Raw genomic sequence first — 72,089 nt, forward strand, 5'->3', positions numbered from 1 at the left:
GTGGCCTACCTTGCGATGATCCTCTTCCGTAGGCCGCGGCTCCGCAGTGGATCGTCAGGGTCGAGGACCTTCCGTCGCGCTCCTGTGACGTCGGCGTCTGCTGGGCTCCTTCCAGGACCTTACGCAACGTCCGGACGTGAGGCGGGGCTTCAGTTCTCGCGCGCTTTCGGAGTCCACGCCCCTCTTCTTCCCGCGCGGCGTCTTCAAGATGGCGTCCAACGGCGGGAAAACTCCACGGATGGCGGGAAGAAGGCAGAAGATGGCGCCGGATGGCGGGAAAACTTCGCGGATGGCGGGAAGAAGTTAGAAGATGGCGCCAGATGGCGGGAAGAAGGTAGAAGATGGCGCCGGATGGCGGGAATCTTCACCACTGGTAAGTTTGAACAGTCTTTTTCAGGCACGCAGTACCCGGTGGTTGCGGGCACGAAATCCTGCCGACTACGCCAAAAGCTGACGCACCCCTGGGCCTACTTGGTGTAGCGTTGCGCACGCGGGGACTACCCGGAGCCGGGCCTGTTGGGGGTAGTAGTCTCGTGGCGGTGACCCAGTCCGTGCCCAGGGAGTCAAACTGTGTGGCTGAGTATTAGCAGTAGATGTTGGACGACTACGCCACCCGTTGAATGCAGCTATGGAGCTGCCGCTGCAGGGCAGACCGCTGAGGCCGGTGGAAGGATTGTGCAGCGTAGATGGTATAACCCCCAACGGGAGGGGTATGGCCTCAGGGCAGCCGACGTGGATGATGGGGGTAGCAGGAACCACTCAGAGACGATGCGGTGTAGTTCAGGGTCTTTACTGGTGACATAAATAGACCCTCCCGGAGTACTGGCTAGCGACTGGGGCCTGGTCAGTACTTGAGCAGATGGGATCTCCCCTGGCCAGGCGGAGTTGTAGGCCTCCCCAACTAATTGTACTCTTCTGGCTACCTTGCTAGAGGCGGGTAAAAGTAGCCCACGTCCCTGAGTGTACCGTGTGGTGCTCACCCGTATGGCCGGTGACTCGGGGCCTTCTAGTGGCTTCCGCTCCACGATGGCGGTGCTGGTCCCACGCGTGTGACCGTGCCTTCGGGTTTCTTGGCCAGGGGACCTGAAATCCCCTGCCGGTCGGTTTCTGCTGCTGGGTAAGGGTTAGTCCCCACAGCCTCGGACTCCGGGTCCGGTGGTAACTCTTCAATCAGGGCGAGCTCTTCAGCTGCCAGCCCCTGATTCCTTTTAGCACGACTTCCCCAGAGCTCCTGATCTCTCTTTCCTATAGCTGCTTCTCCTCTTCTCTCTCTACTCTTTCTCCTCTAACCCTGCCTCAGCCCCAGTTTTATATAGGGGAAGTTCTTCCCCTCCCAGGACTGGGCAGGAGGTGTGGCATGCATAGGATTCCTGACCAGGAGACCTCCCACCTGCTCTCAGACGTAATATCTCTATTACTGTGGCAACCAGACCCCTGGGGTGTCACAATACTGCCCCTGTATAAGAATATAATTGTGCTATAATACTGCCCCGTATAAGAATATAACTGCTATAATACTGCCCCTGTATAAGAATATAACTGCTATAATACTGCCCCTGTATAAGAATATAACTGCTATGATACTGCCCCTGTATAAGAATATAACTGCTATATACTGCCCCTGTATAAGAATATATCTGCTATGATACTGGTATGAGTGGCGGTATTGCCATCATTATTTGCGCTGTTTTTGTCCTGCATTAATCCCTCCTCGTCTTAAACCTGTTTTGGGCTTAGATGAGGGCTCAGCTCTGGGCGCTTGTATGCGGTGACTTCTCTGGATGCCACATTTCCGGGCACTTGCTCTACAATGGCCTCACTTCTGTTCCTGTATGGCCTCCGCTGGGTGCGGCCTCACTCGCTGGGAGGAGGTCAGTTACCGGCCTCTGGGCTTGGACCTGGTGCCCTGTAGGTAGCAGCTGTGACTTGGAGGACCCCTGCTATGACCGACTCCTGACAGTGTTCAGGGCCCATCCTGCCGCTATAGTGACTGGCAGACCCGGCCGTACAGGGTTACTGGGCGTTCGCCTCTGAGTGATGGAATCAGCGCGCAGACGATTATTGTGTCAGCCCGGAGCGGTGAGAGCCGGGGCCCTATAATCCGGCACATTCCAGCCGTTCATCCTAATCCGCCTACAGCGGCCGCTAATGTGTGCCCTCCAGGCAAGAGAGGAGGCGAGTCCCCACACCGGCCTCACATGGAGGCTCGCACCATGGGGATCGAAGCTTCAGCATCCCGCCCGCCGGAATAAACTGCAGGCGCTTTCTTATATATCTTGCGTTTTTATTCTTCACCATTTACTTCGTCAGGGAATAAAAACATTTAAATAATTGTTACGGAAAACAGCGCCACCCTGACCCATGGGTTGTATTTGGTATTACAGCTCAGGGTCCTGCAATACCGGCTGTGAGCAGATGTGGCGCTGTTTCTGTACCAGAGCAGCCATGGTTTTCCACTCTAAGCAGGGCTGTGTCCAGGAAATCTCTAACCATAGGGATCTGGTTTGAGCGGGCATTTCCCCTTTAAATGTTATGGTCACCTTTGGGGACTTTCTTTTGTATTTAAATGCATTTATTTTTGAGCCAAATATTTTTTGCAAATTGGTTCCAGTAAAATTTTTTCACAGTTTGGCTTTTACAGGCCTTTTAAGTGGCTGTGGAATGAGTCAACTGAGGACCTGTCAGTGAGCTCCTCTCACTGACACAAAGTTCTGCTCAGCTTTCATGTAGGCTCAGTAAAATGACAGCTTAAAAAAAAAAGCTGCAAGCTCACTGATAAATTCTCAGTTAACTCATTCCGCAGATGTCAGATGCAAAAAATTTAATAAATCCCATTTTTAATAAAATCAAAATATATGCATTTAAGAAAATGTAAAAAATGCCAGGTAAGTGTGAACGATGTCTTGTAGGTGGCCAGGTGGATTGTCTGTACTTACTGTACAGGCAGGGGCGTACATAGGAATCATGGGGCCCCATAGCAGAAGCTCTAATTGGGCCCCCCCCCCCCCCAAAAAATGTAAATAATTGTCGGGGTCACCAAAGATCAGATCTCACAACTTTCTATCCTTTACATAGTAATTTTCCTCCTGCTGATGTCCTAGATCTCTCTTTCATTGCCCCATAAAGTGTGATGCCAAAAAAGGGCCCCCCAAACACAGTATGAAACCCCCATGGTGAATTCCTCCACATGCGCAGTATAATGACCCTACTGTACCCCACCTCAACTCCCAGGGTAAAGTATGCTGACCCCAACACAGTATGATCCCCCAACTGTGAGCCGCTAGAGAGGATGGTACATAATAAGGGACGGCTCTATACATAATGAGTACACTATATACTAAGGGACTGTGCTGTACATAATAAGGCTACATTCCTGCATCTGTGCGCAGTGTCGGTGTGCTGGCCTGTTTTACTGACGCATTGAGCATGTCCTATTCTAATCCTCAAAATCGGATCAGAACAGGACATTCTCTGCCCTCTTAGATCTCATTCTCAGATCCGTGATTTTCATGGATGTGTGAATGGATCTATAAAACTGTACGAGTCCGTGGACCATCCGATAAAAAGATCTGGCAGCACACGGACATTTCACACAAATGTGAGAATGCAGCCTAAGGGATTTTACAGATAACATCATCACTCCAAGTCACACAGCGCAGATTCAGAATAATATTTACATCCAGGCACTTACCGCTGACGTCTCATCTGATCAGAGCCGGTTTCTGCTGCTTCTTCTCCATCTGGTCAGACCTTCATGTCGACATCTCCCAGCCACGATGATCAGTACAGCCCTAAAAATAACAAGGTCAGATATTGTCTGCATACATGTGTCTCCCCCGCTCTGCGTCCTCGAATACAGATATGTAACCCCCCCCCATTAATATACTATTAGCCACTTAGTAATCAAAATATAAAGTGATAAGCAGCACTGTGCCCCCCATTAACTATAATCTGCACCGGCCAATAAAATAAATTATTCAGTCTCTGTGACTCTCCCCAATTAACTGTAAGGCTATGTGCACACGGAAAATATACAAGGCTTCACAGTACAAGCAAAGTGAAACCCCCATCATTGCTCTCTACCATCACCCCCATCATTGCTCTCTCCCAGCACCCTCGCAATTGCTCTCTCCCAGCACCCCCGTCATTGCTCTCTCCCAGCACCCCCGTCATTGCTCTCTCCCAGCACCCCCGTCATTGCTCTCTCCCAGCACCCCCGTCATGGCTCTGTCCCAGCACCCTCGTCATGGCTCTGTCCCAGCACCCCCATCGTTCCTCTCTTCCAGCACCCCCATCATTGCTCTCTCCCAGCCCCCATCATTGCTCTGTCCCAGCACCCCCATCATTGCTCTCTCTCAGCACCCGCATCATTGCTCTCTCTCAGCACCCGCATCATTGCTCTGTCCCACCACCCCCATCATTGCTCTCTCCCAGCCCCCATCATTGCTCTGTCCCAGCACCCTCATCATTGCTCTCTCCCAGCCCCCATCATTGCTCTGTCCCAGCACCCCCATCATTGCTCTCTCCCAGCCCCCATCATTGCTCTGTCCCAGCACCCCCGTCATTGCTCTGTCCCAGCACCCCCATCATTGCTCTGTCCCAGCCCCCATCATTGCTCTGTCCCAGCACCCCCATCATTGCTCTCTCCCAGCCCCCATCATTGCTCTGTCCCAGCACCCCCATCATTGCTCTGTCCCAGCACCCCCATCATTGCTCTCTCTCAGCACCCGCATCATTGCTCTCTCTCAGCACCCGCATCATTGCTCTGTCCCACCACCCCCATCATTGCTCTCTCCCAGCCCCCATCATTGCTCTGTCCCAGCACCCCCATCATTGCTCTGTCCCAGCACCCCCATCATTGCTCTGTCCCAGCACCCCCATCATTGCTCTGTCCCAGCACCCCCATCATTTCCTCTCAGCACCCCCATCATTACTCTGTCCCAGCACCTCCATCATTGCTCTCTCCCAGCCCCACATAATTGCTCTCTCCCAGCACCCCCATCATTGCTCTCTCCCAGGAACACGTCATTGCTCTCCCCTTCCCTACCATCCCCATCATTGCTCTCCCCAGCCCTATCAGCCCCATTATTGCTCTTCACAGCCACATCATTCCTCTCCCCAGCCCCATTATTGCTCTTCCCAGCCCCATCATTCCTCTCCCTAGCCCAATCAGCCCCATCATCCCTCTCCGCAGCCCCATCAACTCCATTATTCCTCTCCCCAGCCCCATCAACTCCATTATTCCTCTCCTCAGCCCCATCAACTCCATTATTCCTCTCCCCAGCCCCATCAACTCCATTATTCCTCACCCCAGCCCCATCAACTCCATTATTCCTCTCCCCAGCCCCATCAACTCCATTATTCCTCTCTCCAGCCCCATCAACTTCATTATTCCTCTCCCCAGCCCCATCAACTCCATTATTCCTTTCCCCAGCCCCATCAGCCCCATTATTGCTCACCCCAGCCCCACCATCCCCATCATTGCTCTCCAAAGCCCCATCATTCATCTCCCCAGCCCCATCATTGCTCTCCGTAGCCCCACCATCCCATTATTCCTCTCCCCAGCCCCATCAATACCATCATTCCTCTTCCCATCCCCATTATTGCTCTCCCCAGCCCCATCAACCCCATTATTCCTCTCCCCAGCCCCATCAGCCCTCTCCCCAGCCCCAATATTTCTCTGCCCAGTCCCATCAACTCCATTATTGCTCTTCCCAGCCCCATCATTCCTCTCCCCCCACCTCCCCTCCCCAGCATTTCAGTAAAAAAAAACCAACAACTTACCTCAGCTCGCTCCCCTGCAGCATCCTCCTGGTTGCCGGCAGCTTTCTTCTTGACCCAGGCGCGCGCTGCATGATGACGTCATCAAGCTGCGCGCGCCTGGGTCAGGGAGGAAGCAGAGGACGAACCCTCCAGCTCCGCTGCTATTCTCCCTGACCGCCGCGTGCAGGGAGCAGCTGCACCTTGCGGGCCCCTTGGAGCAGCTGCATGGTGGAGACCCGGCGCTGCTGCACAGGCGGCGGTATGTCCACCCCTGGACTGCTATGGGGTCCCCCGGCTCACGGGCCCCATAGCAGTCGCGTGGTCTGCCGCCATTGGCGGTACGCCACTGCGTACAGGAGCTGGGAGCACTGGCTGTAGCCTCCTCCATCTCCTCGCACTCGTCTGCCGCCCTCTGGCGGTCGCTGTAGGTCATGGAGCACACGGCGGCTCCGTACTCCACCAGGAACTTACACACCTGGACGTTGTTGCAGGAGGCGGTGCAGTGCAGCGGGGTCCTGACAGCGACACCAAGCGGAGAAAACGACAGAAACCGCCACAGAAAACCCCCTGAAAAACTAGACCGTCTGTCCTAAATCACCCAGACCCTCGGGGGCTCAACTTTTCTATTTCTTGGGCCAAGAATTTTTTTTCTTTTTCTCCCATTGATGCAATCTGGCCGGTGGCTGAGTCACGTGCTGGCCGGGGGGGCGGGGTAGCGCTTAATAAGTGCTCTCAGGCCTCTAACAAGGGATGGGGGGTTTTCTGCCGACCCCCTTTAATGCGAGCCGATATTCGGGGCAGCAGCCGGCGCTGTCTGCTGCGTTTACCTTCACTCCGAACTGTATGAGGAACTGGACGATCTCGGTGTGGCCGGCGCACATGGCGGTGTGGGGGGCTGTGAGACCCTCGTCGTTGGGCTGGCTGGGGTCTTCCACCTGCAGATGAGAAGGATGGAGGAGATACAACATTAGTGCTGGCAGAAATCCAGAGCGCGGGAGTCATCAGCACAATAAGCGAAGGAGCGAGACAGGCCGGGGGGACGAGCGCGGTAATGAGGGGGACAAGGGCCGCATTCAGCAGAGGAAAGGAATGAGGGGGGCTTCTAATTCTACCAATCAGAGGCGGATAATATCTGGCTGCAGGACAGGAATGACATCACCGCCCAGCAGCTCTCATCACATTGCCCTCTGTTCACACCTGAGCTGTGTCCACAGTTTATAACTGAAGCAATAACTGTCATAAAGCCGCTGTAAATGGGACAGAAAATCTGCACCAAAATCTGTGCAAAACTTAACTGCAGATTTTAGTGCAGATTTGGCCACAGATTTCACTCTTTGCAAACCATTAAGTGAAATTAGCTGTGACAATCCACACTGCGAAGTTGTGTGGGCGCTATATGATGCTTGTTGTAGGCACTGTATAGCGGTAATGTGTGGGCACTATATGATGTGTGTTGTAGGCACTGTATAGCGGTAATGTGTGGGCGCTATATGATGTGTGTTGTAGGTACTGTATAGCGGTAATGTGTGGGCACTATATGATGCTTGCTGTAGGCACTGTATAGCGGTAATGTGTGGGCACTGTGTGATGTGTGTTGTAGGCACTGTATAGCGGTAATGTGTGGGCACTATATGATGTGTGTTGTAGGTACTGTATAGCGGTAATGTGTGGGCACTATATGATGTGTGTTGTAGGTACTGTATAGCGGTAATGTGTGGGCACTATATGATGCTTGCTGTAGGTACTGTATAGAGGTAATGTGTGGGCGCTATATGATGTGTGTTGTAGGCACTGTATAGCGGTAATGTGTGGGCACTATATGATGTGTGTTGTAGGTACTGTATAGCGGTAATGTGTGGGCACTATATGATGCTTGCTGTAGGCACTGTATAGCGGTAATGTGTGGGCACTGTACGACGCGTGCTGTAGGCACTGTATAGCGGTAATACGTGGGCCCTGTATGACGCCTGCTGTAGGCACTGTATAGCGGTAATGCGTGGGCCCTGTGTGATGCGTGTTGTACGTACTGTATAGCGGTAATGTGTGGGCACTATATGATGCGTGTTGTAGGTACTGTATAGCGGTAATGTGTCGGCGCTATATGATGCATGTTGTAGGTACTGTATAGCGGTAATGTGTGGGCGCTATATGATGCGTGTTGTAGGTACTGTATAGAGGTATGTGTGGGCGCTATATGATGCGTGTTGTAGGTACTGTATAGCGGTAATGTGTGGGCGCTATATGATGCGTATTGTAGGTACTGTATAGCGGTAATGTGTCGGCACTATATTATATATGTTGTACTGTATAGCGGTAATGTGTGGGCACTATATGACGGCATTTTGCATACTTATACAAATAAATATTGGCATCCTGCTTTGCTTTTGCTCACGGCCCCGTCGCCTTCTCTCCTCTGCCCGCGACCCGTCGCCTTCTCTCCTCTGCCCGCGCCCCGTCGCCTCCTCTCCTCTGCCCGCGCCGTCGCCTCCTCTCCTCTGCCCGCGCCCCGTCGCCTTCTCTCCTCTGCCCGCGCCCCGTCGCCTTCTCTCCTCTGCCCGCGCCCCGCCGCCTTCTCTCCTCTGCCCGCGCCCCACCGCCTTCTCTCCTTTGCCGGCGCCCCGCCGCCTTCTCTCCTCTGCCGGCGCCCCGCCGCCTTCTCTCCTCTGCCGGCGCCCCGCCGCCTTCTCTCCTCCGCCCGCGCCCCCTCGCCTTCTCTCCTCTGCCCGCGCCCCCTCGCCTTCTCTCCTCTGCCTGCGCCGTGCCCCTTCCTCACTAATATTATTTGCTTTCCTTAGATTTGCTTTCTGACAACATTGTGCTTTCGCTGACCCACGCTGCAGCCGCAGAGGTCGTCCTGCAGATCATCTCGGAGTGTTACCCCCAGGTAATAATAAATACTATTAATTACAGCCCCATCTGTGACCTGAGCAGATCCACACTAGGCTATGCCACTGGAGATCCTTGGGGACCCCCACAATCTTTTTTGTCACTCTTGGGCTAATGATACATGGGGTAAAAACCAGCGCCCCCCTGTCCATAGGGTGTTTGTGAAATTCTCTATATATATTTTTGTAGCTTCAGTCTTTGGACCTGAGTTGTTGTCGTCTCTCCAAGCTGACTGGTTTTGCTCATCTCTTCTACCTGACCCGGCACCTGCAGAGTCTGAACCTCTCCTATAACGAGGTACGTCGCCTCCTTGCGCAGGGATCGGGTCTGCTGCCGTCGTGACGTCTTTTCCGATTACCCCGTATATGCCATCGATCGTGGGGTACCGGTGGGTAACAGTGGCAGTCAGTGGCCTCCTGAAGACCCCCGTCCTGCCATCTCTGTACATCTGTGTTCCCAGTATAGTACAAGCGATCAAACAGTCGCAGAGTCCAGGGCAAAAATAAGTAAAAATTTATTTAAAAATGAATAAATAAACTAAAACCCATAATTTTCATTTGTCTCGCTTTTCCCAATTAAAAACTAAAGAAATTAAAAAAAATAAATAAAAAGAAAAATTGGTAAATCAAATTCTGTAAAACTCCATCCTATGAAAATATAAAGAACCCAAATTGTAAACCGTTTAAAAAAATCAAAATAATTGAATTTTCGATCGCTGCACTTCTCAAAAATGGAATAAAAAGCAATCGATCCAAATGGTATGAATAAAAATACAAAAAGACCCTCACCCACCCCAGCAACAGAAAAAGTTACAAGTCCCAAAAATGGAGGAATAGAAAGCCCATACTCATCCTGGGGAAAAAAAACCCCAGGCCATATAGACGGAACAATAAAATGGTTTGTGGCTCTTGGAAGAAGGCGAGAAACAAACAAATCTCTGTGTTTTCTGGTGGTAGCTGGTGACGGGAACATGTTCTTTTTTAGCTTTGCAGAGTTGAAGAGCTGGATCTGATGCACAACCTGGAGCTGAGAGAGCTGTGGCTGGAGGGAAACCCTCTGCACGGGGCGGTGGAAAGCTTCTCCGCCTGCTACAGGTGCCCGCACCTCTCTGCTATCACATTATTATACAAATGCAAATCACCGATTCAATGCTTTTATTTTTCTTTTTTTGTGTTGCACAGATTGGTAACTTATTTTCCCACCATTGAAAAACTAGTAAGTATACACCTAGGAAGACTGTAAAGCATCAACTGTATCCTAAAAAAAGGGGTATTCCCATCTCCAAGATCCTATCCCACTATGTAGTAGGTGTAATAATAATATTAGCAAATACCTCCAATTAAAATTGTAGTATTGTTCTTCTGATTAGCTATGTCGCTTACCCCATGTGCACTGCATTGTAGTACCTAACAGGAGCCCATACATTCTGCTGCCTCCAAAAATATATACCTGACAGGAGCCCATACATTCTCATGCCTCCAATAATATATACCTGACAGGAGCCCATAGATTCTGCTGCCTCCAATAATATATACCTGACAGGAGCCCATAGATTCTGCTGCCTCCAATAATATATACCTGACAGGAGCCCATACATTCTGCTGCCTCCAATAATATATACCTGACAGGAGCCCATACATTCTCCTGCCTCCAATAATATATACCTGACAGGAGCCCATACATTTTCCTGCCTCCAATACTATATACCTGACAGGAGCCCATAGATTCTGCTGCCTCCAATAATATATACCTGACAGGAGCCCATACATTCTGCTGCCTCCAATAATATATACCTGACAGGAGCCCATACATTCTCCTGCCTCTAATAATATATACCTGACAGGAGCCCATACATTCTGCTGCCTCCTATAATATATACCTGACAGGAGCCCATACATTCTCCTGCCTCTAATAATATATACCTGACAGGAGCCCATACATTCTCCTGCCTCCAATAATATATACCTGACAGGAGCCCATACATTCTCCTGCCTCCAATACTATATACCTGACAGGAGCCCATACATTCTCCTGCCTCCAATACTATATACCTGACAGGAGCCCATAGATTCTGCTGCCTCCAATAATATATACCTGACAGGAGCCCATACATTCTCCTGCCTCCAATACTATATACCTGACAGGAGCCCATAGATTCTGCTGCCTCCAATAATATATACCTGACAGGAGCCCATACATTCTCCTGCCTCTAATAATATATACCTGACAGGAGTCCATACATTCTGCTGCCTCCTATAATATATACCTGACAGGAGCCCATACATTCTCCTGCCTCTAATAATATATACCTGACAGGAGCCCATACATTCTCCTGCCTCTAATAATATATACCTGACAGGAGTCCATACATTCTGCTGCCTCCTATAATATATACCTGACAGGAGCCCATACATTCTCCTGCCTCCAATAATATATACCTGACAGGAGCCCATACATTCTGCTGCCTCCAATAATATATACCTGACAGGAGTCCATACATTCTGCTGCCTCCAATAATATATACCTGACAGGGGCCCATACATTCTGCTGCCTCCTATAATATATACCTGACAGGAGCCCATACATTCTCCTGCCTCTAATAATATATACCTGACAGGAGCCCATACATTCTCCTGCCTCCAATACTATATACCTGACAGGAGCCCATAGATTCTGCTGCCTCCAATAATATATACCTGACAGGAGCCCATACATTCTCCTGCCTCCAATACTATATACCTGACAGGAGCCCATAGATTCTGCTGCCTCCAATACTATATACCTGACAGGAGCCCATACATTCTCCTGCCTCTAATAATATATACCTGACAGGAGCCCATACATTCTCCTGCCTCCAATAATATATACCTGACAGGAGCCCATACATTCTGCTGCCTCCAATAATATATACCTGACAGGGGCCCATACATTCTCCTGCCTCCAATAATATATACCTGACAGGAGCCCATACATTCTCCTGCCTCCAATAATATATACCTGACAGGAGCCCATACATTCTCCTGCCTCCAATAATATATACCTGACAGGAGCCCATACATTCTCCTGCCTCCAATAATATATACCTGACAGGAGCCCATACATTCTCCTGCCTCCAATAATATATACCTGACAGGAGCCCATACATTCTCCTGCCTCCAATAATATATACCTGACAGGAGCCCATACATTCTGCTGGCTCCAATAATATGTACCTGACAGGGGCCCATACATTCTCCTGCCTCCAATAATATATACCTGACAGGAGCCCATACATTCTCCTGCCTCCAATAATATATATCTGACAGGAGCCCATACATTCTGCTGGCTCCAATAATACCGTATATTCCGGCGTATAAGACGACCTGGTGTATAAGACGACCCCCCTACTTTCCTGTTAAAATATAGAGTTTAGGATATATTCACCGTATAAGACTACCCCTTTTCCAACGCATACCAAACACCGGTAAAAATTAAAAAAAAACAGATTTGAATTTAACATGGTCCTTTTTTAATTTAAATTCTTATGACATGCAGGTATATAGCAGGAAAACTGTCACTCATAAACATATTAAAATAGGGGGGACCCCACGTCATTTTTTGGGGGGGTCCCCCATTCTAATAGCTAGTAAAGGCTAGGTATTCAGCTGGGGGCTGATATTAGTAGCCTGGGAAGCTCCGTGGGTTTTACCCCCTTCCCAGACTTCAAACATCTGCCCCAGCCGTCTGCTTAACCTCCGCTAGAGACTATAATGATGGTGGATCCCACGCCAATTTTCTTTTTAAAAAATCCTTTATTTTAACACTAAATGACAATTGAGGGGTTAATAAAGATGCAGTCCCTAAATTATTATTAATTTTGTAATTAATTTTTCCCAAAAATGTTGACGTGGGCTTCGCCATATTTTTGTGTCCAGCCAGGTACAGCAGGCAGGAACGGGCTGCCCCCAACCACCAGCTGCCTATTTGTACCTGGCCGGACACAACAATATAGGGAAGCCCTTTTTTTTTTAATTATTTCATGAAATAATTTAAAGAAAATTGACGTGGGGCTTCGCCCTGTTTTTGTGCCCAGCCAGGTACAACTAGGCAGCTGGGGGCTGGAATCCGCAGCGCAGGGAGGCCCAAGCTTTCTGGGCCACCCCCGCTGCAAATTGCAGTCCGCAGCCACCCCGGAAAATGGCGCGTTCATAGAAGCGCCATCTTCTGGCGCTGTACCCAACTCATCCAGGGCCCTGGTGCGGTGGCTCACTGGGTAATAAAGGGGTTAGGGCCAGCTTGACATTATCAGCTGGCCCTAAGCCTGAAATTCATGGGGTCACACCAGTATTAGACATGACCGCCATGAATTTCTAGTAAAGTAATTAAAAAAAACACAACACCCAGAATAAAGTCCTTTAATTGAAATAAACACACAATTTTTTAATGTTCTAAATTAAACCATACTTACCATCACGCCCATTCCAGCTGAAGCCAACGATCTCCTGCAATAAAAGAAAAATAATAAAGCAACCTCATCCTTACCTCTCCATGGTTCCCAGGACAGCTTCAGCTCTGCTACATTCACATGACAGGCTGCACCGCAGCAGAACGCTGCGTTCAGCTTGCCATGCGGCAGACACTGAGAAGCGCAGGCATGCTTGTGCTCCTCAGTGTCTGACTGTGACGGCATAAAGATGAGCCGAGATCATGTCCAATGAACTCAGCTCACCTCATGCACGTCACTGACAGCGTGGGAAAATTCTCCTGCTCCCCGCATGAGCAGTAGAAGTTTCCCACGCTGTCAGTGACGTGCATGAGGTGAGCTGAGTTCATTGTCGGCTCATCTGGATGCCGTCACAGCGAGACACTGAGGAGCGCAAGCATGCCTGCGCTTCTCAGTGTCTGCGGGATGACAGGCTGGATGGCAGCGTTCTGCTGCGGTCCAGCCTGTCATCTCGATGTAGCAGAGCTGGAGCTGTCCTGGGAACCATGGAAAGGTAAGGATGAGGTTGCTTTATTATTTTACTTTTATTGCAGGAGATCGTTGGCTTCAGATGGAATGGGCGTGATGGTAGGTATGGTTTAATTTAGAACAATAAAGAATTGTGTGTTTATTTCAATTAAAGTACTTTATTCTGGGTGTTGTGTTTTCTTTTAACTTTGACTATGGGGTTAGTAATGGGGGTGTCTTATAGACGCCTCTCCATTACTAACCTGGGCTTGATGTCAGCTGGCATTATAAGCTGACATCAACCCCAGCCCTATTACCCCACTGCCACCGCTACAGGGCAGTGGGAAGAGCGAGGCTAAGTGCCAGAATTGGCACATCCTATGGATGCGCCATTTCTGGGGTGGCTGACGGCTGGTGTTTCTAGCCTGGGAGGGGGCCAATATTCATGGCTCCCTTCCTGGGCTATTAATATCAGCCCCCAGCTGTCTGCCTAGCCTTTGCTAGCTATTAACATAGGGGGGACCCCACGTCATTTTTTTGGGGGTCCCCCATTTTAATAGCTAGTAAAGGCTATGTATTCAGCTGGGGGCTGATAATAGTAGCCTGGGAAGCTCCGTGGGTATTACCCCCTTCCCAGGCTTCAAACATCTGCCCCAGCCGTCTGCTTAACCTCCGCTAGAGACTAAAATTAAGGGGAACCCCACGCCAATTTTTTTTTAAATAAATCCGTTATTTTAACACTAGATGACAAGTACAGTAACCAGCACTATCACTGTACTTCATATATATGTGACTGACATGTTTCCATCTATCTAATCTATGTGTGATGCTCTATTCTTTCTATTCTAAATTGTCGGGTACAGATGCTGAATTGCCGGCCGGCTTTTTTAAAGAGACGGTGCATGAAAACACTAATATTTGTTTTAATAAATCCTTTACACTAAATGACAAGTACAGTAAGCAACACTGTCACTGTACTTCATATATATGTGACTGACATGTTTCTATCTATCTAATCTATGTGTGATGCTCTATTCTTTCTATTCTAAATTGTCGGGTGCCGGCTTATGCAGCTGCTGAATTGCCGGCTTTTCATATATTGTCACAGAAGCGATGCGAACTTCCCTGCTCCGGACACAGCGAAGCGCTTCTGTGACAAGTGAAAGCTGTCGGCACAGAAGCCCTGCGCTGTGTCCGGAGCTGGGAATACGCAGCGATGTGTCAGTTTCAGCACAGAAGCGCTGACTGTCTGGACCTACCGCCGCCGTATTTTAACTCCCTCCACCTTATATTAACTCCGACATGGCAGGAATACGGCCACGGCAGCTTATTAACACCCCCAGAGTATCCCCGCATGTCAATTTCTGAAAGTTCAAAAGCATTACCGGCGTATAAGACGACCCCAGACTAGACAGAAGATTTTTCAGTCTTCAAAAGTCGTCTTATACGCCGGAATATACGGTATATACCTGACAGGAGCCCATAGATTCTGCTGCCTCCAATAATATATACCTGACAGGAGCTCATACATTCTGCTGCCTCCAATAATATATACCTGACAGGAGCCCATACATTCTCCTGCCTCCAATAATATATACCTGACAGGAGCCCATACATTCTGCTGCCTCCAATAATATATACCTGACAGGAGCCCATACATTCTGCTGCCTCCAATACTATATACCTGACAGGAGCCCATACATTCTGCTGCCTCCAATAATATATACCTGACAGGAGCCCATACATTCTGCTGCCTCCAATAATATATACCTGACAGGAGCCCATAGACTCTGCTGCCTCCAATAATATATTCCCTCCAAGAGCCCATACATTCTGCTGGCTCCAATAATATATACCTGACAGGAGCCCATAGATTCTGCTGCCTCCAATAATATATTCCTGACAGGAGCCCATACATTCTACTGCCTCCAATAATATCTACCTGACAGGAGCCCATAGACTCTGCTGCCTCCAATAATATATACCTGACAGGAGCCCATACATTCTGCTGCCTCCAATAATATATACCTGACAGGAGCCCATACATTCTGCTGCCTCCAATAATATATACCTGACAGGAGCCCATACATTCTACTGCCTCCAATAATATATACCTGACAGGAGCCCATACATTCTGCTGCCTCCAATAATATATACCTGACAGGAGCCCATACATTCTGCTGGCTCCAATAATATATACCTGACAGGAGCTCATACTTTCTGCTGCCTCCAATAATATATATCTGACAGGAGCCCATACATTCTGCTGCCTCCAATAATATATACCTGATAGGAGCTCATACATTCTGCTGCCTCCAATAATATATACCTGACAGGAGCCCATACATTCTCCTGCCTCCAATAATATATACCTGACAGGAGCCCATACATTCTCCTGCCTCCAATAATATATACCTGACAGGAGCCCATACATTCTGCTGCCTCCAATAACATATACCTGACAGGAGCCCATAGATTCTGCTGCCTCCAATAATATATACCTAACAGGAGCCCATACATTCTCCTGCCTCCAATAATATATACCTGACAGGAGCCCATACATTCTCCTGCCTCCAATAATATATACCTGACAGGAGCCCATACATTCTCCTGCCTCCAATAATATATACCTGACAGGAGCCCATACATTCTCCTGCCTCCAATAATATATACCTGACAGGAGCCCATACATTCTACTGCCTCCAATAATATCTACCTGACAGGAGCCCATAGACTCTGCTGCCTCCAATAATATATTCCCTCCAAGAGCCCATACATTCTGCTGGCTCCAATAATATATACCTGACAGGAGCCCATAGATTCTGCTGCCTCCAATAATATATTCCCTCCAGGAGCCCATACATTCTGCTGGCTCCAATAATATATACCTGACAGGAGCCCATACATTCTGCTGCCTCCAATAATATATACCTGACAGGAGCCCATACATTCTCCTGCCTCCAATAATGTATACCTGACAGGAGCCCATACATTCTCCTGCCTCCAATAATATATACCTGACAGGAGCCCATACATTCTGCTGCCTCCAATAATATATACCTGACAGGAGCCCATACATTCTGCTGCCTCCAATAATATATACCTAACAGGAGCCCATACATTCTGCTGCCTCCAATAATATATAGCTAACAGGAGCCCATACATTCTCCTGCCTCCAATAATATATACCTGACAGGAGCCCATACATTCTGCTGCCTCCAATAATATATACCTGACAGGAGCCCATACATTCTGCTGCCTCCAATAATATATACCTGACAGGAGCCCATACATTCTGCTGCCTCCAATAATATATACCTGACAGGAGCCCATACATTCTGCTGCCTCCAATAATATATACCTGACAGGAGCCCATACATTCTGCTGCCTCCAATAATATATACCTGACAGGAGCCCATACATTCTGCTGCCTCCAATAATATATACCTGACAGGAGCCCATACATTCTCCTGCCTCCAATAATATATACCTGACAGGAGCTCATACATTCTGCTGCCTCCAATAATATATACCTGACAGGAGCTCATACATTCTGCTGCCTCCAATAATATATTCCCTCCAGGAGCCCATACATTCTGCTGGCTCCAATAATATATACCTGACAGGAGCCCATACATTCTGCTGCCTCCAATAATATATACCTGACAGGAGCCCATACATTCTCCTGCCTCCAATAATGTATACCTGACAGGAGCCCATACATTCTCCTGCCTCCAATAATATATACCTGACAGGAGCCCATACATTCTGCTGCCTCCAATAATATATACCTGACAGGAGCCCATACATTCTCCTGCCTCCAACAATATATACCTGACAGGAGCCCATACATTCTGCTGCCTCCAATAATATATACCTGACAGGAGCCCATAGATTCTGCTGCCTCCAATAATATATACCTGGCAGGAGCCCATACATTCTGCTGCCTCCAATAATATATACCTGACAGGAGCCCATACATTCTCCTGCCTCCAATAATATATACCTGACAGGAGCCCATACATTCTGCTGGCTCCAATAATATATACCTGACAGGAGCCCATACATTCTGCTGCCTCCAATAATATATACCTGACAGGAGCCCATACATTCTCCTGCCTCCAACAATATATACCTGACAGGAGCCCATACATTCTGCTGCCTCCAATAATATATACCTGACAGGAGCCCATACATTCTGCTGCCTCCAATAATATATACCTGACAGGAGCCCATACATTCTCCTGCCTCCAATAATATATACCTGACAGGAGCCCATGGATTCTGTTGCCACTGCCTGGGGCGACGCCGGGTCCATCCTCCACAGCGCGCACAGGAAGCAGTCCCGGGGCGATGACGTCATTGCCCTGAGACTGACTTCCTGCGCACGCGCCTGCAGTGTCACGCTCCGCAGAGGAGGGAGAGGGGCACTGCGGGAGCAGGCAGAGCGCTCTCTCTGATTTGCCGCTGCAGAGGGCCCATCACTAATCATATCGGCAGTGCTGCCGATATGATTAGCGAACCGGGGGGAGGCCTCTATTCTCCGTACAGGGCCCAGGGGAGGTGGGGGGGTGGGGCTTGGGGGCGTGGTCAACGGGATCCGGGGCCCACCGGGGGTTTTCCCGATCCTCCGGTGGGCCAGTGCGCCCCTGGTGGGGTCCCTGTGCCCCCCTAACAGGAGACATACTAACTAGCTGAAAATTTACACCCCAGCACCATCTTCCTATCTCTTAAGCTGACAGTGGATGTGTTGGTAGTAGATAGTACGAGCTGTCCACCTTTCTCAGATTTAGTAAGTGACCCCCTGGTCCCCACAGAAGAACTGAACTCTGGTGGTGTCTTCTGATGGCGGCTAAGTCCCCGGCCAGACATGGTGCACTGGTGATTCCCCGTGGAATGATTACAATGATGCTGTTCCCTCCCGGTTAATCTACGATAGGGGCATCTTATAAGGACTCCATTGTGGGTGACCAGGACTGTGACCTTGACTTACCTTAAATAGTTCACAGCTCCCCTGCAGTCCTGAGCTCAGCGTGCAGACCTTCAGCGAGCTCCGGTAAGTGATGGGATTAAGCGCAATGTTCTTGTCCATCAATTCTTTCCGCAGCTTCAGTGCGTGCTGCAGACCCGAGTCTTTCCATGGCGACTCTGCGCAGGCGTTGAACAGGGCAGTATATGTGGCATCTGTGGGAACCAGACCTCGCTTTATCATCTAAATGATGTAACAAGAAATGAGTCTGTACTGTAAAAACTGTATGTAATAATAGCAATAATAATGTAAGTACATAATATACAGGGCATTATCAGATAATGTACAGGTACTTTACTGCATTACGTTATCGGTCCTCCCAATTAATAGAACAAATGGTCCATGGTGCTCACTGGGGCGCTGACGCCCCTTCACAGCAAGATCCATATAAGTGTGTGCGCCTGGTACTGCCGGCCTCGGTCAGATCCCCACAGCTTGTACACTGATGGACAGCGTACACAATGAATGTTATATTGAGGGCATAACAGTCATGTCAGATGGCTACTGCTATGTGTATATTCTATTCTGGCCCCTGTGTGTCCTGCAATTGTCACCAGTTCTCCCCTCTGCAGGCTCTAGCGCTAAGCTTCAGTTATCTCTCAGCTAGTGGGTAGAGAATGCTGCACTGACTGCTCACGTACACATCGCACACAGGCGGGAGGGATTCCCGCTTTCCATTCAGCACATGTTCAGAAGCAGTGGCAGTGATATGGTTGTGTAGAGATAAACTCCTTACTAGAATAAGCTGCAGCACGATCTGCCCGTGTCTCCCTCTGATTGTCCTATCACTGTGCTCCTGCTTCAGCCTAACCTGATTTCATTAATCAATAGTGCAAGTAAAGATAAGACACTTTGTAATATACATTATCAGATAAACCTTCTTCTTTTGTCACTTAAAAGACATTTTTTGGTCTCCTGCACTAATCATTCACTCTCAATATCTGCTAAATCTGTGGGAGAAGGGAAGGGAACCTGTCACGTGAAAAAACGCTATCAACCTGTAGATATGGGGTTACACTGCAGGTTAATAGCATTCTGAACCTGCCCGGTGCCGGCATTTAGACTCCCTCTGTCAGGAGGAAATGAACTTTATTGTACCTGGTAGTGTTTGGGTATCAGTCATGGGGGCGGCACTGGTTCAGTCACCGCTCTGTGTATAGAAAGTGACGGCTGTCACCGTGCCCCCAGCCCTGATTGACAGCCGGCCCTAATGCTGAGCTGCCGTCAGTCACTACAGGGGTCGCAGTTACAGGCGCCACTTTCTATACACAGAGCAGTGCCGCCCCGGTGACTGGAAGTCGAACGCTACCGGGAGGAACGTGACAGGTTCATGTCAACAAAAATGTCTGCGCTGCCCCTATAAACCTATGGAAGGGGGAGCTGGAGGGAGAAAAAGCAGAGCACAGAAAAGGTAAATGCTGAGGCTTATAATGCAGAGAAAAAATGCAGGATACCCATCATATAATGTACACTCCCCATACATTCATGTACACTCAGGAGTGTATAATGAGTGGCAATTATTCCTTATATAGTTCTCCTTATTCTAAAAGGTCATCTGAAAGTGCTGTTAAATCGTAAGGGAATCTGCCACCCAGTTTTAGATGCCCCATCTGAGAGCAGCATGATATAAGGGGTGAGACCCTGATTACAGTGATATCTCACGCTTTTTGCTGCTTACTGCTATTTTGATAAAATCAGTGTTTTATCTGCTGCAGCTCTAGTAGTTCTCTGAATGCTGAGCTTTGTATAACCCCCACCCACACCACTGATCGGCAGCTTTCCTCCAGTCAGTGGTGGGGATGGGGTTATACAGAGCACATGAATACCGAGGACTACCTAGCAGAATTTCATACAATTTGCCCAACAGAAGAAAATTCATATGTAAAAGAATACAACGACTATAATACTGCCCCCTATGTACAAGAATATAACCACTATAATACTGCCCTCTATGTACAAGAATACAACTACTATAATACAGCTCCTATGTACAAGAATACAACTACTATAATACTGCCCCCTACGTACAAGAATATAACCACTATAATACTGCCCTCTATGTACAAGAATACAACTACTATAATACAGCTCCTATGTACAAGAATACAACTACTATAATACTGCCCCCTACGTACAAGAATATAACCACTATAATACTGCCCTCTATGTACAAGAATACAACTACTATAATACTGCTCCTATGTACAAGAATACAACTACTATAATACTGCCCTCTATGTACAGGAATACAACTACTATAATACTGTTCCTATGTACAAGAATATAACTACTATAATACTGCTCCTATGTACAAGAATATAACCACTATAATACTGCCCCCTATGTACATGAATATAACTACTATAATACTGCTCCTATGTACAAGAATATAACTACTATAATACTGCCCCTGTATAAGAATATAACTGCTATAATACTGCTCCCTATGTACAAGAATACAACTACTATAATACTGTCCCTATATACAAGAATACAACTACTATAATACTGCCCCCTAATGTACAAGAATATAACTACTATAATACTGCCCCTATGTACAAGAATATAACTACTATAATACTGCCCCCTATGTACAAGAATATAACTACTATAATACTGCTCCTATGTACAAGAAAATAACTGCTATGATACTGCTCTTATGTACAAGAATATAACTACTATAATACGGCTTCTATGTACAAGAATATAACTGCTATAATACTGCCCCTGTATAAGAATATAACTGCTATGATACTGCCCCTGTATAAGAATATAACTACTATGATACTGCCCCTGTATAATGATATAACTACTATAATACTGCCCCTATGTACAAGAATATAACTACTATAATACTGCCCCTGTATAAGGATATAAGTACTATAATACTGCCCTTATGTACAAGAATATAACTGCTATAATACTGCCCCTGTATAAGAATATAACTGCTATGATACTGCCCCTGTATAAGAATATAACTACTATGATACTGCCCCTGTATAAGAATATAACTGCTATGATACTGCCCCTGTATAAGAATATAACTGCTATAATGCTGCCCCTGTATAAGACTATAACTACTATAATACTGCTCCTATGTACAAGAATATAACTGCTATAATACTGCCCCTGTATAAGAATATAACTGCTATGATACTGCCCCTGTATAAGAATATAACTACTATGATACTGCCCCTGTATAAGTATATAACTGCTATACTGCCCCTGTATAAGAATATAACTGCTATAATGCTGCCCCTGTATAAGAATATAACTACTATAATACTGCTCATATGTACAAGAATATAACTACTATAATACTGCCCCTGTATAAGAATATAACTGCTATAATACTGCCCCTGTATGAGAATATAACTGCTATAATACTGCCCCTGCATAAGAATATAACTGCTATAATACTGCCCTTGTATAAGAATATAACTGCTATAATACTGCCCCTGAATAAGAATATAACTGCTATGATACTGCCCCTGTATAAGAATATAACTGTTATGATACTGCTCCTGTATAAGAATATAACTGCTATGATACTGCCCTTGTATAAGAATATAACTGCTATAATACTGCCCTTGTATAAGAATATAACTGCTATAATACTGCCCCTGTATAAGAATATAACTGCTATGATACTGCCCCTGAATAAGAATATAACTGCTATAATACTGCCCCTGTATAAGAATATAACTGCTATAATACTGTCCTTGTATAAGAATATAACTGCTATGATACTGCCCCTGTATAAGAATATAACTGCTATGATACTGCCCCTGTATAAGAATATAACTGCTATGATACTGCCCCTGTATAAGAATATAACTGCTATAATACTGCCCTTGTATAAGAATATAACTGCTATAATACTGCCCCTGCATAAGAATATAACTGCTATAATACTGCCCTTGTATAAGAATATAACTGCTATAATACTGCCCCTGAATAAGAATATAACTGCTATGATACTGCCCCTGTATAAGAATATAACTGTTATGATACTGCTCCTGCATAAGAATATAACTGCTATGATACTGCCCTTGTATAGGAATATAACTGCTATAATACTGCCCTTGTATAAGAATATAACTGCTATAATACTGCCCCTGTATAAGAATATAACTGCTATGATACTGCCCCTGAATAAGAATATAACTGCTATGATACTGCCCCTGTATAAGAATATAACTGCTATGATACTGCCCCTGTATAAGAATATAACTGCTATATACTGCCCCTGTATAAGAATATAACTGCTATGATACTGCCCTTGTATAGGAATATAACTGCTATAATACTGTCCTTGTATAAGAATATAACTGCTATAATACTGCCCCTGTATAAGAATATAACTGCTATGATACTGCCCTTGTATAGGAATATAACTGCTATGATACTGCCCTTGTATAGGAATATAACTGCTATGATACTGCCCCTGTATAAGAATATAACTGCTATGATACTGCCCCTGTATAAGAATATAACTGCTATGATACTGCCCCTGTATAAGAATATAACTGCTATGATACTGGTATGAGTGGCGGTATTGCCATCATTATTTGCGCTGTTTTTCTCCTGCATTAATCCCTCCTCGTCTTAAACCTGTTTTGGGCTTAGATGAGGGCTCAGCTCTGGGCGCTTGTATGCGGTGACTTCTCTGGATGCCACATTTCCGGGCACTTGCTCTACAATGGCCTCACTTCTGTTCCTGTACGGCCTCCGCTGGGTGCGGCCTCACTCACTGGGAGGAGGTCAGTTACCGGCCTCTGGGCTTGGACCTGGTGCCCTGTAGGTAGCAGCTGTGACTTGGAGGACCCCGGCTATGACTGACTCCTGACAGTGTTCAGGGCCCATCCTGCCGCTATAGTGACTGGCAGACCCGGCCGTACAGGGTTACTGGGCGTTCGCCTCTGAGTGATGGAATCAGCGCGCAGACGATTATTGTCTCAGCCCGGAGCGGTGAGAGCCGGGGCCCTATAATCCGGCACATTCCAGCCGTTCATCCTAATCCGCCTACAGCGGCCGCTAATGTGCGCCCTCCAGGCAGGAGAGGAGGCGAGTCCCCACACCGGCCTCACATGGAGGCTCGCACCATGGGGATCGAAGCTTCAGCATCCCGCCCGGAATAAACTGCACTCGCTTTCTTATATACCTTGCGTTTTTATTCTTCACCATTTACTTCGTCAGGGAATAAAAACATTTAAATAATTGTTACGGAAAACAGCGCCACCCTGACCCATGGGTTGTATTTGGTATTACAGCTCAGGGTCCTGCAATACCGGCTGTGAGCAGATGTGGCGCTGTTTCTGTAGCAGAGCAGCCATGTTTTTCCACTCTGAGCAGGGCTGTGTCCAGGAAATCTCTAACCATAGGGATCTGGTTTGAGCGGGCATTTCCCCTTTAAATGTTATGGTCACCTTTGGGGACTTTCTTTTGTATTTAAATGCATTTATTTTTGAGCCAAATATTTTTTGCAAATTGGTTCCAGTAAAATTTTTTCACAGTTTGGCTTTTACAGGCTTTTTAAGTGGCTGTGGAATGAGTCAACTGAGGACCTGTCAGTGAGCTCCTCTCACTGACACAAAGTTCTGCTCAGCTTTCATGTAGGCTCAGTAAAATGACAGCTTAAAAAAAAAAAAAGCTGCAAGCTCACTGATGAATTCTCAGTTAACTCATTCCGCAGATGTCAGATGCAAAAAATTTAATAAATCCCATTTTTAATAAAATCAAAATATATGCATTTAAGAAAATGTAAAAAATGCCAGGTAAGTGTGAACGATGTCTTGTAGGTGGCCAGGTGGATTGTCTGTACTTACTGTACAGGCAGGGGCGTACATAGGAATCATGGGGCCCCATAGCAGAAGCTCTAATTGGGCCCCCCCCCCCCAAAAAAAATGTAAATAATTGTCGGGGTCACCAAAGATCAGATCTCACAACTTTCTATCCTTTACATAGTAATTTTCCTCCTGCTGATGTCCTAGATCTCTCTTTCATTGCCCCATAAAGTGTGATGCCAAAAAAGGGCCCCCCAAGCACAGTATGAAACCCCCATGGTGAATTCCTCCACATGCACAGTATAATGACCCTACTGTACCCCACCTCAACTCCCAGGGTAAAGTATGCTGACCCCAACACAGTATGATCCCCCAACTGTGAGCCGCTAGAGAGGATGGTACATAATAAGGGACGGCTCTATACATAATGAGTACACTATATACTAAGGGACTGTGCTATACATAATAAGGCTACATTCCTGCATCTGTGTGCAGTGTCGGTGTGCTGCCCTGTTTTACTGACGCATTGAGCATGTCCTATTCTAATCCTCAAAATCGGATCAGAACAGGACATTCTCTGCCCTCTTAGATCTCATTCTCAGATCCGTGATTTTCATGGATGTGTGAATGGATCTATAAAACTGTACGAGTCCGTGGACCATCCGATAAAAAGATCTGGCAGCACACGGACATTTCACACAAATGTGAGAATGCAGCCTAAGGGATTTTACAGATAACATCATCACTGCAAGTCACACAGTGCAGATACAGAATAATATTTACATCCAGGCACTTACCGCTGACGTCTCATCTGATCAGAGCCGGTTTCTGCTGCTTCTTCTCCATCTGGTCAGACCTTCATGTCGACATCTCCCAGCCACGATGATCAGTACAGCCCTAAAAATAACAAGGTCAGATATTGTCGGCATACATGTGTCTCCCCCGCTCTGCATCCTCGAATACAGATATGTAACCCCCCCCCCATTAATATACTATTAGCCACTTAGTAATCAAAATATAAAGTGATAAGCAGCACTGTGCCCCCCATTAACTATAATCTGCACCGGCCAATAAAATAAATCATTCAGTCTCTGTGACTCTCCCCAATTAACTGTAAGGCTATGTGCACACGGGAAATATACAAGGCTTCACAGTACAAGCAAAGTGAAACCCCCATCATTGCTCTCTCCCAGCCCCCATCATTGCTCTCTCCCAGCACCCTCGCAATTGCTCTCTCTCAGCACCCCCGTCATGGCTCTGTCCCAGCACCCTCATCGTTCCTCTCTTCCAGCACCCCCATCATTGCTCTCTCCCAGCCCCCATCATTGCTCTGTCCCAGCACCCGCATCATTGCTCTCTCCCAGCACTCCCATCATTGCTCTCTCTCAGCACCCGCATCATTGCTCTCTCCCAGCACTCCCATCATTGCTCTCTCTCAGCACCCGCATCATTGCTCTCTCCCAGCACTCCCATCATTGCTCTCTCTCAGCACCCGCATCATTGCTCTCTCCCAGCACTCCCATCATTGCTCTCTCTCAGCACCCGCATCATTGCTCTCTACCAGCACTCCCATCATTGCTCTCTCTCAGCACCCGCATCATTGCTCTCTCTCAGCACCCGCATCATTGCTCTCTCTCAGCACCCGCATCATTGCTCTCTCCCAGCACTCCCATCATTGCTCTCTCCCAGCACTCCCATCATTGCTCTCTCTCAGCACCCCCATCATTGCTCTCTCCCAGCACCCCCATCATTGCTCTGTCCCAGCACCCCCATCATTGCTCTGTCCCAGCACCCCATCATTGCTCTGTCCCAGCACCCCCATCATTGCTGTCCCAGCACCTCCATCATTTCCTCTCAGCACCCCCATCATTACTCTGTCCCAGCACCTCCATCATTGCTCTCTCCCAGCACCCCCATCATTGCTCTCTCCCAGCACCCCCATCATTGCTCTGTCCCAGCACCCCCATCATTGCTCTGTCCCAGCACCCAATCATTGCTCTGTCCCAGCACCCCCATCATTTCCTCTCAGCACCCCCATCATTACTCTGTCCCAGCACCTCCATCATTGCTCTCTCCCAGCACCCCCATCATTGCTCTCCCCTTCCCTACCATCCCCATCATTGCTCTCCCCAGCCCTATCAGCCCCATTATTGCTCTTCCCAGCCACATCATTCCTCTCCCCAGCCCAATATTTCTCTCCCCAGTCCCATCAACTCCATTATTGCTCTTCCCAGCCCCATCATTCCTCTCCCCCCACCTCCCCTCCCCAGCATTTCAGTAAAAAAAAAACAACTTACCTCAGCTCGCTCGCCTGCAGCATCCTCCTGGTTGCCGGCAGCTTTCTTCCTGACCCAGGCGCGCGCTGCATGATGACGTCATCAAGCTGCGCGCGCCTGGGTCAGGGAGGAAGCAGAGGACGAAACCTCCAGCTCCGCGTCTATTCTCCTCCTGACAGCAGCGGAGCTGCAGGGATCGCTCCCTGACCGCCGCGTGCAGGGAGCAGCTGCATGGTGGAGACCCGGCGCTGCTGCACCGGCGGCGGTATGTCCACCCCTGGACTGCTATGGGGTCCCCCGGCTCACGGGCCCCATAGCAGTCGCGTGGTCTGCCGCCATTGGCGGTACGCCACTGCGTACAGGAGCTGGGAGCACTGGCTGTAGCCTCCTCCATCTCCTCGCACTCGTCTGCCGCCCTCTGGCGGTCGCTGTAGGTCATGGCGCACACGGCGGCTCCGGACTCCACCAGGAACTTACACACCTGGACGTTGTTGCAGGAGGCGGCGCAGTGCAGCGGGGTCCTGACAGCGACACCAAGCGGAGAAAACGACAGAAACCGCCACAGAAAACCCCCTGAAAAACTAGACCGTCTGTCCTCAATCACCCAGACCCTCGGGGGCTCAACTTTTCTATTTCTTGGACCAAGAATTTTTTTTCTTTTTCTCCCATTGATGCAATCTGGCCGGGGGCTGAGTCACGTGCTGGCCGGGGGGGCGGGGTAGTGCTTAATAAGTGCTCTCAGGCCTCTAACAAGGGATGGGGGGTTTTCTGCCGACCCCCTTTAATGCGAGCCGATATTCGGGGCAGCAGCCGGCGCTGTCTGCTGCGTTTACCTTCACTCCGAACTGTATGAGGAACTGGACGATCTCGGTGTGGGGGGCGCACACGGCGGTGTGGGGGGCTGTGAGACCCTCGTCGTTGGGCTGGCTGGGGTCTTCCACCTGCAGATGAGGGGGATGGAGGAGATACAACATTAGTGCTGGCAGAAATCCAGAGCGCGGGAGTCATCAGCACAATAAGCGAAGGAGCGGGACGGGACGAGCGCGGTAATGAGGGGGACAAGGGCCGCATTCAGCAGAGGAAAGGAATGAGGGGGGCTTCTAATTCTACCAATCAGAGGCGGATAATATCTGGCTGCAGGACAGGAATGACATCACCGCCCATCAGCTCTCATCACATTGCCCTCTGTTCACACCTGAGCTGTGTCCACAGTTTATAACTGAAGCAATAACTGTCATAAAGCCGCTGTAAATGGGACAGAAAATCTGAGCAAAACTTAACTGCAGATTTTAGTGCAGATTTGGCCACAGATTTCACTCTTTGCAAACCATTAAGTGAAATTAGCTGTGACAATCCACACTGCGAAGTTGTGTGGGTGCTATATGATGCGTGTTGTAGGCACTGTATAGCGGTAATGTGTGGGCACTATATGATGTGTGTTGTAGGCACTGTATAGCGGTAATATGTGGGCGCTATATGATGTATGTTGTAGGTACTGTATAGCGGTAATGTGTGGGCACTATATGATGCTTGCTGTAGGCACTGTATAGCGGTAATGTGTGGGCACTGTACGATGCGTGCTGTAGGCACTGTATAGCAGTAATGTGTGGGCACTGTGTGATGCGTGCTGTAGGCACTGTATAGCGGTAATACGTGGGCCCTGTGTGACGCGTGCTGTAGGCACTGTATAGCGGTAATGCGTGGGCCCTGTGTGATGCGTGTTGTACGTACTGTATAGCGGTAATGTGTGGGCACTATATGATGCGTGTTGTAGGTACTGTATAGCGGTAATGTGTCGGCGCTATATGATGCATGTTGTAGGTACTGTATAGCGGTAATGTGTGGGCGCTATATGATGCGTGTTGTAGGTACTGTATAGCGGTAATGTGTGGGCGCTATATGATGCGTATTGTAGGTACTGTATAGCGGTAATGTGTCGGCACTATATTATATATTGTACTGTATAGCGGTAATGTGTGGGCACTATATGACGGCATTTTGTATACTTATACAAATAAATATTGGCATCCTGCTTTGCTTTTGCTCACGGCCCCGTCGCCTTCTCTCCTCTGCCGGCGCCTCGTCGCCTTCTCTCCTCTGCCGGCGCCCCGTCGCCTTCTCTCCTCTGCCGGCGCCCCGTCGCCTTCTCTCCTCTGCCGGCGCCCCGTCGCCTCCTCTCCTCTGCCGGCGCCCCGTCGCCTCCTCTCCTCTGCCGGCGCCCCGTCGCCTCCTCTCCTCTGCCGGCGCCCCGTCGCCTCCTCTCCTCTGCCGGCGCCCCGTCGCCTCCTCTCCTCTGCCGGCGCCCCGTCGCCTCCTCTCCTCTGCCGGCGCCCCGTCGCCTCCTCTCCTCTGCCGGCGCCCCGTCGCCTCCTCTCCTCTGCCGGCGCCCCGTCGCCTCCTCTCCTCTGCCGGCGCCCCGTCGCCTCCTCTCCTCTGCCGGCGCCCCGTCGCCTCCTCTCCTCTGCCGGCGCCCCGTCGCCTCCTCTCCTCTGCCGGCGCCCCGTCGCCTTCTCTCCTCTGCCGGCGCCCCGCCGCCTTCTCTCCTCTGCCGGCGCCCCGCCGCCTTCTCTCCTCTGCCCGCGCCCCCTCGCCTTCTCTCCTCTGCCCGCGCCCCCTCGCCTTCTCTCCTCTGCCTGCGCCGTGCCCCTTCCTCACTAATATTATTTGCTTTCCTTAGATTTGCTTTCTGACAACATTGTGCTTTCGCTGACCCACGCTGCAGCCGCAGAGGTCGTCCTGCAGATCATCTCGGAGTGTTACCCCCAGGTAATAATAAATACTATTAATTACAGCCCCATCTGTGACCTGAGCAGATCCACACTAGGCTATGCCACTGGAGATCCTTGGGGACCCCGCTGGGACCCCCACAATCTTTTTTGTCTCTCTTGGGCTAATGATACATGGGGTAAGAACCAGCGCCCCCCTGTCCATAGGCTGCTTGTGAAATTCTCTATATATATTTTTGTAGCTTCAGTCTTTGGACCTGAGTTGTCGTCGTCTCTCCAAGCTGACTGGTTTTGCTCATCTCTTCTCTCTGACCCGGCACCTGCAGAGTCTGAACCTCTCCTATAACGAGGTACGTCGCCTCCTTGCGCAGGGATCGGGTCTGCTGCCGTCGTGACGTCTTTTCCGATTACCCCGTATATGCCATCGATCGTGGGGTACCGGTGGGTAACAGTGGCAGTCAGTGGTCTCCTGAAGACCCCCGTCCTGCCATCTCTGTACATCTGTGTTCCCAGTATAGTACAAGGGATCAAACAGTCGCAGAGTCCAGGGCAAAAATAAGTAAAAATTTATTTAAAAATGAATAAATAAACTAAAACTCATAATTTTCATTTGTCTCGCTTTTCCCAATTAAAAATAAAGAAATTTAAAAAAATAAATAAAAAGAAAAATTGGTATATCGAATCCGTAAAACTCCATCCTATGAAAATATAAAGAACCCAAATTGTAAACCGTTTAAAAAAATCAAAATAATTGAATTTTCGATCGCTGCACTTCTCAAAAATGGAATAAAAAACAATCGATCAAAATGGTATGAATAAAAATACAAAAAGACCCTCACCCAGCCCCAGCAACAGAAAAAGTTACAAGTCCCAAAAATGGAGGAATAGAAAGCCCATACTCATCCTGGGAAAAAAAAACCCAGGCCATATAGACGGAACAATAAAATGGTTTGTGGCTCTTGGAAGAAGGCGAGAAACAAACAAATCTCTGTGTTTTCTGGTGGTAGCTGGTGACGGGAACATGTTCTTTTTTAGCTTTGCAGAGTTGAAGAGCTGGATCTGATCCACAACCTGGAGCTGAGAGAGCTGTGGCTGGAGGGAAACCCTCTGCACGGGGCGGTGGAAAGCTTCTCCGCCTGCTACAGGTGCCCGCACCTCTCTGCTATCACATTATTAAACAAATGCAAATCACCGATTCAATGCTTTTTTTTTTAATTTTTTTGTGTTGCACAGATTGGTAACTTATTTTCCCACCATTGAAAAACTAGTAAGTATACACCTAGGAAGACTGTAAAGCATCAACTGTATCCTAAAAGAAGGGGCATTCCCATCTCCAAGATCCTATCCCACTATGTAGTAGGTGTAATAATAATATTAGCAAATACCTCCAATTAAAATTGTAGTATTGTTCTTCTGATTAGCTATGTCGCTTACCCCATGTGCACTGCATTGTAGTAGTTTAGGTATCCATGATTACGACCACTAACAACTGTCGCTATGAGTGGTCATGACCATAGATACCTAAGCTACTACAATGCCCTGCACATAGGGTAAGTGACATAGTGAATCAGAAGAACTATACTGTATTCTAATTGGAGGTATTTTCGAATATTACTATTAGATCTACTACATATTGCGGTAGGATCTTGGAAATAGGCTGTATCTTTGCCTTTAAAAGGATAGTTCAATCTGTTGCATGGTGCGCTACCCCGTGTACCCCAGCTTTATAACTTCCCCCCCTGTGAGCCTTCCATCATACCAGTCACCTTTCCTGTCCTGTATTATATCCGCTGTCTCCATTCTTGCAGGACGGACAGTTTTTTAAAGAGAATCTATTTTTTGAGCCAGAAGAAGCCCAACCTCTCCCACAGGCAAAGGGAAGTTGTATTCTTCTTTCACTTAAAGGGCTTGTCCAGAGCCGTTCACTTCCACATCGGATATTAGCGGTGCTGATGACGTTGCGATCCGCAGACCTACCGAGACGCTAGCATGATGGGCAGGTATCGTGCACCCGTCCGGTTCATTAGAATAGGACATGTGCCCAATATCTGAACACACGGGTCATGACGTCAGCAGCACCGCTCACTTCCAGGGCGTTGGTAAGCAATGCTGAAGTTCTTTGAATAAGCCCTTTAAAAGGTGTTCTCCCAATGGGATATTCTATGGATATACCTTAAAGGGGTTTCCCAGTTTTGGAAACTCCCTTTTCTTTTGGCTGCTGTTTGTTTAAAAAAAAAAAGCGCTTTACTCGCCAGCCCCAGGTCCAGCACTGAGTCTCCGCCGCTGCTCCAAGTGTCTGTTATGGCCTGCAGCTCTGATGTCACGTCAATAGTGCTTGGCCCTGAGCGTATTGTGCCGCTACTGGCTGTGATGGCAGCACTACTGATAATGACACACTAAAAGGCGCAGCGGAGACTCCGTACCGGACCCAGTGAGGATGAGTACAGCACAGTTTCTTTAACAAAAAAAAATTGCAGAGGGGGAACAGGAGTTTTCCAAAGCTAGAAATCTCTTTAAATATCTGAGATGGACCAACCCTTTTATTGTCCCTTATATTATAGGTTAGATCTAAAGTAGTAAGGTGGTGGGGTGCCATCTTTAGTTGCCTCAATATGTAGGTTTGTGTATATAAATAAAGATATTTTTCTCTACGGCACAGGGCAAAAGTTTTAGTTGGAATAAATGCTGTAGAGTAAAGAATGCTTTCAGAAAGAGAAGTGCTAACGCCTTCACCCTCCAAACCTGTTTTCACCTTCATGACCCGGCCAAATTTTACACTTCTGCCCAGTGTCCCTCTGAGGTAATTACTCTGGAACGCTTCCACGGATCCCCCTGATTCTGAGACTGTTTTTTCCTGACATATTGTACTTCATGATAGTGATAAAAGACGGATTTTGGTAAGACCTTACCTGTAAAATCCTTTTCAGCGAAGGAAGGAAGGGAGACACAGTCATTACTAGTGGGCAGGCGGAGCCCACATAGGATAGAAACACCTCAGATTAAAAAAGAGTGTTGTCCGGCCCCTCCAGCTTGGGCTCCTCCTACTCCAGCTCTCCAGTCCGTACACAAGCTAAGGAAGAGCAAATATCACCAGCGGAGCAACATAACCCCTTCTGAAGAACTTCAGAGAAAAAACAAGAGACAGGTTATGCATATAACAGAAAAACCACACAGTCCCAGGTACTACTCACTGGACCTGACCACTGTGATGAGCTGGCAATGCTGGAACAGAGCCCTAGCGCGCCGACCTCAGCCCAGATAATCGCTATCAGAGAAGGGTCACGCTGCATCTGAAAACACAACAACACACTTCTGCCATGGGAGGGAGCTGTGTCTCCCTTCCTTCCTTCGCTGAAAAGGATTTTACAGGTAAGGTCTTACCAAAATCCGTCTTTCAGCAGCAGATGGAAGGAAGGGAGACACAGTCATTACTAGTGGGACGTCCCAAAGCAGTCCAAAAATTAAGGGTGGGAAAAAACCAACAGAGGCAGAATCCCAACAACCTAGAAAAATGCGCAACTAGCGCTAAATACAAGTTAACGATAACTTAAACTACAGCCGCCTGCAGGACCCTACGTCCTAAGGCTGCATCAGCGGAAGCACTGACGTCCACCTTATAAAACTTTGTAAAAGTGTGGACGGAGCGCCAGGTAGCCGCCCGGCAGAGTTGAGCTGCCGAGGCCCCTTGATGAAAAGCCCACGATGAACCCACAGCTCTTGTGGAGTGAGCTCGAATCTTAATTGGACAAGATTCGCCCTTGAGTCGGTAAGCCTCTAAAATGGCCGACCGAATCCATCGAGCTATAGTGTCCTTGGAAGCTCGTTGACCACGCCGACGACCTGCTGGAATCACAAACAGAGAGTCCGATTTCCGAAAACCTTGAGTAATAGACAAATAGAACTTCAAAGCCCGCACTAAATCCAATGAGTACAAGGCCCGTTCCTTTGCATTCCTCGGTTCCGGACAGAGCGAGGGCAACACAATATCCTGGTTAACATGAAATTGTGACACCACCTTAGGTAGAAAGTCGCCCCGTGTGCGAAGCACCACACGATCCGGGAGAAACTCCAGAAAAGGAGGCGAGCAAGAAAGAGCCGCCAGTTCAGAAACCCTTCTCAAAGAGGTGACTGCCACTAAAAAGGCAACCTTCCAAGAAAGCAAAGAAAGGCTAACGGAGTCCATAGGCTCAAAAGGCCCATGTTGAAGAGCCTCCAAGACCAGATTGAGCCGCCAAGGGGACACAAGCGCCTTCCGCGGCGGAAACTGACGGGTTACCCCGCGAAAAAAGGAACGAACGTCCCTACGCGAGGCGATAGCCTTCCGAAACAGCAAGGACAAAGCAGAAACCTGACCCCTCAGAGTGCTAACTGCCAAACCCTTGTCCAGGCTATACTGCAAAAAGGCCAACAAATTGGGAATGGAAAAAATCCTCGGGTTCCTTGAAGAACCCGAACACCATGAAAAGAAGGCCTCCCAAGTCTTGTGATAGATCCTAGTAGTGGCAGGACCCCTGGCAGCTCGCAGAGTGGCAATGACTTCGGCTGAAAAACCTTGACGAGTCAAGATTTCGGTCTCAAGAGCCACGCCGTCAAACGCAGAGACTTCAGGTCCGGATGACGAACGGGCCCTTGGGTTAACAGGTCCGGGCGAAGAGGGAGAGGAAGTGGAGGCGCAGCCAGAAGCGACACCAGCGTCGAGAACCACGTCCTCCTTGGCCAGTCTGGGGCTACTAACATAGCCGGGACTCTTTCCAGTCTGATCCGACGCAACACCAGAGGAAGTAAGGATATCGGCGGGAACACATAGATTAGCTCGAATTGGTCCCACAGAGCCACCAGAGCATCCACCGCCACAGCCTTCGGGTCCTTGTACCTGGACATGAACGTCGGTAACTTGGTGTTGAACCTTGATGCCATCAAATCCACTTGAGGAGTTCCCCAACGGGAGCACAGCTGTGCAAAAATTTCTGGGTGAAGACTCCATTCTCCGGGATCCACCTTCTCGCGACTGAGGAAGTCCGCCGTGATATTCTGAACTCCCGGAATGTGAATCGCAGAGATGGCTGGCACCTTGGCCTCGGCCCATACCAGGATCCGAGACACTTCCATCATGAGCCTGGAGCTCCTCGTTCCACCTTGATGGTTGATATACGCGACCGCCGTCGCGTTGTCTGTCTGCACTCGGACTGGCAGACCGTTTAAAGGGACCGTCCAGTGTTGGAGGCAAAGGAAAATCGCCCTCAATTCCAGGATGTTGATCGGCAGGACAGACTCTTCCGACGACCAAACTCCCTGAATCCAGAGATCGTTCCAGACACCCCCCCCAGCCTGACAGGCTGGCATCGGTGGTTATGACCGACCACCTCGGAAGGAGGAAGGACTTCCCCAGGGATAACGCTTCCGGACGTAACCACCATTCTAGAGACTCTTGCACCCTGTGGGAGATGATGACACTGCGATCCAGCGAAGCCTGTGATCGATCCCAACGGTTCAGAATGAGCATTTGGAGAGTCCTGGAATGAAATTGGGCAAACGGAAGTGCCTCCATTGACGCCACCATCAAACCCAAAAGGCGCATACACCTTCGAAGGGACATTGCTGTCGAAGACTTCATAACCTGTACATGTCGAAGAAGACTTGCTTGCTTGTCTGGAGGCAGGGACACCACTGCTCGTACCGTGTCGAAATGCATCCCCAAAAACAGGATTGACTGCGACGGTTCCAGAGACGACTTCTTCCAATTGACCAGCCACCTGAAGTCCTCCAGGAGCTGAAGGGATAGATTGCGAGCCGTCACCGCCTCCTCCTTTGAGGACGCCACAATCAAAAGGTCGTCTAGGTAGGGAAGAACCGTAACCCCCTGTCTTCGAAGGATCGCCATGAGAGGTGCCAGAATTTTTGTAAAAACTCTGGGCGCCGAGGCCAACCCGAATGGTAGGGCCACAAACTGGAAATGGTCCTGACCTATGGCAAAACGAAGGAAGCGTTGGTGGGCCCTTCCGACGGGAACATGCAAATAAGCGTCGCGAATGTCGGTTGACACCAAAAAGTCGTTCTGCGACAGGGCCGCCACAACCGAGCGAAGCGACTCCATGCGGAATTTCCGGGTGCGGACATGCCGATTCAATCTTTTGAGATCCAGAATGGGGCGAAATTTGTCCTCCTTTTTGGGGACCACAAAGAGGTTTGAATAAAACCCTCTTCCCCGATCCTCCGGCGGAACCGGTACCACCACACCCTTCAGCAGAAGGGAATCGACCTCCTGCCGTAGAGCGGCAACTAGCTCGGGCTCTGACGGAATGCGAGATCGGCAAAACCTGTCCGGGGGTCGAGAAAGAAACTCTATGAAGTAGCCTGCTGACACAACCCGCGTCACCCAGGAGTCCGAAACGCGGGACGCCCAAGTCGATTCGAATTGGAGCAGGCGACCCCCCACTCGAGAGCCCTCGAGTGAAAACCTGGCGTCAATCCGCCTTAGCGGGCTTTTTGTCAGCGTCCCGCTTGTCTTGACGGAAGCTCTGTTTCCAGGGAGTGCGGGATTTCTGAGAAGCCTTTTTTCCTGAAAAAGAGGGACGACCCGATCCCCAAGAGGGCTGACCGGACCGTCCCCTGGACCGAAAGGGCCGCCGACTACTACCGGCACTAGGCCTGCCCGACGCAGAAGCCACAGTTCTTCGCTGTGGTAAGGCCGCTTCTTTTGCCTTTGCCTTGACAATCAGCTCCGTGAGGTCAGATCCAAATAACTGACCACCCTTGTAAGCTAAAGATAGCAAACCTTGCTTGGAAACCGCGTCCCCGGTCCACTGTCTGAGCCACAGTGCTCTTCTGACTGTGACCGCCGAGGATTGCGCCCTGGACAGCAGTGACGCGGTATCCAAACCTGCATCACTGCCATATCGGGCCGCATCCTCCAACAACTTGAAAAGCCCATCTACCTCGGATAGCGGGGATCCATCCTGCCACGCCGTCCGTAGACGGTCCAACCAGCTTAGGGAAGCTTTACAAGCACACATGGATCCTAGCACCGCTCTGAATCCATGACCCGCGGCCTCGTAGATGGATTTCGCCGCCATCTCCGTTTTTCTGTCCAGCGGATCCTGCAGACTCGCCTTCCCTTTAACAGGCAGTAATGAGGATTTGCTAAGCTGGGATAAAGGGACATCCACTTCAGGAGAAGGAATCCAATTATCAATCAACTCCGTGGAACACGGATACAGTGCCTCAAAAAAATCGTGTTCCCTGAAAACGTTTATCTGGACACAGGCGTTCCTTCTCCACTGCCCCATTAAGCTCATCCAGAGATGGTAATGCCAAGCGCGACCTATGCGACTCCTGAAACATCCGGGCCGACTTACCAGGACGTCTAGTTACCTCCTCCGGAAACTGTAACGCCTCCCTCATGGCTCCAATAAAAGCCTCTGCACGGCCCAAAAAAGAGGCAGAGTGCCCCTGCCGATCCTCCTTATCCGAATCGGACATCTCCCCATCTGAGCTTGAAGGGGAACCCTCCATAACAGAGATCTCCGAGTCGCTGCGCGGGGAGGGCAGTACCGGCCTGTGGCGCTTCCTGCCATGAGAGGATCTAGCTGACACCCAATAACCTAGAAGGTCAGACAGGCCATCAATAGAACGAGTGAGGGCCTCCATTTTGACCACTGCCCCATCACCGAAACCCCCGACCGCTGCGCTTGACGCCGTCGAGGACTCCTGCGTGTCAGACACGCGAGACTGATCCTGTAGCGGACCTGGGAGACGGTCCGCATCTCCTGGACCCTGATCTGACATGCCCTCACACAGTATATGGCAGGTTAAACCTGTCAGTAAGTAGGACAGTGTGGTTTCTTAAAAGAAAGCTGAAGGGTTAAAGCTCTTAAAGAGAGAGCTACCCCAGCTGACCCCCAATTAAGGGATAACCGCCTAATAAGGGGTTAATGTCGCAGACTCCCCACAACCTCTGTGAAAAGAAAAGGATGTGCGAGCCCCAGACAAAAAAGGGAACCTCTATATGAGGTAATAGCTGCAGGACAGCACAGTCTGCCACCTTATTGTGCCTCAGAAAGGTGCCCTGCGCTGAGGGGGTGAGGGGTTAAGCTTCTGCCCTGACAGGCAGAAGCGACTCACCCAGCTGGCCGCGGTGCAGTGTTCCTTCGGTCTGTCGGGAGGAGAGGAGAGTGAGGAGCCCGATGGAAGCCGTTCAGTAATGGCCGCCGCGCTGTGAGGAGAGAGAAGCCGGAAGAGGAGGGGCAGGAGAAAACGCGCGCTCAGAGCGCTTCCTGCCCGCGAAAGACCGGGAAGGCGCGAAGCCACGCCCCCCGCCGGCTTCAAAAAAAGCGCGCGCGACTCCTCCGCTCTCCGCTCCTGCCCCGCTTCCATGTCCTGCAGGCATCCACCTGCGGACAAAAAAAACACAAGTCACCACCAGAATACATGTAGCAGCGGCTGCCGTAGCAGCGGCTGCCGCAGCAGCCGCTGAAACACTCAAAACACATTAACATGCTGAGTACTCACCCAGCTGAGCGCCACAGGGACCCCCAGGGATTTGTGGCGCTGTGCCCAAGCTTCCCCCCAGGGCGGAGAACGCAGTGACCCCAGATGCGCGGTTTGCGTCCCCGCCAGGGAAGCATCCCTCATCCCCCGGGGCCGGCAGGGTTCTGCAGGGACCTCTCTCAAAGGGTAATGCAGATCCGCCAAGGGAGGGGTGGGGGTCCAGCAGCGCTGAGACCTCAAGACCACGGGGGTCTAAGTCTCTGTCCGATAAAAATAAAAAAATTTTCTGAGGAGCTGCTTCCAGCAGCGACCATCCTCTGTGACCTCAAATTTTAGACTGGAGAGCTGGAGTAGGAGGAGCCCAAGCTGGAGGGGCCGGACAACACTCTTTTTTAATCTGAGGTGTTTCTATCCTATGTGGGCTCCGCCTACCCACTAGTAATGACTGTGTCTCCCTTCCTTCCATCTGCTGCTGAAAGTTGTTCAATATGACTTGCATTTATTTGTGAAAAAAACGGAAATTTGGTGAAAATTTAGCAATTTTCAAAGTTTTAATTCTTATGACCTTAAATCAGAGAGATGTCACACAAAATAGTTAATAACATTTCCCACATGTCTACTTTACATCTGCATCATTTTGGAAACATAATTTTATTTTTGTTAGGAAGTTATAAGGATTAAAAATTGACCAGCAATTTCTCATTTTTCCAACAAAATTTACAAAACCATTTTTTTTTTTTAGGGAACATATCACATTTGAAGTGACTTTGGGGGGCCTATATGACAGAAAATGCCCAAAAGTGACATTGTTCTAAAAACTGCACCCCTCGAGGTGCTTAAAACCACATTCAAGAAGTTTATTAACCCTTCAGGTGCTTCACAGGAATTAATGGAACGTGGAAGGAAAAAATGAACATTTTACTACTTTTTTTTTCACAAAAAATTTACTTTAGCCCCCAATTTTTTTATTTTCACTAGGGTTACAGGAGAGAATGGACCCCAAATTGTGTTGCGCAATTTCTCCTCAGTACACCGCTACCCCATTTGTGGAAGAAAACCACTGTTTCGGCGCACGGCAGGGCTCGGAAGGGAAGGAGCACAGTTTGACTTTTCAAACACAAAAATGGCTGGAATCGAGAGCTGCCGCCATATCGCTTTTGGAGATCCCTGATATGCGTAAACAGTAGAAACGTTCCACAAGTGACGCCGTTTTGGAAACTAGATCCCCCAAGGAGTGTTAGCTGTGCGGGGTGCACCTTGTACTCCCAGGTGCTTCACAGAAGTTTATAACGTAGAGCCGTGAAAACAAAAAGTTACATTTTTCCCACAAAAAAATGTTCTTTTAGCCACAAATTTTGCATTTTCACAATGGTAACAGGAGAAAATGCACTGTAAAATGTATTGTGCAATTTCTCCTGAGTACGCCAATACCCCATATGTGGATGAAAACTACTGTTTGGGCGCACGGCAAGGCTCGGTAGAGAAGGAGTGCCATTTGACTTTTTAAATGCAAAATTAGCTGGATCATTAGCCGACGCCATGTTGGGTTTGGAGAGCCCCTGATGTGCCTAAACAGTGGAAACCCCCCTCCCCCCCAGAAGTGACACCATTTTAGAAATTATACCCCTTTGGGAATTTATCTGCAAGTGTAGTGAGTTTACCAGAAACAAGCAGCGGTGGATGTTGCTGAGTGAAAATTGCAAATCTGCATTGTAGTGACCAGTACGTTGTAGTCCTCAGTACGTTGTAGCCCCCAATACATTGTAGTGACCAGTACATTGTGTCCAGCCCATGCTTCTGGAGACACACACCTGTAATTTAGGCAGGCTGTCATCGCTACAGAAATGCCAAACGTGTGGATGCTAAATGTGGTTTAGGCGCAGATGACTGCCTTCTGGACATCTGTCAAGCCAGCAGTCTTCCCCATGATTGTGGAGCTTAATGAAACAGAATAAGGTTCCTTTTTAAATGCTTCGGAAGCCTTTGCAGGTGTTTTTTGTTAATTATTCTAATTTACTGAGATAATGACTTTTGTGTTTTCATTGGATGTAAGCCATAATCATCAATATTAACAGGAATAAACACTTGAAATAGATCACTCTGTAATGACTCTATATGAGTTTCACTTTTTGTATTGAAGAACTGAAATAAATTAACTTTTTGATGATATTCTAATTTTGTGAGAAGCACCTGTAAATGAGAGTATTATAACACTATTACAATACTGCACCCCTGTATATTCTCCCTGGAGTTCACCAAATTCTGTACTATACATAGTAGACGAAACATAATAAATTCAGATACACGGCTGCTAGATATTAATTGAATTCTTTATTGGCTTCATACAAGATATCAAATGTAGAATTTCCCACCAGTCGTGTGGGGCAATAGTCATGTGGCCCTGATGATGATGGGCTCACGGAGAGTCGTCCGTCAGAACTCAGGAGAGGAAAAACCCCCGGTGGAGGAAACCTCTAGGGAACCATGTCTGACGGACTGCCCTTCCCTTGGGCAGTGCTGGATGATGGCAGCTTGTGCTGTAGATCGGGGTTGATGCAGCAGAAGATTCACTTATTCAGTGATTACATCTGACTGCAGAAAGTAATGAGAACAGAGACCGAGCCCGGAATCTGCCTCGTCCTGAAGTGCGGCTCCTCTGCTCCTGACATGGCGGCCGCCACATCATTGACTTCTTATAGCCGTCACCTCCAGCCGTACCCCGTCTTCTTAGTGGGACCCCAGGTCGCTTATAGTGATCTGTAGAAAGAGGGAACAGAACTGATCATGGAGCAGCCGAATATTTAATATCAGAGACGTTCACACGATTTACTCCCAGTCACTGCTGCTTAGTGCACTCCTCTAACCTGGATTATATTTGGTCCATGGTGATGACAGAAACACCGACACTTGTTATAGCTGCGGGGGTCATTCTTGTTCTGGTTCACACCTCTGTGTACAAAATAACAGAAAACCCCTTAGAATCCTGCTATAATTAATCTCTTAATGCATCTTTTTAGGGGCTGGAGCTAAGCTTTACTGATAAACAGCTCCAATAATGGCAGCGCCCCCCCCATCATATTTATACATTCACTACATTGAGGGTATTATGGAAAGTCCATGGTTACTTACTGGTGCAGGCTGGTCTGTGGTTCAGGGTCGTGTCCGGTTGAAGGTCAGGGCGATCTCGTGGACCGTCATTGACTCTACATGCCGTTTATAGGCATGGAGTCACTTCCTGACCTTTTTGGGAAATGCGCTGATCCTGCCGGTCTGCAGGCAGGATATCAGATGAGTCCTCATCAACCGATGCCGGAACTCTGCTCTGGGTTCACCGCCATCTGCTATAAGCTCGTAGGCAAACGCTATGGCGAATAAGCCACAGTCATAACTGTTCCTCTGCTGATCCACATCGATAAATGTCAGATGTTTCAGGGGCTCTTCGACCACTTCACTGTACAGGTTGATAATCTGCTCACAGATGGACGGAGTCAGATTTCCGGAGTTGATGCTGTCGGCCACAAAGATTTGGCCATTTTTGTAGCAGGTGGTCAGCCAGTGCACCCTCTCCTCATCATAGTGGATTTGTACAGCATTCTTCAGTACACTGTACCCTGGCACTAGAAGAGCGCAGGGGGGCTGCAGGCCATCAAAACCCTCAAACTGACTCTGCAGCAGGTCCTGTGCCATCATGATGATCTCATCATCCAGGAAGCCTTCCTCCCCTTTGCTCAGCAGGATGGTTAACTGCTCTGGAGACAGGATGTCCTCCTGTTTCCCGATATCGGGCATCTCCACTTGTGGGGTCTCCATCTCCGGGGTTACCTCTCCCAGTAGATCAGAAAGGTTTTCTGTAGCAGCTCTCTTGGCCGGTGGCAGCATCTCGGGCTGACTGTCCTCAGAGGTTGGTGCTTTTCTTTTTAGATTGTCCCGGGGTCTTGTTTGTAGCAGCCCCTCGTGTGCACCTTGTGCACATTCTGGATCGGCAAGATCCTCTCCACTTTCTGCAATGGTGGACGTGGATTCAGTATCACCTACTATGTAGGTTGGGCTCTTCTCACCGCTGTCTTGGCTGATGACGTGGTCTTTACGTCTGGTTATAGCAACTGACCTGAAGCGCCTGACTGCTGTAATGGTGGCAGATTTCGTGGCCAGGAAGGAATCCTTCAGCAGTGTTCTCCAATTGCGATGGGATTTCCTGAATTGGGTCAGAAGGCTAAAGCCAATTGACTTGCAGGAAGAGAGAGCCTTGACCAGCAGCCGCTGGCCATAACGGGGACGTCCATGAATCCTCATGATGGCGTCGCTTTCTTTCTCCTTCTTTCTCCTTTTATTCCTTTAGCTTTGTGTATCCAATAAAGAGTGACACAAAAGACAGCCCCGGCTCTGCGTTCAGGCATTCTATACACTTTACTCCCATTGTGATGTCATAGAGCCGATGATGACACCAGAGTTCCATGTAGATCGTGACATCACCGCCATGTAGATGATGACATCACAGCTCCAGGCCCAGCTGCTAAGGGCTCCCCAGTAAGATTGATGGTGACTCTACAGCTACATGCAGTTATTTTCTAACCCTTGTTCAAACATTTTCAGCCGCATTCTCCATATATTGGAATGAGGAGGTGCGTCTGTGTGTAGCCAAATCTCCACCGACGTATATAGAGAATGCAATAGGGGGGTATTGGTGGTTTATGGCACTTGCTGTAAAGAGTAAGTGCACAATATGACCCATGTTACATGTAGTTTTACCAGAAAGGTTTGCAGTTGAACTTGTTAAAGGCGTCATGTTTTTACAGTATGTTCACACGTTGCGTTTTTGCTGCTGTTTTTTTCTGCAGCCAAAACTTGATGTCTTGGCAGTAAAAAAGCTGCAGACAAAAAACAGTTTTTTATTGCGTCTTTTTGCTGCGTTCTTCAGGATCCCAAAGTTCAGCTTTGCTTCCACCATACAAGCATGAGCAATGCAAGGTGTTAGGCCACCAACAACAGACGGATGTGACACCAGAAAACATTTTGGGGAAAAGGGGCAATTTGATACAATTATTTAGTGGAAAAAGATTTTTATGTCTGAAAAACTAGTGACTATTCATGAAAAAATACACAATTGGAAGTGTAAAAACAGCTAGGGGAATTGGTCAGTCATAGTTTACCCAAGACTTGGCGGTGCATTGAGATATCAGGTATTGTTTACTTTTACACATATCACTAATTTAATTAAAATGTACTAATCCTATCTGCCATCTCGGGTGAGGAAACCAAGACATTTAGGTTTAAATGTGGGAAAATCACAGAAATAAATGGGTTTCACGTCCAGCCATGCTTGATTTTTTTTCACTAAAAGCGCTGCAAGAACTGTTGGCAACGTTTTCTGCTGCATTTCTGCTGCTTTTTTGCACTTACTTGTTACTTTCTATGAGTGAAAAAACGCTGCAAAAATGCTGAAAGAATTAACATGCATCAGTTTTCCAATTCAGTCAGGAAGAGTAAAACAAAAAATAAGCGTGAACCTGAGATTTCTGAAATTTCCTAGCTTTTGCCGACATTGTAAAAAGCAGCTTTTAATTTGCATAAAAACGCAATGTGTGAACATAGCCTTAGGCTGCATTCACATGCTGCTTTCTCTAATCACCTTCATGACAGCACCAGCAGGAGGTTGCCTCCCCATCCTAATTAGGGACAGGAAACAAGAGGTTAAATAGCCCTTCCCTTCCCTCTAACCTCAGTGTTTTCTTGTCCCTAAGGGATGAAGAGGTTTCCTTCTGGTGGGGCTGTGGATCGATCGCCCTGTGCCTTCCTTCCATGTCCGCTGCTCTTTCCTCCCTGCGGGACCGCACCTCCAGAGCTCATTCAATGCTGGATGGTGAGAAGATATTGGTTGGGGGCCTCCTGTAGCTCTCCAGCCAGTTGCGATGTCTCCCCCTCTCCCTGAGCGCAACGCTCTCCTCCGGTGTATAGCTGGCCGCATGGAGAGCTCATAGGAAGTGACGCGCGCCGGTCCATTCAATGGCCGCGTCATCACTTATGGTTGCGTTCCAGGGTGGAATGCACTGCCATTTTGGAAATTTGAAATTTCAATAAAAAAAGTGCAATAATCAGGATTGGTGGTCCTGATATCAGGAGAGTGGGGGCCTCATCCTATTGGATGAGGACAGCGCTGGATCTCAGTTCCTGTATAAAAGGACCCTGATGTAAGACACCATAAGGAAGGACTGAGGTTCTAAAGATGGATGCGTCTGCCCCTAAAGCTGCATCTGCAGAGCCCAGCACAAACTCTGGCCCAGTGAGTATGTCTGGTATGGGTAGGTCCGTCTCGGTGCAGGATCCATTCTTATGTTTTCCCCTTATTATTTTAGTGTGACAAGGATCCTGCACTGAAATCAAAAGGAAAAACTTGCAAGTCACAGATGTGCCATTTGCAATAAGAAACTCCCACCCTTCCACCCACAAAATGGCCCTATGTCAGCCGTGTACAGAGAAGATTGTGAGTAACAATCATCCCTAATGGATGAAGTCAGGGGAATGGTGCGCCAAGAGATCCAGTTGTCGTTAGCCACCTTCTCACAATCTTTTTCAGGGGGTCCCTCAGTATAAAAAAAGAGGAAGTATGCCCCCAGAAAATTCCTCAGACTTTGAGGCAGAAAATTCAGCCCAGGAGGAATGGTTAGAAGAAGGCGAGGTCACTCCAGACATCAGTACTGATCAGGAGGATAGGAAATTCTTCTTCTCCTCTGATGACATGGAGGAACTTTTACTTGCCATCAGAAACGCAACGGACGTGGAAGAAGAAAAAACGCCACGTACAGTCCAAGACGAGATGTTTGGGAGATTGAGATCAAGAAAGAGAATGGTGTTCCCCATTCATGACAACTTCCAGAATTCAATTCTGGATGAATGGGAATTTCCAGAAAGAAGGCTGAACATCCCATCTGACCTAATGGATCGCTTTCCCTTAGATGGAAACATCTCTAAATGCTGGACAGAGATGCCTAAAGTCGACATTCAGGTGGCGAGGGTAGCGAAAAAGACTACCCTACCCTTTGAAGACTCCTCTCAGCTTAAGGATCCACTTGATCGTAAGATGGACAGTTTACTGAGAAAGTCATGGGAGACATCAGCTGCTGCCCTAAGAACAAACGTCACCTCCACCTGTGTCACAAGAACCTTGTTCCACTGGTTACATCAGTTAGAAGATTATATCCAGAGCGGTACTTCCAGAGAAGATCTTCTGGCCTCTCTACACCCTCTTACAGAAGGCAGCGGGATTCCTGGCGGACGCCTCCACTGAATCTGTCCTGATTGCAGCAAGAACTTCGGTTCTCTCCAATGCCGCAAGAAGGGCTCTATGGTTAAAGATGTGGAGTGGTGACATCCTTTCTAAATCCAAGTAATGCTCCATACCTTTCAAAGGGGAGTACGTGTTTGGTCCAACGCTGGACAATTTATTGTAGAAAGTGTCTGATAAAAATAAATCTCTCCCAGAACCAAAAAGAGGCTATTTTGTCCCCCTCAAACCACATAATACCTCATACAGAGGAAAAGGTAAAGCGGGTTGCTGGCCCTACCCCAAAGGGGGTAGAGGTTAAAAACATTTTTCAGTCCCAACGTTCTGATAGGCAATGACGCCAGACAAGTAGGGGGCAGAATCTCAGGATTCTTCAGGCTATGGAGGAAGATAACATCAAACTGCAAGATCCTAGACTGGGTCAGGTCAGGAATAAAAATAGAATTTTCCTCCTTTCCTCCTCAGAGACTGGAAATAACATCTCTCCTGTCAGCAAAACTCCAGAAAGTTGTAACATCAGAGCTTCAGCAAATGCTATCTTCAGCAGTAATTACTCCCGTGCCAGAAGCAGAGCAGGGCAAGGGACATTACTCAAGATTGTTCCTGGTAAAAAAAAACAAATGGAACCCACCAGGTTATTATCAACCTGAAGCTTCTGAATCAATATATTCTTTATCAAAGATTCAAAATGGAGTCTGTAAAATCCACGGTTCCTCTGATCGGGAAAAACTTTGTCATGGCTACCATAGACCTAAAAGATGCATATTACCATGTGCCCATCCACCCAGATTACCAGTGTTGTCTGAGATTTGCTGTCTCTCTAAATCAGACCGTATGCCATTTTCAGTTCAGGGTCCTTCCCTTCGGCATCTCCTCAGCAACCCGGACCTTTACAAAAATCCTGGTGGAAGTAGTTGCATTTATCAGGGAAGAAAATATCTGCATCATCCCTTTTCTGGACGATTTCCTCGTCACGGCTCCTTCTTCCGTTCTCAGAGACCAACTTCAATCCGTCCTATAGATCCTGGGATCCTTGGGCTGGATCATAAATCGAGAAAAGTCAGACCTTACCCCATCAACTCAAAAGGTCTTCTTAGGAATTCTCTTGGATTCTCAAAACCAGAGGTCCTTACTGCCAGCGTCCAAACGGTTAAATGTGAGATCAAGGATCCAAATACTAAAGAGCCAAAAGACGGTATCCATAAGGTTTGCCATGTCGGTCCTGGGGTCGATAACAGCGTGCATTCAGGCGGTCCCCTGGGCCCAGTCTCATACAAGAATCCTTCAGAACTTTATCCTTTCTCGCTGGGACAAGTTTCCAGAGATGCTCAACTCAAAAATATCTCTTCCCCACCATGTGAAGGTATCTCTCAACTGGTCGGTCAACCCAGGAAATTTGACCAAAGGGATTGCTTGGATTCAGCACCTGATCTCTTCTTTAACAACGGACGCCAGCAAAAGAAGTTGGGGAGCAGTCATATCCCAGAAGACCTTCCAGGGCATCTGGGCCAATCCTTGAATTTCAATGAACTAAAAGCAGTAGAGGAGGCCCTGAAGACAGCAGGTCCTATTCTCCAGGGAACACGTGTCATGATTTATTGAGACAACAGGACAACAGTGGCCCATCTTCGTCATCAGGGCAGTACAAGGTTCAAAAGCCTTCGAGAAGTCTCGGCAAGACTTTTCCTTTGGGCAGAGCATCATCTCCTGTCTCTGTCAGCCCTTCATGTAAAAGACTTCCTAAGCAGGGCAGAAATAAATCCGGGAGAATGGAGCCTCCGTTCAAGCATGTTTCAGCTAATAACCAGGAAATGGGGACTCCCAGACATAGACCTGTTTGCAAAGCGACAGAATACAAAGGTGAATCGATATTTCTCCATAGACCCGAGGGAGAATCATGCAAAGGTAGATGCATTTTTTCTCACCCATGAAGCTTCAGGTTGGCCTACGCATTCCCTCCAATTCCATTACTGCTGAGGACCTTGCAAAAAATCAGAGTGGACAAGGTCAAGACCATTCTGATTGCCTCTCTATGGCCGAAAAGAAGTTGGTTTGGGACTCTGAACCTTCTAAACCCAGAAGGCCCTCTTATCCTGCCTCCGGACCACGATCTACTCCATCAAGGTCCGATATTTCATCAGGCTCCCCACAGCTTATGCCTGACAGCCTGGCTTCTGAAGCCTTAATCCTGGAAGCAAAAAGGCTCTCGGATATTGTAATAGACACCCTGCTGAAAATCAGGAAACCGGTCACTAATGCCATCTATTTAAAAATATGGAAGACCTTCTCTACGTGGTATGGTTCTACTCCTATTGATCCCTTTCACCCTGATATTGCCAGAATACTGGATTTTTTACAGGACAGTCTGTCTAAAGGGCTAAAACCCAGCACCTTGAAAGTCCAGATTTCTGCTCTAAGTTCATTTTTTGACAAAAACCTGTCTGACCACCGGTGGATAAAGAGGTTCATAACAGCAGCCTCTAGAATATGCCCGAGAAGGCCCATCATGGTTCCTACCTGGGACCTAAATATAGTTCTAAATGGTCTATCCCTCCCTTTGAACCTATGACCCAAACTCAGATGAACAAATTATCTTGGAAGGCAGCTCTGTTAGTAGCAATAACAGCAAGAAGAGTTGGCTTGATCCAGGCCCTTTCCGTCAGGGAACCTTATCTGAGAATCATAGATGACAGAATAATCTTCCGCCTAGACCCTTCTTTCCTTCCAAAGGTATCATCCCATTTTCACATGTCCCAGGAGATAATTCTCCCATCGTTTTGTCAAAATCCCAGAGACAACAGAGAATCAGAATTCCATTCTCTAGATGTCAGAAGAATCATCCTTTACTATCTACAACAGACGGAGCCTTGGAGGAAGGATCAGAATCTTTTTGTCCAGTACTGGGGACCAAACATAGGGAAGAAAGCCTCCAAGAGTTCTCCAGCTAACTGGATTAAAAAAAGCAATCACGGAGGCGTATAAAAGTCAAGATCTGCCTCCTCCAGTGTTGCTAAAAGCTCATTCCACCAGAGCCATGTCTGCCTCATGGGCTGAAAGGGCCAGCGCTTGCATCGAGCAGATCTGCAAAGCTGCTGCTTGCTCCTTGGTCCATACCTTTACCAAGCATTACCGATTAGATTTGATGTCTATAAAAGATTTAGCCTTTAGCAGAAAAGTCCTGCAAGCTGTAGTCCCTCCCTAACGATATTCTCTGGTATTACTCCTGTTGGTGCTGTCGTGGAGGGGATTAGAGAAAATAGAATTAGACTTACCGGTAATTCGGTTTCTAAGACCCTCCATGACAGCACGGGTGATTTCCCCCCTATGAAAACTCTGTTCATTTAAATTCCTTGGTGTTAATAAATATTTCAAGCATTCATAGTGTGTGGTCCTTGGAAAAACACCTAGGTTAGAGGGAAGGGGAGGGCTATTTAACCTCTTGTTTCCTGTCTCTAATTAGGATGGGGAGGCAACCTCCTGTTGGTGCTGTCGTGGAGGGTCTTAGAAACCGAATTACCGGTAAGTCTAATTCTATTTTTTTAAATGCACTCTTTTGCTGTGATTTTTTTTTTTTTTCTTGAAAGCATTGCAACTGCAACATGTGAACATAGCCTTACCTGCAACACTGTGCTCCAAAAATATTGATATGAATTTGACTTCTACATGTGATCTAACACTTAAGAATACAATTTATGTAGAAAACTCTAATTCCAGCAGGTCCTGAAAGTCTGCATCTTTCAGTGGATGTTAGGAGTTACAGTTCATCATGGAAAGAAAAGTGATGGCCAGAAGGCAGTCATTGACACTAAGTAAATGCAAAGTAAATTCTGCATTTCATTTGGAGATCAAGGTCCCAGAGTCTGGAGGAAGAGTGGAGAGGCCACAATCCAAGCTGCTGGAGGTCTAGTGTGAAGTCTCCACAATCACTGATGGTTTGGGGAGCTATGTCATCTGCTGGTGGAGGTCCACTGTGTTTTATCAAGACCAAAGTCAGCGCAGCCGTCTACCAGGACATTTTAGAACACTTCATGCTTCCCTCTGCTGACAAGCTTTTTGGAGATGGAAATGTCATTCTCCAGCAGGACTTGGCCCCTGTCCACACTGCCAAAAGTACCAATACCTGGTTTACACACAACAGTATCACTGTGCTTGATTGGCAGCAAACTCGCCTGACCTTAACCCCATAGAGAATCTATTATAGAGAATCTATGGGGTATTGTCAAGAGGAAGATGAGAGACCCCAGACCCCACAATGCAGACGAGCTGAAGGCTGCTATCAAAGCAACCTGGGCTTCCATAACCCCTCAGCAGCCACAGGCTGATCCCTCCATGCCACAGGCTGATCGCCTCCATGCCACATTGCCGCATTGATGCAGGAATTGATGCAAAAGGAGCCGGACCAAGTATTGAGGGCATTTACTGAACATATATTTTAGTAGGACAACATTTCGGATTGCTGGTTCTGATACAGAGATCCAAATACCCTGTTACCATGAATACAATGATAAAATTATGATTTACTTCAGCCACCACCAGGGGGAGCGCACTGCATATGGATTTGTACAGCCACCACTAGGGGAGCTCACTACATACAGATTTATACAGCCACCACTAGGAGGAGCTCACTACATACAGATTTATACAGCCACCACTAGGGGGAGCTCACTACATACAGATTTATACAGCCACCACTAGGGGGAGCTCACTACATACAGATTTATACAGCCACCACTAGGGGGAGCTCACTACATACAGATTTATACAGCCACCACTAGGGGGAGCTCACTACATACAGATTTATACAGCCACCACTAGGGGAGCTCACTACATACAGATTTATACAGCCACCACTAGGGGGAGCTCACTACATACAGATTTAAACAGCCACCACTAGGGGGAGCTCACTACATACAGATTTATACAGCCACCACTAGGGGAGCTCACTACATACAGATTTATACAGCCACCACTAGGGGGAGCTCACCACATAGAGATTTATACAGCCACCACTAGGGGGAGCTCACCACATACAGATTTATACAGTCACCACTGGGTTGAGCTCACTACATGCAGATTTATACAACCACCACTAGGGGGAGCTCACTTACATACAGATTTATACAGCCACCACTGGGTTGAGCTCACTACATACAGATTTATACAACCACCACTAGGGGAAGCTCACTTACATACAGATTTATACAGTCACCACTAGGGGAGCTCACTACATACAGATTTATACAGCCACCACTAGGGGGAGCTCACTACATACAGACTTATACAGCCACCACTAGGGAAGCTCACTACATACAGATTCATACAGTCACCACTAGGGGGAGCTCACTACATACAGATTTATACAACCACCACTAGGGGGAGCTCACTACATACAGATTAATACAGCCACCACTAGGGGGAGCTCATTGCATATACATTTTTAGAAGCTCAGTTGAACTCTATAATAAATTGATCTTAATTCTGATGCGTTATTTCATAAATGATTTAGGAGGCACTGACATCCCCAACATCATTACATAAACTGGAACTACTCCCATATTATTTTTCCACAATTTGGGGATGAATTATCAGCACTTGTTATTGTGTTGTACTTATTTCACAAGTCACAACGTGTTTCCAGGTCCTTATGCTGCAGCTTACTGACGCTGTTGCATTTTCTTCGAGGTTTTTCACTGTGTACGATTCTGAGAACCGCAAGACCCTCCTGCCCCTGTATCAGGAGAACAGCTGCTGCTCGTTTAGTCTCCCCAAAGCCTTCTATGCAAGAACCTGGTGGGTGTTCTGGGTAACAGCGGGGCCATACATTGTCCTGACTTCACCTCCTCTTACATTGCTGACTATTCGTCACATGGATTTTTTTTTTTTTTTTTTTTTTTTCTTGTGGAGAACATAATTATAAAAGTTTGATCAAATTTCTCTTTTACATTGTTTTACATTCTGTAGCCATTTTCAAGCTCTTTGCTTGCTGTCTGCGAATGGAAACATCCCTACTGAAAAAATGAAAGAGGATTCTGATACATTGTAACTAACTCTGTATCAAAAGGGTGGTCCAAGTTCTTAGACCCCACTTTTCAGTCAACACAATGTTCTTAAGGGTGTACAGACCCACAGACTTACTAATAAGCCCGTACACCCCTCTCTGCTGCGCCCATGCAGCTGCAGGAGCTGCCCACTTCAGAGCTGGGTTTTGACCATTCGATGGGGTCTCAGGACCGGGGCTCTACTGAAAGGCAGCATAAAACAGCCCCTATGATAGGCTGTTAGCCTCTGGATATAAGGGTGAATGTTTCTATTTACTGACAGCAAACGCAAGTATTGAAAATGAATGCACAAAGTATATTAGAAAGTTGCAGAACTTTTCCTTATAGGACAATTAAAAGGGTTTTCTAGGAACTCTGTGTGATCGATGGGGATCCTGAGCCACCACTGATCTGGTTAGTGAAAGGATTGCAGCTCTTGGCGGAGCAGTGCGACCCTCTCATTGCTGTAGCAGACACCTTTGTATGTGGGGGCGAGTCCAGTACTGTCTGTGGGCCTAGTTCTGTTGTTGTGTAGTCTATGTCCACTGACCCCGGGATCGGTGATCTAACGCCTCTGTCTGTTTAGCTTCGATCAGATTAAGGAATACTGGAAAGAAAATCGCAACCTCCTCCGAGTGAAGAGACCAGGTATGGCCATGTATACGGTATATACCCTCAGTCCTGTTGGACAAACTGCACAATATGAAATACACGAGATAGTGGAGACTACAGGACAGCCAGAAGTATAGTCATCAGTGCATGCTGGGAACTATAGTCCGCCACATAGAACAGCTAAAGCAAAGTCCACCCTCGTGATGCAGAAGAGCTGCATGTAGCGAGCAGGAGCGCGGCGATGCACGGGATCTAGTGTCAGGGCGGCGATGCACGGGGTGTAGTGTCAGGGCGGCGATGCACGGGATCTAGTGTCAGCATGTCGATGCGCGGGATGTAGTGTCAGCGTGACGATGCACGGGATCTAGTGTCAGCGTGGCGATGCACGGGATGTAGTGTCAGCGTGGTGATGCACGGGATGTAGTGTCAGCGTGGCGATGCACGGGATGTAGTGTCAGCGTGGTGATGCACGGGATGTAGTGTCAGTGTGGCGATGCACGGGATGTAGTGTCAGCGTGGCGATGCACGGGATGTAGTGTCAGCGTGGCGATGCACGGGATGTAGTGTCAGCGTGGCGATGCACGGGATGTAGTGTCAGCGTGGCGATGCACGGGATGTAGTGTCAGCGTGGCGATGCACGGGATGTAGTGTCAGCGTGGCGATGCACGGGATCTAGTGTCAGCGTGGCGATGCACGGGATGTAGTGTCAGCGTGGCGATGCACGGAATGTAGTGTCAGCGTGGCGATGCACGGGATGTAGTGTCAGCGCGGCGAAGCACGGGATGTAGTGTCAGCGCGGCGATGCACGGGATGTAGTGTCAGCGTGTTGATGCACGGGATGTAATGTCAGCGTGGCGATGCACGGGATGTAATGTCAGCGTGGCGATGCACGGGATGTAATGTCAGCGTGGCGATGCACGGGATGTAATGTCAGCGTGGCGATGCACGGGATGTAATGTCAGCGTGGCGATGCACGGGGTGTAGTGTCAGCGTGGCGATGCACGGGATGTAGTGTCAGCGTGGCGATGCACGGGATGTAGTGTCAGCGCGGCGATGCACGGGATGTAGTGTCAGGGTGGCGATGCACGGGATGTAGTGTCAGCGTGGCGATGCACGGGATGTAGTGTCAGTGCGGCGATGCACGGGATGTAGTGTCAGCGCGGCGATGCACGGGATGTAGTGTCAGCGTGGTGCTGTTGCTCTGCGTGTGAAAGTCAGAATATCCCTTTAATATTTCATTTCTTTGTAATCTTTTTTGTTTCTCTAGAAATGAGGCATCAGCTGCTGAAGTACAACCGGCTGCAGGTGGTCGGCTTCCTCTGTAACCTTCCCAAAACGGAGCACGAGCTGGCGTCCATGACACTGGATGTTGGCAGCCAGAACGTAAGTGTCCGGTTCTCCTGCTGGAGGGACGTGCGCCTCTCGCCCTGCGGACCCCAGCCACAGGAACGTTTCTGACCCTGATTGCAGAGCGTCCATTGAAGCGTCTGTTCACACGTAGGGTTTTTGATGCATTTTTTTCTGCATGAAAAACGCAGGTTATGACCATAAATCTACAGCAAATATTTTCAGCAAGTTTTAATGCTTTTTTGTTTTCATGCACTTTTGGTGCTGATCTCAGCCAGGAAAAGTTGCAGTAAAAAACAATTAACCCCTTTACAACCGCCGTAACTAAGACCCCCTTAGTAACCATCGGACCCCTGTGATTAGAATCACGGGTCCCAATGGTTACCATGGTACCCTGAGATACCCAGCTATCAAAGTGACAATCACCCATGTTCCACAGTGGGACTAGGTGAAAAAGTAAAAAAAGTGAATTAAAATGTGTAAAAAAGTAAAAAAAACACACAAAAAGTGCACACAAATCACTAAAATCCTTTTCGCCGCTCAAAACGTAACGTTTGTGATAAAACAAAAATTAAATAAAAAACTGTAAAAATAGCAAAGCATAAAAAATAGATAAATCTGGTATCTCTGTAATCGTACCGACCCGACAGACAAATCTGTCTTATCACTTTTACCGCACGGTGAACGGCATAAAAAATAAAATCAATAACTGAATTGCTGTTTTTTGTTCATTCTGTGTCTGAAAAATCTGAATAAAAAGCGATAAAAAATTACTGCGTGCCCCAAATGGTACCAAAAAAAACTGCTACTCGTCCCGCAAAAAAAAAGCATTTTTACTGTGTGATAGCAGCAAAATCTAAAAAAACAACAACATATAAATCTGGTATCGCTGTAATCGCACCGACCCAAAGAATAAATCTGCCTTATCACTTACTCCGCACTGTGAACTGCGAAAAAATAAGAACTATTCTGGTACTGCTGCCTATTTCTTCATTCTGCTTCTAAAAAAATCAGAATAAGGCTCAGCTGACATTTATCCTGCGCTCTCCGCTGAGCGCTTACACCGGGGTTTCCGTGTAAATTCACCAAAACCGCAATTCAGATAAAAAACCCAGATGGAGCCACTTACTTATGAGGCTGATGTCGCCTCTTTTGACTGGTCTGTGTTCCAGTGGCGTACCATCATTTTAGGCATTTTTTTAGAGCACAAGTGTGGACGACCACAGATCTGTGTGCGCCTAAAAACATGGAGACCACCAGAGCAGATGTCAAACAGACTCCAAAATGTCTCCATCTGCCTCTTTGTGGTGGGTAGTTCTGTTGGGGGTTTCGTCTGAATCGCATTTTTGTGGGATTTACACAGAAACCCCGATGTAAGTGCTCAGCGTAGAACACAAGAAGGTGATCCCAGCCTTATTCTGGAAGCAATTGAAAATTATGTACCCCAAAATGTTAACAATAAAACCCCTAATTTATCCCACACAAAACCAGCCCCCTCTCAGGTCCGTCATCTGTCACTGGGACTGTAGGGGATCCCACGTTACTGGTAGAACAAAGACTCTGGAAAAGCGACATGGCTCCCGCCCCCTCAAATAAAATCCAGTGAATTCCTCCTGAGTAACCCGATACCCCATATGTGGGGGAAAACCACTGTTTGGGCGCATGGCATGGCTCGGAAGGGAAGGAGCATTCGCCAAGCGGACTAAATAATGCTAGTTCTATAGAGCGGGTTGTTCTGGACGCGGCGATACCATTTATGTGTACGTTTTTTCGTTTATTTTTGTTTTTTTACCACAAACGCTGTGTTTTGAGCGGCAAAACTGATTTTAGTGATTTGTGTGCACTTTGTGTGTTCTTTTTGTTTTGTTTTGTTTTTTTACATATTTTATTTAACTTTTCTTTTTACTTTTTCACCAAGTCCCACTGTGGGACATGGGTGATTTTTATTCTGATCATTGCTCTCATACTATGCCGTATTCCTGCCCTGCAGTGTATGAGACCTGTCAGTAAGTCATGTCTGACTCACTGACTGCCTGTGAGATCCAGCTTATTGCGGGATCTCACAGGCCACCGTACCCTGGGATCATCACATCATCTCAGGGTACCATGGTAACCATCGGGACCTGAGATTCTCATCGCTGGGGTCCGATAGTTACTAAGGGGGTCTTGTGACCCTCTTGTAGCAACTGAAATACCGCTGTCCCGATTGACCGCGGTATTTAAGGGATTATTCGTCCCCGATCTGCATCAAGACCGGCCGGGGCCGATACTGCAGGGTGTCGGCTGTCACACACGGCTGACACCCGCAGGGATCACCGCCGCCGGGCGGCGCTATTTACTTATTCCACAGTGACACATTTTAACAGCGCTGAGGAATAAGTACCCTTAATGAAAGCCATAAAAATACGTTACGGCGGTCATTAAGGGGTTAAAGAAATCGCAGGTAAATAAAAACGCCAGAAGAAATAACGCACCGTGTGAATGAGATTTTAGAAATTTTATTCATTTTACTGCGTTTATTTCCCATGGAAGTTTTGGATAAAAAAATGCATCAAGAACTCTACATGTGAACAGGCCCTAAGGCTGCCCTAAGGCTGCGTGCCCACTATGCGTTTTTCAATCGTTTTTGCCGTGCAATTTCCGCAGCGAAAACGCTTTAAAAACGCTTGGTAATATGTGCCCCATGGTCCCCAATGATAATCCGCATGTGCTGTGCACATGCTGCGGAAATATCCGCTGCGGATTATCATTGCGGAAAAATCCGCAGCATGTCCATTAATTTTGCGGACACGCAGCGTAATTACCGCCATTGACTTGCATTGAATCACTTAATATCCGTGTCAGCGCATTAGCACATACGGATATTAAGCGTTTCTATGGGCGGATGGTACCCGAGACTGGAGAAGAGGAGACTCTCATCCAGACCCGGGTACCATAGTACCTGTAAAAAAAAAAAAATAAAGATTATACTTACCTTCCGATGGCCCCCGGTCTCCTGTACGATGTGTCCGGTCTGCTGTAGGGGGCACGGTGGTGTGCCATGACGTCATTTAGCTGGGCATCTGTGGGATCAGGGCCTCGCTGGCAATGTGTGGGATTGGGGCCTGGCTGGGCAATGTGTGGGATCGGGGCCTCTCTGGGCCATGTTCGGGATCGGGGCCTCGCTGGGCCATGTGTGGGATCGGGGCCTCGCTGGGCCATGTGTGGGATCGGGGCCTGGCTGGGCAATGTGTGGGATCGGAGCCTCGCTGGGCATCTGTGGGATCAGAGCGTTGCTTTGTAATGTATATGCAAAATATTTTCAGGGGTCTATTTACACATTTGGGAATTTTTTTTGCTTTTCCCCGTTGCCATAAAAAGAATGAAATCTACTGCAAATCCTACAGTAAAATGATTTTCCAGTGATCTGACGTGTGGAGACCCCCGCTCGTGTGATTGTAGGGTCTCGGCGGCTTATATTTATGACCCTCACATCTTATGTATGTCGCACCCTGGTTCTCCGCAGGCTTCCCTCATTTGTTTCACCGTCGAAGGAGGATTTAGGGAAGGTGAGTTATGTCCTACTGTACAAAGGGGAAATCACCGGGATCCTACAGATTAAAAAGCAAACTGCCCGGTCATTATCAGGGGACAGGACTATTGGAGGGGAGATTGGGGAGATCTGCTAAAAAAATAAATAAATGTCTGTGGGCTGCTTAAAGGGGGCTGCATCATTATGTACACCAATCCCCTCAGTTTTGCACAGGGGCTCCTGGTGATGTAGCACTGCAGCCTCCCCATTCTCGGGATCACTTAAATATGGGAACATCCCATTACGTCTCTGTAGTAGGTGGTTTTTGGAGAAAAGCTAATAGACTTTCTCCCGACAGTGAACCGGAACTACCGCAAGACCCCCATCATCTCCTTCAGAAGGACTTTCCTCATTGTCCCGGCCTCTGAAGACAGGTACAAGAAATGGACTTGGAATTATAAGAACTGAATGCATCGTCCTGTGGGAAATCTGCCAACGAAATCTGCCGGAGACCATGACTGAACGCAGGCTGTCCCCCCCCCCCCCCCGCTGTCTGTCCTCGCCCCCCTCCCCCCCACAGTCTGGCGGTGGTCTTCTGGCTACAGGAATACTGAGGCCGCCAGTGGTGGTATCTGCTGCATAGGTTATGATTGATCTCGTCTCTTCCAATCATCATGTAATTCACCAGATTTTTAATATACCGTATATACTCGAGTATAAGCCGAGTTTTTCTGCACATCTTTTTTTCTGCACACCATACACCTGCGGCTCACCCGCAGACACGGACATGCGGCGCGTCTTCCCAGACATCAGCATGTCAATTTCTCTTGCGGAGACGCTAGTCTCCGCAAGAGAAATTCTATCAGTGCAATGTATAGAAATGTACCAGACGAACAATGAGGAACCAGGAAGATCCAGCTGAACAAATCTTGTAAAATCCATATTTTATTGGGTCATGCAAAAAATATTAATATTTTGCACCAATAAAGTGAGAATTATTTTTTATTGGAGACTTTTCCCACTTTCTCCTTATGTACACTGGCCGAGAGTCACGGCATTGTGGGTCTGAGCCCAGAAGATATGAGCAGCAGGATGGATTAAATGCATGGTGAGGCATAATTGTTTTTTTGTGAAGAATTGTCAAATCAGTCAGTAAGGATTTAGGGCCCTTTTACATGGCGATATTTTGCATCAGTATTTGTTAACAGACGCCAGGAGAGGATCCAAAACACAGAAGAGGTGAGAGTGGTACAGTTATTATTTTTCTCTGTGTTTGTTCCCCTCTGGTTTTTAGCTTACAAATACTAATGTAAATTACTGCCCAAAATACTCACTGTGTGAATGAGGCGAGGAAGCTGCTTGTAATACTGTAATATAAGTCCTTATTCTGAGGATGTACAAAATAAATACATGAAGCATTGCAATTAGGTGTCAAACGTTCTCAACTTTATTTAAATTTACATGACACTGAACCATCACCTATCAGGATAAAGAAGATTCTGTGTAGTCTCTGTTCCTATAGACCATCTTGCTTGCAGCCTTCTCCATTGAAGACTACGGAAATTACAGGAATAGATGAGTAATCTGCTTATACTGCTGTAATACAATTCTTTTATCCAATGATGAGAGCATGCGTCCAGGAGTTGTGCTGTAATGTTTGTCTCCTCTTCACCATCATCGTCAGAGCAGGGGCGACCCCTGGGGCAAAATGTGCTTACTGGGTTCTGTGCAGCCGGCAGATGTCCAGCCGTATGTGATAGGCCCCGACCCCCAAACAAAATTAATCAGACAGAAGCACACAAAATAAATATCCAAACTTTGCAATTAGGTGTCAAATGGTCAAAATTTTATTTAAATTTACATGACACCAAAAATAGCACAACCCCCGACTCACGAAGAGTCACCCTCCAGCACTCAGGAGAGGAAAACCCCCTGTGGAGGAAACCTCTATGGAACCATGGATGGAGGGCTGCCCTTCCATTGGGCTTAGAGAGTTTGTGCCAATATATAACAGATGTAACTGTAGAATTGTACAATTTGTACATTTTACCAGATTTACAGAGAATGACATAACAAATACAGATTAAAATGTGATAAAGCGGATGTGGGAGAGATCTGGCTGTGATATCTGTCACCACATTGATTGATGGAGCGAATTTGGTTGATCTGATTGGCCAGGTGGATGTATAATTTCTCCCTTACAGATCCAGGTCCGCCTCTCAAAAAATTGGACATTTGGTTACAGTTCGTTATGGCTAATCCCTAATAGGATAAATGATCCCTCCCAATTTATCACCCATTAGAGTCATAGATCAGTCCATGAACTCCCAAAGGAGAGCTGCTCTATATAGAGGGTAACAGAAGGGGATCCTGGTCTAGGGACCCCCCTTTGTTACCTTCCCATGCCCTAAGGGTGTCTAAAGCAGACAACCCCTTTCCCTGCTAGAACCTCCAAATTACACCAAGTTTGGCACATTACGTGGGTGGTCAAGCTCAAGGTCCTCAGGCGCATCAGTAATGGCGCTGATCGTGGCAGCGCGGAATTCTTTTATGGAATCTTCTTTATGACACTGGTTTATGACCTCATAACAGTTGTCATGGTGACTACAGGGTCTATTACTGATGCAGGGCACAAGTATTAACCCTTTCATCATTGGTAATTTGCTATTGTTATAGAGGCAGATAACTGCACTTGTTACCAAGCAGGGGCCTTATCATTATGGCTTCCCTTAGGCACCATAAGAAATACAGATTACAAATTAAATGTGCAAGTTTGTCATAAGTGTTTTGCACTTTCTAGATCCAGAGATTGGGTTTATTACTAGCACTTTACAAAGAAAAAAAAAGAGGAAATTACTTGTAAAATAATATTATTGGGAATTGCATTTCAAGCATTTTCCTAATGTGCATTCTACATAGTTACATAGGTTGAAAAAAGTAGGGGTGGACATTAACAGCTTGGGGCCCAAGTGCAAGAAATGTGTCCGAGCCCCCATCTTTTTATGGCGACAAAGCTACAGATATATATACACATACACAGTGGGGGAAATAAATATTTGATCCCCTGCTGTTTTTCTAAGTTTGGCCACTGACAAAGACATGAACAGTCTATAATTTTAAGGGTAATTTTAACATTGAGAGATAGAATATCCCCCCCAAAAAAATCAAGAAAATCACATTGTATAAATTAGATAATTTTTTTTGCATTTTGCAGTGAGAAATAAGTATTTCATCCCCTACAAACCATTATGAGTTCTGGCTGCTACAGACCAGTTAGACGCTCCTAATCAACTCGTTACCTGCAGTAAAGACAGCTGTCTTACATAGTCACCTGTATAAAAGACTCTTGTCCACAGACTCCATTAATCAGTCAGACTCTAACCTCTACCACATGGGCAAGACCAAAGAGCTTTCTAAGGATGTCGGGGACAAGATCATAGACCTGCGCAAAGCTGGAATGGGCTACAAAACCATAAGTAAGACGCTGGGTGAGGAGGAGACAACTGTTGGTGCAATTGTAAGAAAATGAAAGAAATACAAAATGACTGTCAATCGATATTGATCTGGGGCACCATGCAAAATCTCACCTCGAGGGGATATCCTTGATCATGAGGAAGGTGAGAGATCAGCCTAAAACTACACGGGGGGAACTTGCTAATGATCTCCAGGCAGCTGGGACCACAGTCACCAAGCAAACCATTGGGAACACATTACGCTTTAAAGGTTAAAAATCCTGCAGTGCCCGCGAGGTCCCCCTGCTCAAGAAGGCACATGTGCAGGCCCATCTGAAGTTTGGCAATGAATACCTGGATGATTCTGTGAGTTATTGGGAGAAGGTACTGTGGTCAGATGAGACAAAAATTGAGCTCTTTAGCATTAACTCAATTGGCCGTGTTTGGAGGAAGAAGAAGGAAGTACAACCCTAAGAACATCGTTCCAACCGTGAAGCATGGTGCTGGAAACATACTTTGGGGGTGCTTTTCTGTAAAGGGGACACGACGACTGCACCTTATTGAAGGGAAGATGGATGGCGTCATGTATCGCGATATTTTGGCCAACAACCTCCTTCCCTCAGTAAGAGCATTGAAGATGGGTCGTGGCTAGGTCTTTCCAGCAAGGCAATGACCCAAAACATACAGCCAAAGCAACAAAGGAGTGGATCATAAAGAACTACAGTAAGGTCATGGAGTGGCCTAGCCAGTCTCCAGACCTTAATCCCATAGAAAACTTATGGAGGGGGTTAAAGCTCTGATTTGCCAAGCGACAGCCTTAAAATCTTAATGATTTAGAGATGATCTGCAAAGAGGAGTGGAGCAAAATTCCTCCCGACATGTGCACAACCCTCATCATCAGCTACAAACAACGTCTGACTGCTGTGCTGCCAACATGTGTTTTACCACCAAGTATTAAGTGTTGTTTTCCAGAGGGATCAAATACTTATTTCTCACTGCAAAATGCAAAAAAATGTATCTAATTTATACAATGTGATTTTCTTTTTTTTTGGATATTCTATCAATGTTAAAATTAACCTACCATTAAAATTATAGACTGTTCCTGTCTTTGTCAGTGGGCAAACTAAGAAAGACAGCAGGGGATCAAATAATTATTTCCCCCACTGTGTATATAATTATATATATATATACAGTATGTAGATTGTATGTATCTACCTCCTTCTAGGTTGTGCCTGGATATGTACACCCACTATATACTGTGTATGTCTGCACCACTTCAGTGCAGTAAGGCGACATTACTGACCACGGAGCAGCCGTGCTCTTTAGAGCTGATGTATTTTTATTTTTGTGAATTGTTTCAGCTGCCTGAAGACCATTGCTCGCCATCTACCATGGGCATGCTGCAGATCCTCGCTAAGTTACCATCTTACTCCCTGGCATCAGGATGGTTAATAACAGTACAACCCATGTGCAGACAGATTTGTCTGACTCCTTACTGGACTCCAGCAACGCATCGGCTGTGATCCCAGCAGAGAGTACTGCGATTCAGGACTATCTCCCACCATGCCGGTGCTGGTCATAATTCACCGGTACCAGAGGAGGACAACTTTGGGACATTGTCCAAGACATACTCCTCAAGAACTGTGTTTAAGAAATCGTCTCCAGAGGTCCAGGACTTGAGATATGAAGAGGGTGAGGACATTACTGGGGGCACACAACCAGCTCATAATAGGTACAGGGGAAGAAGAAACACTCCGTACTGGTACTTCCTCCAGTGTAAGGCCAAAATAAAGGAGGGCAAGGTAAGAATGTCTATATTGTTATTCTACTGGGGATCCGCAGGGGAGGGATCGCACATCACAATGCTAGTTTACAATGAGGCATACCAGACAATATATGTCCTTCTATAATATATCCTCATATAATTTCCTATTGTGGCAAATATTTTGCAATTACATTGTCCTAAATGATTGTATTTGCTGATTGTAACCTTAACGGTACGATGGTAGCGTCACCACTAGCACCTAAGAAACACAGTGAAGCCTGGTAAGTGTCCGGACGGAGGAGATAGCCATTGATGAGAAGCATTATATTTTAGGATCATAGCCATGACTGTTATAGCATTTGCATAAGTCGCCCTTGTACCATGTTGTTCTCCTTTTTTCAAGCAATGTCTGTAATCACAGCAAAACTATTGCAGTCTTCACAACACAGCCCGGCTCTGCTACGATTATGGAAATCATGTCCAAGAGCAATAAAGAAAAATATTCACAAGTGTTTTTAAGAAATTGCTACTGTTTTTTTTTTGCTTGGATTATTTATTTATTTTTTTATGTTTGCATTATTTTGCATTATTTTGTCTTTTTGCTTCTTTTGTTGCATCTGTGCATTTTTACGTTTTTCCTTTTGTTGCTAATCACAGCATGTTCTAAGTTTCGTGATTTACTTATTTTTTTTTCTTTCTTTACTTTTTCTATAAATTTTACCATTAGAAAATGCACCTAAAAAAATCATACACCTGTCTGTATGTGTCAGAGTTGTCTTGGGGTCTCATCTGTTTATTTAGTAGGGTAAAGAGGGAGGAGGTGAGTAAGGACATAAGTGTGAAGTGCTGGGTCCTGATTGCTTGTGTATCCTGCTCTGCTTCTAGCACTTCTATTGCTCTCCTCTGAAGACATGTCCCTCTTGTGTGCAGCTGGCCGAAGCCCTGGACCTCTTCCAGGAACAGATGCTGAAAGAGGAGCGGCTGCAGCCGGAGGAAAGTAACTACACTGTTCTCATCGGAGGCTGCGGAAGAGTTGGATATATCGTATATATAACGTATTGACGGCTCTGTCTGACAGTCTAATATGTATGGGGTCCTGGACAGTTTTTTGGGGGAGTTAATGATCCAGCATAACTGATCATTTAATTTGGCTGATCATTATGTTCTGGAGATAAGGTGCCAGTAGACATGTCTGGTGGTGACTCTCATAGAGAACACAGGAGTGTATGGGAGAGATGGCTGCCAGACAACTGTTAAGCGTCTTTCATCCAAGAGCCATCTAATGTGTGTGGCGGGCTTTATAAGGTTGATCTGTGACCCCTTGATAATGAGCCATGATAAAGCAGCATTGGGTAAGCTCCAAGGAGTGGCCAGTAAAGTCCTTCTGCCTGTGTTCACATGGATGGAATTAGCCGGGGTCCATGCCGTGGTGGCTGTGCTCATCAGGCCCTGGACACATTAGTCAGATCTGTACAGCATGTTGCAGCTTATTCTGAAATATTTATAACAAAGCCCAGATAATGGTCACATTAACTGTGGCATGTTTGTAGCTTTTTAATGATTTAATACCAAAATGATCTTATTTACTCTGTGAAACAACCTTTAAAGGGACTTTCTTGTTTCACAAAACCGCTGTTCCTGGCTGCAGTTTGTTTAAAGAAATTACAAAAACCGTCTGTTCTCTATTCATCCTCCCCAGGTCCAGCACAAAGTTTCTCCTGCTGCTCCCGCTGTCTGTTATTGTCTGCAGCGCTGACAACACATCTACAGCTCTGCAGCCTGTAGCTACGCTCAGCGGCTCGTGCCGTTAACTCGGGCCGACCTTCAGGGCTCACTGACTGACTGCAGTGCTTTCACCGTCACGTCAGCGCTGCAGACAATGACTGACACCAAAGCATTATTATTATTACTATTTATTATTATAGCGCCATTTATTCCATGGAGCTTAACATGTGAAAAAGGGGATATACATAACAAACAACAAGTACAATAATCTTGAACAAAAACGCAACGGCAAACTGTTACAGAAGGAGAGAGGGTCTCCCCGCGAGGGCTCACAGTCTGCCAGGGATAGGTGAGGGTACAGCAGGTGAGGGTAGAGCTAGTCATGCAGCGGTGTGGTGGAGCGGTGGTTACTGCAGGTTGTAGGCTTGTCGGAAGATGTGGGTCTTCAGGTTCCTTTTGATGGTTTCCACGGTAGGCGAGAGTCTGACATGTTGGGGTAGAGAGTTCCAGAGTAGGGGGAAAGCACAGGAGAAATCTTGTATGCAATTGTGGGAAGAGGGGATAAGAGGGGAGTAGAGAAGGAGATCTTGTGAGGATCGGAGGCTGCGTGCAGGTAAGTACTGGGAGACTAGGTCAGAGATGTATGAAGGTTTATAAAAAAAAAAAATTCAATAAAAAACATTGAAACACAGATATATGGGGGAGACAGGTTGTGAATGGCTTTGTATGCCATGGTTAGGGTTTTGAACTGGAGTCTCTGGGTACATGGGAGCCAGTGCAGGGATTGACAGAGAGGAGAGGTCGGGGAACAGCGGGGGACAGGTGGATTAGTCAGGTAGCCGAGTTTAGGATAGATTGGAGGGGTGCAAGAGTGTTGGAAGGGAGGCCACAGAGCAGGAGGTTGCAGTAGTCGAGGCGGGAGATGATGAGGGCGTGCACTAGTGTTTTTGCAGATTCGTGGTTGAGGAATGTGCGGATCCGGGAGATGTTTTTGAGTTGACGTTGGCAGGAAGTGGAAAGGGCTTGGATATGTGGCTTGAAGCACGGTTTGTTTCTTAAAAAAAAAAAATGCTGTGTTGGAATAGGGGTTGTCTGAAATAGGATAATCCCCTTAAAGTGAATCTGTCACCAGGTTTTTGTTATCTAATCTGACAGCAACATAATGTATGGGCAGAGACCCTGATTCCAGCGATGTGTCATTTACTGGGCTGCTTGCTGTAGTTTTTATAAAATCACAGTTTTATCAGCAGGAGATTATCACTAGAGGACTAGTAAGCCTTCTGCTAGGTAGTCCTCGGTATTCATGTGCTCTGTATAACCCCATCCCCACCACTGACTGGAGGAAAGCTGCCGATCAGTGGTGTGGGTGGGGGTTATACAAAGCTCAGCATTCAGAGAACTACTAGAGCTGCAGCAGATAAAACACTGATTTTATCAAAATAGCAGTAAGCAGCAAAAAGCGTGAGATATCACTGTAATCAGGGTCTCACCCCTTATATCATGCTGCTCTCAGATGGGGCATCTAAAACCGGGTGGCAGATTCCCTTACGATTTAACAGCACTTTCTGATGACTTTTTAGAATAAGGAGAACTATATAAGGAATAATTGCCCCTCATTATACACTCCTGAGTGTACATGAATGTATGGGGAGTGTACATTATATGATGGGTCTCCTGCATTTTTTCTCTACATTATAAGCCTCAGCATTTACCTTTCTGTGCTCTGCTTTTTCTCCCTCCAGCTCCCCCTTCCATAGGTTTATAGGGGCATCGCAGACATTTTTGTTGAAATGAACCTGTCGCGTTCCTCCCGGTAGCGTTAGACTTCCAGTCACCGGGGCGGCACTGCTCTGTGTATAGAAAGTGGCGCCTGTAACTGCGACCCCTGTAGTGACTGATGGCAGCTCAGCATTAGGGCCGGCTGTCAATCAGGGCTGGGGGCACGGTGACAGCCGTCACTCTCTATACACAGAGCGGTGACTGAACCAGTGCCGCCCCCATGACTGATACCCAAACGCTACCAGGTACAATAAAGTTAATTTCCTCCTGGCAGAGGGCGTCTAAATGCCGGTGTAGCACCCTGAGGATTCGGCTGCTACAGGGGTATTGCACCTCAAGCCAGAGGTGTGATATTCCACTCCCGGGTAAGGATGGAGTGTGGAACTGAGCTCAGTAGGCTGCATGCACTACATACATCCCATTTCCGGGGGACAGATCAATGGTACTCCCACTAGGTATATGTGCAGGTACGACAGTGTCTGTCCCTGGCTGGAGTGGGAGGGGGGTGGAACATCCCAGTAGTGTAGGGGCAGATAGGGGGAGCAGTCTGGGTAATGCTAGGAGCTCATTGGGTGCTGGTCACCTGAGCTCACACATAGAGGGAGTATATAAGGTGGGAACCATCTTAGATCAGGGTCAGACAGGCAGACAGTTACCAGTCAGTCTTTTGTAGAGGGTCAAGTAGTCCTGAAAGAAGAGAGAGAGGAGTCAGAAGGACCCAGAGAGAAGAAGAAGGAACCCCAAGAGCCCAAATACAACCAGAAGGGTGAAGGGTTGGCACAAGGGTACCGGATCCCAAGCTGGTGGAGGGCACTAATCCTCAGCCAGAGACCGGAGGTTGTGGGCAGGATCTGCCACGACCCCCCACTAAATCCACTGCGAAGGCACACCAAGTATAGGGTCAGGGAACCCAGAGACAAGGGTTTTACCAACAAGAGGCCCGAGGGAGCCGGACATAAGTGGATCCCTGGTGGGGAAGGCCAGAGAAAAGGAACGTCAGAAAGGGAGCTCAGGATCACGCTCCAGAATTACCTGGGGGTTGGCCGAGTCCAGGACCTGGTGGACGCAGCACGGCTCGGGCGGTCACTCAAGGCCGGAGTGACCAGCACAACAGCAGTAAGTAAAAACCCTGAACTGCACAGCCCGACTCTGAGTCTTATTACCATCCTCACTGCACCACCACAACCACCACCCTCTACAACTGACCCCCTGAGGCTATACCCCTCCCGTTGGGGGTTATACTACCAGAAGCTGCACACACACCACCAGCCTCAGCGGACCCTGCTGCAGCGGCGGCCGTATTGACCGCAAATCAACGGGTGGCGTAGTCGACACTAAAGAACATCCAGCAACATCTGTAGGACTGCCACACACTGAGCTTGACACCCTGGGCACGGACCGGGTCACCGCCAGCCACTCGGAGACTACAACCCCCATCTGATCCGGCTCCGGGTATCCCCCAAACAACACTGGCCCAGGGGGCGCGTCAACTTTGGCGTAGTCGGCAGGATTACGTGCCCGCAACAACCGGGTACTGCGTGCCTGAAGAAAAGTTCACCGTTACCTCAAAAAGAAGTCTCCCGCCGGTTCCGGAGGGTCCCCGCCAATGGACCCCATCACAGGTCGTTTCCCGCCGGTTGTCCGCCATTTGCAGCTTTTTCCCGCCATTTCCAAAGATTTCCCGCCTTGGAAGAGCGGACGCCATTATGGGCGTGCCAGAGGGTGGCAAAAGGCCACCTCCCATCGTGGGCCAGGTCGAAGAATGGCGCCAAAAGCGGAAACCGCGCCCACCAACAGAGACTGTGATGCTGGAAGTGTCCATCAGCGTGAGAGAACTGCCCCTGGAACTGACAATCACAAAGTTGCCCTGGGACGACCCTCAATGTGGGCGGAGACGGAACAAAAGAGCAAAGATGGGTGCAGCCTGGAGGAGTCTGGAGAGAGCGCACCCGGAGACAAGAAGTCTGGAGAGGAGTCCAGAGAAAGCGTACCCGGAGATGGAGGGAGAGACAGGCAGCACCGACCCAGTGGTCAGGAGCCTGCTGCAAGCAACAACCCCACTAGGCTTAGTGGAGATCCTAGCACAGCTCCCCCGAGACCGGGAGTGTGCACAGACCGCGCTGGAGGGCCTCGCACGGAGGATGGCCCAGGTGCAGCAAGACACGCTGACGGAGTGGAGCCGTGAGATGGCCCAGCAGACCGGAACCCGTCAGCGGAGCACGCCACCCGAGACGAGGAGACAGACCGCCTCTGAGGATGGTGCAGGAGGAGTGAAGGCCGGAGACGGCGCCGAGAAGGGAGCTGGACAACTGGAGGCAGGTAAAGGGGACGTCACTACCCCGAGCCGAGAAACCGTGAGCCTGCCCCAGCTCCCCGTCGCAGAGCCCGAAATTCCCCCTGCCGTGCCCGTCGCTGCATCGTCACCGTGCCGGACTAGGCCTCAAGTAGAAGCCGCGGCCGCGACCCCTGTGACGTCACACGCCTCGACCCTGAGCGCGACCAAACAGGAAATACCATCGGCCTGGTCGCAAGGTCTAGTAACTCCGGGCGCCGCAATTCCAACAGCGCCCCCTACCTCCGCGGAGCCACCGGCCTGGTCGCAGGGCCGAGTACCCCCGGGCGCCGCCGTCCTTACGGTGCCCTTTACCTTTAGGGTGCCCCAAGCCTGGTCGCAAGGCCTGGTCAACCCGGGCGCCGCTACCATCAACGCGCCCTCAACATCTCGAGTGCCGCACCTGGGCGAAGATCTATTTGCCCAGCACACGTGCCCGGATGGGCAGCCCTTTGTATGGCCCCAGGAGTACTACCAACTGGAACTCCAAAGAGCAAGGCCCCTGTGCGAGCCCCTGATTCCGGCTCCGAAGCCCGTCAGGAGAACCCCGCTCCCGCTAGAAGAAGCACAATTTGAGTGGGACCCCACCGGAGGAGACCTCATGGGGTTCACTCAAGAAACGCGGGCAGCCGCAGCAGAGCGAGTGGACTGCTGCCGCCAGCAGTTGTTAGCCTTTGAGCAAGAGTGGAAAGAGAGGCGGATCCGTGAGCAGCGGCTGCAGGAACAGAGCGCAGGGCAGAAGAGCCGGACCAGGAGGAACCCCCGTGCAGCTCATGGTCCCCGTGCCACCGGGACTGTAATAAAATTCCAGTTGGAGCATGGGTGGGGTTTCATCCGGGACCACAAGACCCCCGGCGACGTCTTTGTCACTCGCAGAGACGTTGAAAGTCATCTGCCGGAGGGACACAGAGGTCGTGACCTATACCTGGGTGATGAGGTCGCCTTCACCCGGCATCAGTGCGCCAAGGGCCCGTATGCCCTGCACGTGCATAGACTTACTGAGAAGGAGCTACGGGGTGAGGAGGATCAAGAGGACCCGGACGGGTCTAAAAATTACCCTCAGCCAAGAGCACACCGCCACTGATGAACTGTAAATAGAACATGTAAATAATTACCCGTGTGGGTACAGAGACTGTTGCTACAAAAGTGTAGTCCCCGTTGGGACAAGTGTGAACTGTTAACCCGTGTGTCCCTTAATCCCACTGACCGAGGACTGAGAGCGGTCATTCCTTCCTTATACCTGGCCGAGGACTGAGAGCGGCCACTTTCCCCTTGTATATAGTTGCGCTTCTTAAAGTGCCCCCTACCGGTTTTATAGGAAACTGTTGTTATTACTACAAGAGACTGTCGCACTTTACCCGGTCACAAGTCGCACCGTGGCCGGAGGAGCAAGAGTGTTAATATATATATAATGTTTTATATGTTATTGTTGTTATGAAAATTTGTATGTTTGATGTTTTCATTCTCTTACAGCCCGAGGACGTGCTGTGATTTACCAGGGGGGAATGTAGCACCCTGAGGATTCGGCTGCTACAGGGGTATTGCACCTCAAGCCAGAGGTGTGATATTCCACTCCCGGGTAAGGATGGAGTGTGGAACTGAGCTCAGTAGGCTGCATGCACTACATACATCCCATTTCCGGGGGACAGATCAATGGTACTCCCACTAGGTATATGTGCAGGTACGACAGTGTCTGTCCCTGGCTGGAGTGGGAGGGGGGTGGAACATCCCAGTAGTGTAGGGGCAGATAGGGGGAGCAGTCTGGGTAATGCTAGGAGCTCATTGGGTGCTGGTCACCTGAGCTCACACATAGAGGGAGTATATAAGGTGGGAACCATCTTAGATCAGGGTCAGACAGGCAGACAGTTACCAGTCAGTCTTTTGTAGAGGGTCAAGTAGTCCTGAAAGAAGAGAGAGAGGAGTCAGAAGGACCCAGAGAGAAGAAGAAGGAACCCCAAGAGCCCAAATACAACCAGAAGGGTGAAGGGTTGGCACAAGGGTACCGGATCCCAAGCTGGTGGAGGGCACTAATCCTCAGCCAGAGACCGGAGGTTGTGGGCAGGATCTGCCACGACCCCCCACTAAATCCACTGTGAAGGCACACCAAGTATAGGGTCAGGGAACCCAGAGACAAGGGTTTTACCAACAAGAGGCCCGAGGGAGCCGGACATAAGTGGATCCCTGGTGGGGAAGGCCAGAGAAAAGGAACGTCAGAAAGGGAGCTCAGGATCACGCTCCAGAATTACCTGGGGGTTGGCCGAGTCCAGGACCTGGTGGACGCAGCACGGCTCGGGCGGTCACTCAAGGCCGGAGTGACCAGCACAACAGCAGTAAGTAAAAACCCTGAACTGCACAGCCCGACTCTGAGTCTTATTACCATCCTCACTGCACCACCACAACCACCACCCTCTACAACTGACCCCCTGAGGCTATACCCCTCCCGTTGGGGGTTATACTACCAGAAGCTGCACACACACCACCAGCCTCAGCGGACCCTGCTGCAGCGGCGGCCGTATTGACCGCAAATCAACGGGTGGCGTAGTCGACACTAAAGAACATCCAGCAACATCTGTAGGACTGCCACACACTGAGCTTGACACCCTGGGCACGGACCGGGTCACCGCCACCGGAGACTACAACCCCCATCTGATCCGGGTATCCCCCAAACAACACTGGCCCAGGGGGCGCGTCACCAGCACCGGGCAGGTTCAGAATGCTATTAACCTGCAGAGTAACCCCATATCTACAGGTTGATAGCGTTTTTTCACGTGACAGGTTCCCTTTCCTTCTCCCACAGATTTAGCAGATATTGAGAGTGAATGATTAGTGCAGGAGACCAAAAAATGTCTTTTAAGTGACAAAAGAAGAAGGTTTATCTGATAATGTATATCACAAAGTGTCTTATCTTTACTTGCACTATTGATTAATGAAATCAGGTTAGGCTGGAGCAGGAGCACAGTGATAGGACAATCAGAGGGAGACACGGGCAGATCGTGCTGCAGCTTATTCTAGTAAGGAGTTTATCTCACTTCAGTGCTGAGCACTTCTACACAACCATATCACTGCCACTGCTTCTGAACATGTGCTGAATGGAAAGCGGGAATCCCTCCCGCCTGTGTGCGATGTGTACGTGAGCAGTCAGTGCAACATTCTCTACCCACTAGCTGAGAGATAACTGAAGCTTAGCGCTAGAGCCTGCAGAGGGGAGAACTGGTGACAATTGCAGGACACACAGGGGCCAGAATAGAATATACACATAGCAGTAGCCATCTGACATGACTGTTATGCCCTCAATATAACATTCATTGTGTACGCTGTCCATCAGTGTACAAGCTGTGGGGATCTGGCCGAGGCCGGCAGTACCAGGCACACACACTTATATGGATCTTGCTGTGAAGGGGCATCAGCGCCCCAGTGAGCACCATGGACCATTTGTTCTGTTACTTGGGAGGACCAATAACGTAATGCAGTAAAGTACCTGTACATTATCTGATAATGCCCTGTATATTATGTACTTACATTATTATTGCTATTATTACATACAGTTTTTACAGTACAGACTCATTTCTTGTTACATCATTTAGATGAAAAAGCGAGGTCTGGTTCCCACAGATGCCACATATACTGCCCTGTTCAACGCCTGCGCAGAGTCGCCATGGAAAGACTCGGGTCTGCAGCACGCACTGAAGCTGCAGAAAGAATTGATGGACAAGAACATTGCTCTTAATCCCATCACTTACTGGAGCTCGCTGAAGGTCTGCACGCTGAGCTCAGGACTGCAGGGGAGCTGTGAGCTATTTAAGGTAAGTCAAGGTCACAGTCCTGGTCTCCCACAATGGAGTCCTTATAAGATGCCCCTATCGTAGATTAACCGGGAGGGAACAGCATCATTGTAATCAATCCACGGGGAATAACCAGTGCACCATGTCTGGCCGGGGACTTAGCAGCCATCAGAAGGCACCACCAGAGTTCAGTTCTTCTGTGGGGACCAGGGGGTCACTTACTAAATTCGAGAAACGTGGACAGCTTTGTACTATCTGCTACTGCGACGCCCTCCCTGAGCGGTGGGGTTACTCGGTGCCGGACAATATATGGTGGGGGTATGGGAGTGTCGTCGCGGCCGCGACTCGGTCCATGCCCAGGGCTGTCACATAAAAAGAATGGGCTATTGGATGAGTGGATGTTCGACTACGCCACCTATGGTTTCTGGTGATGGCCACCAGCGCTGCAGCAGTCCTCTGAGGCTGATGTTCTGACAGCTTGGTTGGTACTACTCCCCACAGGCGGAGTAGGCCTCAGGGCAGTTTGGAGGATCTGGGGAGTTGTGGTGGGTGCAGTGCCGCGCAGGAATGAGCAAACGGAG

At 48.1% G+C, this 72,089-nt stretch overlaps 1 protein-coding gene across 1 annotated transcript; it reads left to right on the forward strand.

The window, feature by feature from the left end:
• Positions 1 to 46,953: 46,953 nt before the first annotated feature.
• On the forward strand, positions 46,954 to 57,141 carry LOC141240608 (nuclear RNA export factor 1-like). Its single transcript, XM_073668679.1, has 7 exons — positions 46,954 to 47,104; positions 47,896 to 48,062; positions 50,804 to 50,955; positions 51,790 to 51,851; positions 53,083 to 53,198; positions 56,668 to 56,710; positions 57,032 to 57,141. The coding sequence occupies exons 1-7, from the start codon at positions 46,954 to 46,956 to the stop codon at positions 57,139 to 57,141; spliced, it is 801 nt and encodes a 266-aa protein (XP_073524780.1).
• Positions 57,142 to 72,089: the final 14,948 nt, after the last annotated feature.

Source organism: Phyllobates terribilis, unplaced genomic scaffold (genome assembly GCF_046119375.1).
Source record: "Phyllobates terribilis strain yellow unplaced genomic scaffold, ASM4611937v1 Scaffold_888__1_contigs__length_569004, whole genome shotgun sequence".
NCBI classification, from domain to species: domain Eukaryota; kingdom Metazoa; phylum Chordata; class Amphibia; order Anura; family Dendrobatidae; genus Phyllobates; species Phyllobates terribilis.

Bases quoted from the DNA above. Each gene is read 5' to 3' on its own strand.
- LOC141240608 (XM_073668679.1), top strand. From the start codon at position 46,954: ATGTTTCAGCTAATAACCAGGAAATGGGGACTCCCAGACATAGACCTG. The intron at 48,063-50,803 runs GTACTGGGGACC...ACGTGTTTCCAG, and splicing joins GATCAGAATCTTTTTGTCCA to GTCCTTATGCTGCAGCTTAC. The intron at 51,852-53,082 runs GTATGGCCATGT...TTGTTTCTCTAG, and splicing joins CCTCCGAGTGAAGAGACCAG to AAATGAGGCATCAGCTGCTG.